Source organism: Rana temporaria, chromosome 1, assembly GCF_905171775.1.
Source record: "Rana temporaria chromosome 1, aRanTem1.1, whole genome shotgun sequence".
NCBI classification, from domain to species: domain Eukaryota; kingdom Metazoa; phylum Chordata; class Amphibia; order Anura; family Ranidae; genus Rana; species Rana temporaria.
The window spans coordinates 359,207,688-359,279,776 of NC_053489.1; the positions used below are offsets into that span (position 1 = coordinate 359,207,688).

The 72,089-nt window shown below is 46.1% G+C and overlaps 1 protein-coding gene and 1 pseudogene across 1 annotated transcript; one reads left to right on the top strand and one right to left on the bottom strand.

Annotated features, from left to right (window-relative positions):
- Nucleotides 1-10,423: 10,423 nt before the first annotated feature.
- S1PR4 (sphingosine-1-phosphate receptor 4) lies at nucleotides 10,424-52,782 on the bottom strand. Its single transcript, XM_040321750.1, has 3 exons — nucleotides 52,721-52,782; nucleotides 13,490-13,705; nucleotides 10,424-11,582 (listed from the first exon to the last, which is right to left on the bottom strand). Exons 2-3 carry the CDS (start codon nucleotides 13,684-13,686, stop codon nucleotides 10,661-10,663), a joined length of 1,119 nt encoding a protein of 372 aa, XP_040177684.1. The 5' UTR covers nucleotides 13,687-13,705; nucleotides 52,721-52,782; the 3' UTR covers nucleotides 10,424-10,660.
- Nucleotides 44,463-44,591, top strand: LOC120925190 (annotated as a pseudogene).
- Nucleotides 52,783-72,089: the final 19,307 nt, after the last annotated feature.

The window sequence follows — 72,089 nt, forward strand, 5'->3', positions numbered from 1 at the left end:
TGGAGAGTCGTGGTAGGAGTGCCAGTAACAGACCACATAGGGAGCTGATAGCTGACCTGCTGGAGCTGGACGAAATGGATGGATCCATGGAAGGAACTGAGCCCCTTGCACCTGTCAGCGAGGAAGATGTAATTACTGGTATTGTACAACGGAGATTATCCTTGTATATAGAAACATCCGTGGAACTAATCAACCAGCTGTTCCGGGAAGCAAGGGAGGAGATACAAACTAAGAGGGGACAAGAACTGGAACTGGTAAGAGCGAGACAGCCCATTACACATGCAGTTCCTATCCCCCCACCCGCTGCTACAGGAAAGAAAATACCGTTCACTGCATTTAAAGCTTTTGTAGAAAGTGAGGAGGAAATCGATGGATATTTGGCGGACTTTGAGAGGCAGTGCTCACTACACCAGGTACCACCAGACCAATGGGTCACTATTTTGTCTGGGAAATTGTCGGGCAAAGCCAATGAAGCCTTTCGGGCTCTTGCTCCGGAGGATATTTTACAATATCAGCAAGTTAAAAAGTTGCTGCTAACCCGATACGCCATAACTCCAGAAGCCTACCGCCGTCGCTTCCGGGAGTCCAAGAAGAAGGCTGTGGACTCCCACATGGAATGGGCCAACCGGTTACAAAGGGTGGCATCCCTTTGGGTCCAAGGGTGCAAGGCCAACACTGGGGAGGAAGTATTGCAGCTGTTCCTAATGAAACATTTCTTCCAAGACCTGGCCGCAGACATACAAGACTGGATACGAGATCGTCGTCCCGCTAACTTAAACGAGGCGGCTCGGCTAGCAGATGAGTACGCGGAGACAAGGAATAGTAAGCCAGGGTACTACACGGCTGGCTCATAAGGTAGAACCGCGTACTCCAACCGTCACCCCACGCCCAGAGTTTCGGGCTCCAGTCCCACCAGGACCACCACGCCCTCAGGGGTCTAACAACTACCCCCGGGATTCGTCTAGGGTGACGTGCCATCACTGCAGCAACACGGGACATATTGCTCCTTATTGCCCTTTGAGAGATACAAATAACAACTGGAGACGCACAACACCCAACACAGAGGTCACTCCATCACGTTCCTCTGCGGCCCACTTCCTAGAGACCGAGGTGGGCCCTGAGGAATGTCTGGGAATTTTGTATGAGGCAGACCCAATACAAGCTGCCTCTCCAGATAACCGTCAGCATCACCGTCAAGAGGTAAGGGTGAATGGACAAGTAGCACAAGGCCTAAGAGATACCGGGACTACTATCACTTTGATTCAAAAACATCTGGTAAAGCCAGAGAACGTGTCCACTCGCACAGTTGCCGTCCGGGTCGCAGGGGGTGCTGTATTTCGCGTACCCACCGCCCGGGTGCACTTAGACTGGGGAGCCGGGTCAGGAAAGACCACAGTTGGTATCATGGACAACCTACCTGCCACGACACTATGTCATGTATTATGAGATGTACCGTGACTTGAACATTGAAATGCACAAACAGGAGGAAATTGTCAAAAGATTAAATGGGATTTGCATCCAGGTGGTGCCTTATCTGTCCCAAGAGCATCAGCAACAGGTTTTGGGAGCCATTGAGAGAGCAAAGCAAGTGACTGTTCCAGAACTGAATTGCATTATTCACCTTCACCATCAGCTACCGACCTGGTAAGCCAATGGCAATGCCGACGGACTGTCCAGGCAAACGGAACTTTTACCCTAACAGCAGACCGGACATCCCCAAGTTGACCCGAAAAGGATCAATCCGGGTCTGCCGGAGTGTTCCACAAAAGGGGAGCAGTGTAACAGAACTATGTATTCTGCCTGGACATCTATAATCATCATGCAGTGAGGCATACAAAGGGTTAATTGTAGAGTGACTCTTTTCTAATGTCCCTTTCTTCAGCTAATTGACTCTCTTTTGTGTATTGTACTACAAGTAGCAGTCTCCTGTCAGGTGTATGCTGATGGATTTATCTGTGAGTGTGTATTGTTCTAAAGGTTAATTAAATTCTATTGATAAAGGAATGCGTCTGATCAGGTCATGTTAAATGGGTCTCGGGGCCGAAACGTCTAGATATTGATTAAAGCGGAGGTTCACCCATACCTTACACATTTTCCCCTTTGCTTTATGCTCGTTTTGTCTAGGGGAATCGGCTATTTGTTTTAAAATATGATCCGTACTTACCCGTTTACGAGATGCATCTTCTCCGCCACTTCCGGGTATGGGCTGCGGGAATGGGCGTTCCTTCTTGATTGACAGTCTTCCGAGAGGCTTCCGACGGTTGCATCCATCGTGTCACGATTTTCCAAAAGAAGCCGAACGTCGGTGCGCAGGCGCAGTATAGAGCGTTCGGCTTCTTTCGGCTACGAGTGACGCGATGGATGCGACCGTCGGAAGCCTCTCGGAAGACTGTCAATCAAGAAGGAACGCCCGCTCCCGAAGACCCATACCCGGAAGCGACGGAAGAAGATGCATCTCGAAAACGGGTAAGTACGGATCATATTTTAAAACAAATAGCCAATTCCCCTAGACAAAACGAGCAGGAAGCTAAGGGAAAAAAAAAAAAAAAAAAAGGAATTGGTTGAACTCCCGCTTTAAGTGATTAACTCAAGGAGATGTCATCATTTTAAAGTATCTGTATTGAAGCCCCCCCCCCCCCACTGTGTGAGGAGGGGGGACAGAGCGTTTCATTGTTCCTGTAACAGCTTGTAACCAGATATAAACCAGAAAAATGTACCATTAAACTCTCAGTCCTACTTGACCCTTCAAAACGTAGCCTCGTCTCGTTCTTGAAAGGGCATTCTATTGGATTATTATTCTGCTCATTTTACAGCTGAACCTGCCTCTCTCTGGATCTCGTGGATGGGGATATACCGGCGGTACTTGCATATCGCAACTTGCCAGGGAAAAGGACGTCTCCAACGGCTGATACCCTCTCACTACGTGGGTAGCCGTTACATTTGCCTTTGCTTGGTCTGAAGCTAATAAAGGGTTGTAATGCAAGTAACCGGCACATATAGTCTACAGTTGGGTCATAAACACATTTGGGTATGAAGACATCAGTACAAAGAGCTAATACAGTGTGAAGATAGTGATACAGTCTCTACCAAAGGTAACAAAGGTTTGGCAAGCAGCTTGTCGTAGTGTGTAAATGTGGCAGGTGAGAAAGCCTCTTGCAAAGAGGGAGATGTTGTCGGCACTCCGTCTGCAGTGATTGGTCCCCCATAGCAATGGGAGCAGATCTGCACCGCCAGAGCCCTCAGCCTGTGCATAAGTATGGAAGAGAACAAGTGCATGCATGAAATCCACTTTATTTGTTCAAGTGTATATGGTCCTCGGCACACATAAAGGTACCCCCTGTGCTCGGCAAGTGACCCTATTCTAGGTGACTGGATTAACCCACTCCTATATGCTTGTTTTGTGTAGGGGGAACATAAAAAGCTATTATACTTACCACTCACCTTCTTCCTTGTTTCCTCCAGCTGCGCTACCATTATCCCTAAGGTGTTTCTTTTCACCCGTTTGTTATCCACAGGCACTCTGACATCGTCACGTAAGGACACTGAGAGCTGACACAGAACCCATTTTTAATAGCAGCAAAAGAAACTGAATGAAAACTACAAAGTCTAAATAATGAATCAGGTAACACTGATGTCTTTATTACTGATGTCGTTATAGCAGCTGCCATACAATGGGATGTCATATTACGTAGAACTACCCATGAGCTTTAATATAATGCTGGTTGCTTAACCAAATGTATAACTTGCCTAAAAACACATGATTACAAACCTCTCTGCTTACAAGGTATATATTTACATATATACACAGCAAAAACATGTTATTTCATGACGCAATCCATGCTTGATCACTGATTGATGCTGAGTTATAAACATATAATTCAAGCAGAACATTTTCATCTTCATCTATAACATAAAACATTCCATCTGGAGAATCAACTTCTATAAACAGGATGGTGTCAATAGTTATCCTCCATTTTGTTTCCACTCTAGATGGACTGGGGCAGGATTACATCCAATGTCAGATTCTAAGGCCCATTTCCAATGCTGCAGCTCACCCATGTCTTGGAAAGAAACCAAACTTCACAAAACAGCAAAAGAAAATCTGTACTTGTATATTTAAAGGAACATTTCCATCTTTGGCTTTCTATGGGTCGCCTGCAGCTTTTTCCCTCCAGTTCCTAGAAGACAAACGCTTCACAAAAGCACCAAAACCACATCCAAACCAGAGCCATAAGACATGTAAAGTATGGGCAAAATGCATACAACCGGAAAGTAACATTCATGAAACTGGAATTTAAATGCATTTATTATTTAAGTGGAGGCGGGCCCTTATTGTGTCCTTTTACTTCAGCAAGGATCAGGTTGGAGAGATTTGTTTTTGTTGACTATTATTGTCATCTACTTTATAATGGGGATATATATACATATGTATATATGTGTGTATAAATATATAATATATACACAGACAGGTCAGGACTGCACACACCTGGCATATAAGGCGATCCTTTATACACTGTGTGTAATTATATATATATATATATATATATATATATATATATATATATATATATGTATTCCCTATGTTCCTCAGTGCCATCTAGTGGTTATAATGTACACAGAATGAAATTGCATTTGACAGGCGACGAGGATGTTTTGTATTGCCTCCTCACCTCCAGCTTTTTCCCCTTAAAGTTCCACACTTGCAGACCAGCCCATTCACTCGAACGGGCCACATTCAGCAGGTGATATGTCCATTGAAAGTAACAGAAGGTACAATTCTTGCTGTGGCTGCAAAGCACAGCATCACAGCCACGGCATGTGTACACCCTCGGGCGCTGCCTCTTGAGGGGCTCTAAAACTGAGGCTTAACCATGGGAGTTTACTGACCCCCTCCCCCCAACCTAATGTGTAGACAAGCACTTGCAGGATATGAACTAGGTTTGCAAAGGTATTTGGCACACACAAAATGGATTTATATTCTTTGTGGGTATTATAGAGAAACCCGAGACCTATGTCTGTTCCCTCATTGTGCCTTGTATACTAGCACATTATGGCCCAGATTCAGATAGGAGTTACGACAGCGTATCTCTGGATACGCCGTCGTAACTCTAAATGGCAGGGTCGTATCTATGCGCCTGATTCATAGAATCAGTTACGCATAGATTTCCCTAAGATCCGACCGGTGTAAGTCTCTTACACCGTCGTATCTCAGGCTGCATATTTACACTGGCCGCTAGGTGGTGCTTCCGTAGATTTACGCAAGGAATATGTAAATTAGTTTGATATACGCCGATTCAGAAACGTACGTCCGCCCGGCGCATTTTTTTACGTCGTTTACGTTAGGCATTTCCGGCGTAAAGTTACCCCTCATAAAGCAGGGGTAAGTCATGTTAGGTATGGACGTAAGAAACACACGAACAGCGTCGTATTTTACGTCGTTTACGTAAGTCGTTCGCGAATAGGGCTGTACGTAAGTTACGTTCACGTCGAAAGCATTGGCTTTTTGCAGGTTAATTTGGAGCATGCGCACTGGGATACGTTCACGGACGGCGCATGTGCCGTTAGCCAAAAACATCATTTACGTGCCTTCATTACCATACAACACGCCCACTGCATGGAGAATTTGAATTCCGCGGGCTTACGCCAGACCACATACGCTACGCCGCCTTAACTTAGGGCGCAAGTTCTTTCTGAATACGGAACTTGCGCCCTAAGTTACGACGGCGTAACGTATCTGAGATACACTACGCCTGCCGATAGATACACAATTGTATCTGAATCCGGGCCTATGACTTTAACCACTTCCCGCCCGGCCTATGGCCGATTTACGTCCGGGAAGTGGTTATGAAATCCTGACAGGACGTTCCAGAACGTCCTGCAGGATTTCATGCCGCGCGCGCCCGTGGGGGCGCGCATCGCGGCGATCGGTGATGCGGGGTGTCAGTCTGACACCCTGCATCTCCGATCTCGGTAAAGAGCCTCCGGCGGAGACTCTTTACCACGTGATCAGCCGTGTCCAACCACGGCTGATCACGATGTAAACAGGAAGAGCCGTCGATGGCTCTTCCTCACTCGCGTCTGACAGACGCGAGTAGAGGATAGCCGATCGGCGGCTCTCCTGACAGGGGGGGGTTAGCGCTGATTGTTTATCAGCGCAGCCCCCCCTCGGATCGCCACACTGGACCACCAGGGATGCCCACCCTGGAGCACCAGGGTGGGCAAAAAAATAAAAAATGACAGAAAAAAAAAAAAAAGTCTAAAAAATAAATAAAAAAAAAAGCATAAAGAAAAAAGATGCCAGTCAGTGCCCACAAATGGGCACTGACTGGCAACCTGGCCAAAATCAGTGCTGCCACCCCAGTGTCCATCAGCGCCACCCCAGTGTCCATCAGCGCCACCCCAGTGTCCATCAGTGCCACCCCAGTGTCCATCAGTGCCACCCCACAGTGCCCATCCATGCCCAGTGCCCACCTATCAGTGCCCATCTGTGCCACCCATAAGTATCCATCAGTGCCGCCCATGAGTGCCCATCTGTGCCGCCTATGAGTGCCCAGTGCCGCCCATGAGTGCCCATCAGTGCCGCCTATGTGTGCCCATCAGTGCCGCCTATGTGTGCCCATCAGTGCCGCCTATGTGTGCCCATCAGTGCCGCCTATGTGTGCCCATCAGTGCCGCCTATGTGTGCCCATCAGTGTCGCATACCAGCGCCGCCAATCAGTGCCACCTCATCTGTGCCCGTCAGTACTACCTCATCGATGTCCATCAGTGCCATCTCATCGGTGCCCATTAGTGCCGCCATATCAGTGCCCGTAATTGAAAGAGAAAACTTATTTACAAAAAAATTAACAGAAAAAAATAAAAACGTAATTTTTTTCCCAAATTTTCAGCCTTTTTTTAGTTGTTGCGCAAAAAAAAAAAATCGCAGAGGTGATCGAATACCACCAAAAGAAAGCTCTATTTGTGGGGAAAAAAGGACGCCAATTTTGTTTGGGTACAGTGTAGCATGACCGCGCAATTGCCATTCAAAGTGCGACAGTGCTGAAAGCTGAAAATTGGCTTGGGCGGGAAGCTGCGTAAGTACCTGGTATGGAAGTGGTTAACCGCCCGGGCCTAAGTTTTTTTATTTTTGTTAGTTTACTACCGCTTTAAGGAAATGCTCTTTGCCTCTCAAAATATGTAAAAATATAATATAAAATGATCTTTTCCTGCAAATGTATTTTCAGACATTATCTTGGGCATGTGTGTGGCTTTACATAAATAACTATTTAATATGTTTTTTTTGGGGGTTTAATCACTGTTGTGATTGGAAACATGAGGGAAAGTGAGGGGAAGTCTCCCAAACAGGAACACAGATATGCAATAAAAACCTTACAGTAGCTCTAAACCTTTCTCGTACTTTTCAAATCTGAATACGTTTTGGCTGAAGTTCGGCTTTCAGTATGTTTTGTTAAATATGTCCTATTAACCACTTCCATACAGGGCATTTTCACCCCCTTCCTGCCCAGACCAATTTTCAGCTTTCAGCGCTGTTACATTTTGAATGACAATTCATGCAGCACTGTACCCATTTGAAATATATAAAAAAAAAATTTTTCCACAGTTTAGGCCGATATGTATTCTTCTACATATTTTTGGTAAAAAAAATCATAATAAGCGTATATCGATTGGTTTGCGCAGAAGTTATATTATCTACAAAATAGGGGATAGATTTATGGATTTTTTTTTAGTTTTTTACTAGTAATGGCAGCGATCTGCGATTTTTATCATGACTGCAACATTGCGGCTGACACATCGGACACTTTTGACACTATTGACCAAAAGAATTTGACTATTCACATTTATACAGCGATCCGTGCTATAAAAATGCATTTATTACTGTATAAATGTGACTAGCAGGGAAGGGGTTAACACTAGGGGGCGATCAAGGGGTTAATATGTTCCCTATTGAGTGATTCTAACTGTAGGGGGAGGGGACTCACAAGAGGAGGAGACCGATCTGTGCTCCTCTGTACTGGGAACACACATCGGTCTCCTCTCCTCTGACAGGACATGGATCTGTGTGTTTACACACACAGACCCACGGTCCTGCCGTGTTCACGGGCAATCGCGGATGCCAGGCGGACATCGTGGCCGCCAGGCACGCGCAACGGGTACAGAGAAACCGAAAAAAACACGTCAAATGACAGCGGACCAGAGCAACAAAGGGTTCCTGCCGCCGTCATATTACAATAGTGCGGTAGGGAAGCAAATTGACTTCCAACTTAGAGCGCAGTGACTAGAAAATTTGAAGGATGAAAAGGTTTTCTTGAACAAACAAAGCTCTAATGCCCCGTACACACGATCATTTTTTGGGTTGTAAAAAACAACATTTTTAAAAAATGTCATTTAAAACGATCGTGTGTGGGCTTCGGGTTCTGAAAAACGACAACATTTTTTTTTGCACATGCTCTATTTTTTAACGATGTTTTAAACAATGTCGTTTTTCGGGTTGTAAAAAATGATCGTGTATGGGCTTTAACGACGTGAAAAACCCGCGCATGCTCAGAAGCAAGTTATGAGACGGGAGCGCTCGTTCTACCGTTCATAATGGAGTAAGCACATTCATCACGCTGTAACAGACAGAAAAGTGCGAATCGTCTTTTACTAACACGAAATCAGCTAAAGCAGCCCCAAGGTCATAGCTCAGCTATGACTAAGCATTAGTTGTTAATGCGAAACGCGTTATCTGTCTATCCCACTGTATGCTGTTGTGTGCTGTGCATTTTTTCCTTTTTACAATAAAGAGCACGTCTTTTTTCAACAAGACTTTTTGGAGTGCGGCTGTCCATCCATTCTCCCACCTGCTTAACAGTATTAAGTAGTTTTCATTCTAAAAATTCAAGGAAGTACTTTCAAACAACATTTATCAAATCTATTTTGGCATTATTGAATGTACTCATGAGATTTTCCGTATGAACATTTGTAAAAAGTCTATCGTTTTATGGCCAGTTTTAGTCCCCCAGCAAAGTTTCTCAATTACATGTTGACCCTTCCAGTAAAGTACACCTAATGCGTCTTCCTGTGATGGTGTGGTAATGATGCTGCACTGCTTCTAAATTCAGAGCATTGCCACTCTCATGGAGGCTGTGTCTTCTTGTAGCTTATCAATCAGCAGGTGGCAACACCTAGTCTTGCCCACAGCTTTTTGGATTGACAGCACTAACTCTTTTGCTAAAACTCTCCCACTGTGAGCTGCAGTGCCTGGGAGGGGGGGCATGTAAGACACAAAGGAAGGAGAATTTGGTTCAATCAAGGATGGTAAATGCAATTTCTTTTCTATATATAAGGCACTTGTATTACATAGTAACTAGACTTGGGTCTTGTTTAGACTGTTAATACAGGAGCCTTTAGTTGTACCCAGGGGCGGACTGACAACTCATGGGGCCCCCCGGGCAATAGGAGATTATGGGGCCCCCAGGCAATAGATTATGGGGCCACACAGGCCCGGATTTCCCACAAGGCCACCGAGGCCAGGCCTCGGGGCGGCAGGACACAGAGGGGCGGCAGGACACCGAGGGGTCGGCAGTGGCATGGAGTCCCCCGACGGCTGGAACACACAGTTAAGGGCGGTAAGTTGCTTTCTAGCAGGACTAGAAACAAGTGATTGTGGTGATGTCGCCGAAATCACTTGTAACATGTGTGCTGCCGTCCGTCCGCCCCTCTCCCCCCCACATACCTCTTTCTGCTGGCTCTGTCTTCAGGACTCCGTCCTCCCCCGGGCCGCCGAGTCTGTCTCCTGTCCCTGCTGCTGATGTACACAGTGAGAGGGGTGAGCTGTGCTCTTCCCATCTCAGTTGTGACAGGAGTTCTAGCACAGTGCTAGGACTCCTGTTTTGGAGGTGACCGGGTCAATAAAGAGAATCTGTCACCTCCAATTGCTATCACACAGGGAATTGTTTTCTCCTGTGTGATAGCAATACAGTTAAGTGAAAAAAATATTTATTAAAAAAATAAGAAATTATAATTAAATTAATCAAATAAAAAAAGTTATTAAAAAGTAAAGAATAAGAAAAATAAGAAAATTATACAAAAAGAAAAAAAGTAAATAAATAAAACAATATTTGAACTAACCGTGCCGCCCCTGCCACCCAGTTGTCATTCTCTGTTGATTTGGGGGGGGTTGGTTCGGTTGGTGGGGAAGGGGTACATTGCGGAACCTGGCCTTGGGGCGGCAGGGAGAACAAATCCGGCCCTGGCACAGTGTATACACACACACACAGTATACACAGACACACACACACACACACAGAATACACAGACACACACTGAAAAGGTACTGGAGAGGCGGGGCAGCTATAATCTTGGGATTTGTTTTTTAAAACACAGATTTTTACATACTGTCCCTGTTTTTACTGAGGCTGGCAACCCTGATGGGCCCCCCTAGTGGCATGGGGCCCTCGGGCAGTGCCCGAATGGTCAGTCCGCCCCTGGATGTACTGTCACATTTCTTACAATTGTGCTAGCTAAAACACATTAAACATTTTGTGAATGACTGATCAGATACATTGTCCATTGTCACATTTTAGACTGCCGAGGTCATACTTTACTATTAAGGCCTCTCAGGCATATGTTAATAGTAAAAAAAAAGGATTCTGATTGATTTAAATAAAAAAAAACCTGCTCACTGACTGGGCACACTTGAAACACTGGTGACAGGACTCCTAAAGCTAAAGTTTCGTGAAAGGCGTGCGCTGCTTCTTCGCTTAATTGAACTCTCATTTGAAGAACCTGAAGTGATTTCTGTGACTTGCTGGCAGCATGCAGGTGGTTTCATTCCTGCCCAACTGCAGGCACACCATAGGAGTGCAAATATTGCCCTGCGGACCTCTGAGCTCCTCAGTGAATAAATAAGTGGGTTAAAAGCTGAATTCAAAACTGCTAAAGCCAGAACCCACTCAAGTCCCAGGGGAGATTTGCAAGAAGGAGGAGTACATGCAGAATCCACCAAAAGGAAGAGAAAAAGTGGGCTCCAGCAAATGACAAAACAGCCCAAAATGATGAGAACGGTTTGAAGCAAGTGGAAGGCACGTCGACTCTGGTGGGTGGCTGTTACACGTTTTGCACTTGTACACACAAAGTAATATATAGTGCAGTAAAAGCCAATTATACCAAGCAGAGTAATACCTAAGAGTCCAAGACTAAATACAATATAGTTCCTAGAATAAAGAGGAAGAAGGCTGGAGCAATCTTCGATGTGGCATAGGCAGTTCCATCCAAGCAAAGGTAAGAACCCAACTGCAGCAGCTAATACCCAGCTTAAGATGATCAGTCCTTGGACTCGAATTAGCTTGTCAGGTTGCCGCTCTGCCATTGAAATCACCATGGTACTGTACCGCTCCACAGCAGTTATCAATAAGCTAAAGGTGGAGGCGGCTAGAGTGGTAAAAAGGAGACCCTCCCTTAGAAACCAAAGTTGCGGAGTCAGCCGGAACGTAGTGGGTCCTGAGAGGCAGATGTTAATTAGGTATGAAATGCCAGCCAGAAGATCGCTGAATGCAATGTTGGCTAGACAGCAATGAACCCACCGTTTTAAGCGCAGAAATCTGAAAGACAAAAGAATAAGTAATTACCATCCCTTAATGACTTCCATCATAACATGTCTATTTATTGAAATTTGTACAAAAGAAAGGCAACTCCTAGAATTTGACAAGCTCAGCGAAGCTGGCCCCCCTACAATCAGCACAAATAAAAACTCAAGTGTGTTTCTTTAGTGCTACGTTTGTGCTGTTTTGTGCCGCAAAAATTTACGTTTGTGCTGCTTTTATTTTGAAGATATTAGCAATTGTTTTTTCCAGACTATGACATCACACAGCCCCCCTACAACAGGCAAATGGCACAAAACTGGTCTCGTTGGTTAGTGCTACGTTTGTGCTGTTTTGTGCTGCTAATATTTCCGTTCTATCTTTTATCGTTTTTGCGTTAGTAATGATTTATTAAAGGTCACCAAAAGTCACACAGCCCCCTACAACCCCAAAATGACACAAAACTGGTCTCGTTGGTTAGTGCTACGTTTGTGCTGTTTTGTGCCGCTATTATTTCTGTTCTATCTTTTATCGTTTTTGCGTTAGTAATGATTTATTAAAGGTCACCAAAGGTCACACAGCCCCCCTACAACGCCCAAATGACACAAAACTGGTCTCGTTTGTTACTGCTACGTTTGTGCTGTTTTGTGCTGCAAAAAAATGTATTTGTGCTGTTATGGTTTTAAAGTTATAACAGTTTATTTATTTATTTTCAAACCCCACTCACTTTGCCCACCTTACAATTGGCACAAATAAAAACTCAAGTGTGTTTCTTTAGTGCTATGTTTGTGCTGTTTTGTGCTGTTTAAATTTTCTTTCTATCTTTTATCGGTTTTGCGTTATAAATGATTTATTAAAGGTCACCAAAGGTCACACAGCCCCCCTACAACCCCAAAATGACACGAAACTGGTCTCGTTGGTTAGTGCTACGTTTGTGCTGTTTTGTGCTGCTAAAATTCCCATTCTATCTTTTATCGTTTTTGCGTTATTAATGTTTTATTAAAGGTCACCAAAGGTCACACAGCCCCCCTACAACCCCAAAATGACACGAAACTGGTCTCGTTGGTTAGTGCTACGTTTGTGCTGTTTTGTGCTGCTAAAATTCCCATTCTATCTTTTATCGTTTTTGCGTTATTAATGATTTATTAAAGGTCACCAAAGGTCACACAGCCCCCCTACAATGCCCAAATGACACGAAAATGGTCTTGTTTGTTAGTGCTACGTTTGTGCTGTTTTGTGCTGCTAATATTTCCGTTCTATCGTTTATCGTTTTTGTGTTATTAATGATTTATTAACCACTAGCCGACCGCGCACCGCCGTTATACGTCGGCAGGTCGGCTCGGCTGGGCGAGAGCACGTTGTATAACGTCCTCTTCCTGCGGGTCGGTGACTCACCGTGCGCTCAGCCTATCAGCGGCCGCAGCAATGTCCCGCCGTGGCCGCTGATAGGCTGAGCGCACGGTGAGTCACCGACCCGCAGGAAGAGGAAGCTGACAGGAACCGGAGCACGGGCAGCGATAACGGAACAACGGGGGATCGTAGGCAGGTAAGTGAAAGTTTATTTTGTATAGTTTTACAGCCCGGGCACAGCGGGGGTTAAAAGTTTTAGCTTAGAGAACTCCTTTAAGGTTAGCTGAATTTGGCCACTTGTATAGCCGGACCGCAATGATATCACTCCCATGCATGTGCACAGGAGTCACATCACCACAGCACAGAACAGGTGTCGTAATGTACTCTGAGCTGAGCATGCGCGGCTCTATATGTACGTTACCACTGACAGGCAGGAGGAAGCATTTATGGCAGAAGAAACTATCAGGGTCTCTTCTGCCGTTAAAAACCATACCTGTCAGCATTTTTATTTACATTTTTTTACATTTAATACCATGTTAAGATTACCTTTAACAGAATAATTCTGTGCAGTTTCATACCTGAGCAAGGCCAGCAGCACCATGAGATTTTCAAAAATGATGAGAATGCTGATGAAAATGAAGAGTATGGTCAGGAAACTGACACCCGTCCTTGGTCGGCCATTTAGTCGTCCAGTTTGATTGTAATGCAGTAGAATAATGTTAACATTGCCCTTGGCCACTGACTCCAGACACTGGTTGCGTGTCAGGTTCATCATGGTGACCTGGGACCAGAGTCTGAAAAAAACAAGCATTGGCAACATTTATGTAGAGGTTTTATTTTCAATATGCTTTGTTATAGCAAATAGTATCATTGGGCCTGATCCACAAAAACCCGGCGTAACTTAATTTTTCCCGTTTAAGTTACACCGCCGCAAAATCTCTACCTAAGTGCCCGATCCACAAAGCACTTACCTAGAAATTTTGAGCGGTGTAACTTAAATCCGTCCGGCGCAAGGCGTTCCTAATCTAATGGGGCGAGTCCCATTTAAATTAGGCGCGCTCCCGCGCCGGACGTACTGCGCATGCTCCCGACGTGCATTGCGCAAAATTACCTTACGCCGAGTTTTGTGAATCGCGCCGGGTAAAAAAAGTTGCGTCAGGAAAAAAAAAAGATGCGGCGGGAAAAAAAAAAATTTTAATTTTTTTTTACAGCGTCGCGGGAAAGAAGGGTCTACTTTTACATGGTGTACTAACTTTACACTTTGTAAAAGCAGCCCTAATTTTGCGACGGCAAACTAATACTTACGGAGAAAAAACGAAGCGTAAAAGCTTTGTGGATCTCCGTAAGTGCTAATTTGCATACCCGACGCTGGATTTCGACGAGAAATGCCCCCAGCGGCGGCTGCGGTACTGCATCCTAAGATCCGACAGTGTAAGTCCCTTACACATGTCGGATCTTCTGCCTATCTATGAGAAACTGATTCTGTGGATCAGTTCCATAGATAGAAACAGGGATACAACGGCGTATCAGTAGATACGCTGGCGTATCCCTTTTGTGGATCAGGCCCATTGCTTTTAAATATTACTCTTTCTGTGCCAAAATAACAGAAAGATTGGATCTATAGAATTACCTGTAATAAATAAATACATTCATTAAATGACACTTAGGCCTAGATTCAGGTACGGCCGATCTACGTTGCGCGAGCGTAGCGTACCGTATTTACGATACGCCGCCGCAACTTAGAGAGGCAAGTGCTGTATTCACAAAGCACTTGCCTCCTAAGTTACGGCGGCGTAGCGTAAATGGGCCGGCGTAAGCGCGCGTAATTTAAAGTAGGCTGTAGGGGGCGTGTTGTATTTAAATTAGGCCTGACCCCATGTAGATGCATGGCCGAACGAACGGCGCATGCGCGCATGCTCAGTATCACGTCGTATTTACGCCCAAAGATACGTCGGCTCAATGCCTGTAACGTGAACGTAATTTACGCATAGCCCTATTCGCGTACGACTTACGCAAGCGACGTAAAAAGATAGGCCTGTTCCGACGTCCATACCTTGCATGGGATGCGCCACCTAGGGAGCAACTTTATCTTTACGTCGGCGCACGTACGTTTGTGAATCGGCGTATATAGTCATTTGCATATTCTACGCCAAACTCAAGGGAAGCGCCACCTAGCGGCCAGCGTAAATATTGCACCCTAAGATACGACGGCGTAGGAGACTTACGCCGCTCGTATCTTAGCCTAATTTAAGCGTATCTGGTTTCCAGAATACGCTTAAATTTAGGACGGCGTAGATTCAGAGTTACGTCGGCGTATCTACTGATACGCCGGCGTAAAGCTACCTGAATCTGGCTATTGGTATTCCCTAACCCACATGCATTTTCTTACCACCCACATCTTTGTACCCATACTACAGCATTCCTGCAGGTGGGATCCCAAATCACATGTTGTACATCTCCTTTCTAACTCAAATACATTTTCACCTTGCACGTCTTCTGTATGATAGCTACTCCTGGATCAATAGGCATGAGTGTGTGTGGGAGATTCAAGGATGTTGGAAATGGTGAAACCCTAATGATGTATGGAAATCCCCTCTTGGGTAGTTCTTAACTGACCAAAAGTCCACATTTTCTGATGACAACTCAATTTTCCTGTCACTTTCAGTGACAGTAATCACCATGGCAAATAGAAAGGACAAATATCCAAAGTGGGGATATGGATAGCCAGTGGCGGCTGGTGGTCAAAATGTTGGAGGGGGGGCCACCACACTCACACTAGTACCCACCCACACCCGCAGCTCTCGATTGACTTACTCACACTACATACTCCCAGCAACCCCCCGGAACCCAATAGGCCCTGATGATCCTCTGGCACTAACACCACTACCCAACCCCCCCCCCCCCCCCCATGCGCAATCCATGGCCACTGTAGATAGCGCTTAAATTTTACTTTAAATACACACCCTAAGAAAGGGTCATGTAAATAGTTTTTTTGATACAGCCTCTAAAATACAGAAAAAATTCAGTCACCAGGTTGTGTTGCTTAAAGTGTCACTTAACCCAAATCATAAAAAACTATCAATAAATGCTGTATTATGTGCTATTCATACTCACTTATTCACTATAATATTAATTTTCTGTATTCTGCTAATAAAACACCTGGTTGATCCTGCTGTTCCCAAGACTAGAAGCTCCTCCTGCTTATGTCTCCCTACAGACAGGCTGGGAAAGAGCTGGGTCATGTGACAAATGTATATCGATTCGAAAAAAGGTACTTGGATGTTTATTTATTCAGATAATTACAGTGCATTCATTCATATACAGAAATAGAAGAGACAATGTAAATAAAAAACAGTGTGGTCTGGATTCAGAAAGGAGATATGACGGCGTATCTCCGGATACGCTGTCGTATCTCTGAGTGTGCGTGGTCGTAACTATGCGACTGATTCAGAGAATCAGTTACGCATAGATTTCCCTAAGTTCCGACCGGCGTAAGTGTCTTACACCATCGTATCTTAGACTGCATATTTACGCTGGCCGCTAGGTGGCGCTTCTGCATTGTTATGCAATGAATATGCTAATTAGGTAGATATGCCGATTCAGAAACGTACGTCCGGCCGGCGCATTTTTTTACGTCGTTTACGTTAGGCTTTTTTCGGCGTAAAGTTACCCCTGCTATATGAGGCGTAGCTAATGTTAAGTATGGACGTCGTTCCCGCGTCGAGTTTTGAAAATTTTGCGAATAGGGCTGTACGTAAGTTACGTTCGCGTCTAAAGCAATGACGACTTGCGGCGTAATTTCGAGCATGCACACTGGGATTTTTTCACGAAGGGCGCATGCGCCGTTCGTAAAATACGTCAAATACGCTGGGTCACAGTGAATTTACATAAAACACGCCCACATCATCCCCATTTGAATTAGGCAGGCTTACGCCGACACACATACGTTACACCGCCGTAACTAAGGGCGCAAGTTGTTTCTGCATACGGAACTTGCGCCCTAAGTTACGGCGGCGTACCGTATATGTGATACGTTATGCCGCGCCGACAGATACTGCAATGTATCTGAATCCGGCCCTGTGTGTTTAATATCACTTTAAAGCGGTATTAAACCAAAAAACTAAAATGGTATATATTGCAGCTTACAAATCCTTAAATATGATTTTGTTCCTGCCCCTTGTGTTTCCCAGATACGGAGATTGGACGGCTCCTTTACGCACAACCCTAAGTTGGTCCTACAGGAATCCTCCACTTTCTTCCAGGACCTGTACACGGACACAAACGCGTCTAGCTCACAGGATTTGACCAATTCACAGCCCACCTCCCTATTCCTATGCTTTGCTAGACATATAATCGCACACATAGGTTGGACTTGATGGACTTGTGTCTTTTTTCAACCTCACCTACTATGTAACTATGTAACATAGGGAACTCATGGAAAAGGATGTCATGGTAGACAAAGTCCTGTCAGCTATTAAGCAGGCCCCAGGCCCTGATGGCTTTAGCACACTGTACTACAAAAAATTTGCCTCTTTGCTGGCTGTCCCTCTGATGCACTAGTTTAATGCTATCCAAACGGGGGCCCCATTGACCTTGATTCTAATAGAGCAGGGGTGCCCAACCTTTTGAAGAGCGAGGGCCACTTAAGCGACTTGGTAACCGGTCGCGGGCCACAATGAGTGGAGTGGGTGGATGGCAGCCCACTCGGCTCTTTAGAGCTTACTTTACTCTCAGCTCACCAAACTCGCAGGTAATAGAAGTCTTGGGCTCAGTGCAGGTAACCCATAGGTGCACTTCTCTGCACCTGTGGATCAGTTTGAAAGCAGTCCAGTAACCACTGCAGAACAGATATGACCATATATACACTGTAATTTTAGTAATAAAAACATACATTTAATACAGTATTCTATTCTATTTCATTCCATCCCAGAGCAGGAGGTCGTGGGCCACATCAGAGGGCTCCGCGGGCCACATGTGGCCCCTGGGCCACTGGTTGGGCACACCTGTAATAGAGCATAGGTACTGCTTATACCAAGGCCCCAAAAAGATCCAAGCGATGTGGCCAATTATAGCCAATCTCTTTAATCAACAACGACCTGAAGTTATTTACAAAAATGTACGCAAATCGTTTGCTGACTTTTCTAGATTGTTACATTCACTCTGATTTCTTCCCCATAAGCAAGCGGCGGATCAAGTGCGTCTGGCAATAGACCTTATTTCAATGCTGCATTCCTCATGGGATGGAGAGGGGGCTAGACACAGGATGTTTTTATCTCTCAACGTATGGAATGCATTAGATTCCCTCTCGTGGTCCTACCCTTTTTGAGTGCTAGAATGATGGAACTTTGATCCCAAATTTATTGCCTCGCTTCATTCTCTTTACAGCAATCCCACATCGCAAATATCTTTGCGAGGCCAAAGATAAGAACCATTTTCTATCTTCTTTTGCACTCATCAGGGGTGTCTGCTTTCTCCTCTATTATTCATAATGGCGACGGAGACCCTAGCTATAGTGATTCGTCAAGATTCTAATATATTAAGATTCACGAGTTGCGATCGAAACCATAAATGCACGCTTTTTTGCAGATGACCTGCTGTTATTTCTCACCTCCCCACACACCACTTTACTGCAGTTGTTTTACCTGGTGGATCGCTTTGGCCATATTTTGGACCTAAAGATCAACCGTGCCAAATCAGAGGCCCTGAATATTAACCTACCAGATACAGTGCAAAAAACCCTACAGGCCCAGTACTCTTTTTTTTGAGGCAAACTATGTCACTTCCCTACCTTGGGATCAGGTTGACCTCACAGATTTCTTTGCTATACAAGGCCAACTATCCAGCACTATTTACTAAGCTGTTGGAGGATGTGAGGTCTGATGCAACCCAGTCTTGGATGGGTAGGATTGCCTCTGTAAAGATGATGGTTTTGACTAAGATACTATATTATTTTAGGATCCTACCTATTTTAGCACCAACAGAGGCGATTTCAAAGAAAAATATAAAAATTTATTTAGGGTGCTGGAGGCAGGAGACTCGCCGGGTCTTCTATATATGCACCAGAGGCGATTCAGTTCGCATGTGCCGCGCTATATAAGTTTTTCATTCATTCATTCATTCATTAACCTCTTCCATACAGGGCAGTTATACACACTTCCATACCAGGCCTATTCTGGCACTTCTCTCCTACATGTACAAATCATAATTTTTTTGCTAGAAAATTACGCAGAACCCCCAAACATTATATATTTTTTTTTAGCAGACACCCTAGGGAATAAAACGACGGTCATTGAAACCTTTTATCTTGCACGGTATTTGCGCAATAATTTTTCAAACGCCTTTTTTTTGGAAAAAAATTGTTTCATGAATTAAAAAAATTAAAAAACAGTAAAGTTAGCCCAATTTTTTTGTAAAATAGGAAAGATGATGTTACACCGAGTAAATAGATACCTAACATGTCACGCTTTAAAATTGCGCACACTCATGGAATGGCGCCAAACTTCGGTACTTAAAAATCTCCATAGGCAACACTTTGAATTTTTTTACAGGTTACCAGTTTAGATTTACAGAGGAGATCTAGTGCTAGAATTGTTGCTGGCACTCTAACGCACGCGGCGATATCTCACATATGTGGTTTAAACCGCGTTTACATATGTCGGCGGGACTTGCGTGTGCGTTCGCTTCTGCGCGCAAGCTACCGGGGACAGGGGCGTTAAAAAAATAAATTTTATTTCTTTTTTTATTTTTATATATTTATTTCTTTTTTTACACTTTTTTTTTAAAATTTTTTTTTTTTTTGATCACTTTTATTCCTATTACAAGGAATGTAAACATCCCTTGTAATAGGAATGTGTGTGACAGGTACTCTTTATGGAGAGATGCGGGGTCAATAAGACCCCACATCTCTCCTCCAGGCTGGAAAGCATGAAATCGGTGAAAAAAAATTCACCGATCTCATGCTTGCTGTTGCTTAGCAGCCGCAATCGCGGCTTTGTTTACTTACGGGACCCGGGCGTGACGTCATCACATCGCGCCCGGGTCCTCCGACGGTCATAGAGATGACTGGTGACCATCTGGTCACCAGTCATCTCTATGCTGCCTGCGAGCGCCGGACGATTCGTTCTCCGGGCCCCCGATGGCACGGGAGAGCCCAGAGAAGCACCGGATGGCGGCGGGAGGGGGGGGATGTCCCCTCCCGCCGCCTGTAAGAACGATCTAGCGGCGGAACCGCCGCTATGATCGTTCTTACGTTGTGCAGAATCGCCGGCACAAGAGAAGGATATCTGAATGATGCCTCTAGCTGCAGGCATCATTCAGATATCCCCCCCACAAAGCCCAGGACGTCATATGACGTCCACTCTGAACGGCAAAGGTTCTTTGTGGACGTCATTTCACTATGGGCTGGTAGGGAAGTGGTTAAAGATTTGGGCGGCTTGGGAGTTCCAGACTCCCACACCCCTGTAGTGCTCTTATTCAAAAACGTACAATTACCTGCAGGTATGTCACCTGCTCAATTTAGCTGGTGGACCAATAAGGAACTTAATCACATAGGGAACTTCCTGGACCATAGAGGGGTGCACCCCTCTTCGTATTTTGTGCAGGACTTGGAGATGCCTCTAACTGAGAGCTTCCACTTCCAACAAATACATAATTTTCTTCACTCTTTGCATAAGAAAAGTTCTGATTTGGTAGTTTGTACGCAATTTGAAAATAGATGTACAAGAGATTCTTAAGTGGGGCTGCTTTTCTATGTTGTACAAATCTTTTGTCTCCCCCTCATCGAAACTCACATATCAAATTGTGAGGGACCTGGGTATAGCACCTGAGGTGGAGAATTGGCGATCCTAGACTGAACACCTACACAAGGGCATTATGAATGTTGCCCTGATCTAGGCAGGGTACAAGGTTTTGGCAAGATGGTACTTGGTGTTTCAGGGGCTGTGGCCAGGTGGGTTCTGTCCTCCATGTGTGGTGGACCTGCCCTAAGTTTCGGCATTTCTGGATATGAGTCCACTTCTTAATTTACTCAGTCACTATGGTTAACATTACAAAAGATCCTCGGATCGTGCTACTCAATGAACCTGTTGATAATATCCCAAGATCCGTTCAGACTCTAATATACTACATGTTTTTGGCAGCAAAATTAGCCATTGAAACCTCTTGGAAAAAACCTGATTTAGCCCTCATGAAGGGAAAGCTGACAAACTACCTCAGTTTTTTTCTTTGATGTCTGGATAGAGACACAACTTTACTGAAGGGTACTATAGAGGTTACATTTGGTCGATTACATTACTGTAGTTTGTCATACTTACTTGTGAACTGTTTAGTGAAACCCTTAGAGCCGGTTCACACAGGGGCAACACGACTTTTAGTGCGACTTTGCGAGGCGACTCAGACACGACTCGAGCATGAATCACAGCGCGACATGGGGTGACTTACAACGCGGCTTGAAGTCGCCTCCAGGAGGGGGAACTCCACGCCAAACTTTAAATAAAAAACGGCATGGGTTCCCCCTCCAAGGCATACCAGGCCCTTAGGTCTGGTATGGATTTCAAGGGGAACCCCCCTACGCCGAAAAAACGGTCCCCCCAAAATCCATACCAGACCTTTATCCGAGGACGGCCGGCCAGGAAAGGTAGTGGGGACGAGCGAGCACCCCCCTCCTGAACCGTACCAGGCCGCATGCCCTCAACATGGGGCGGTAGGTGTTTTGGGGCAGGGGACGACCCGCGGCCCCCCCACCCTAAAGCACCTTGTCCCCATGTTGATGGGGACAAGGGCCTATTCCCAACAACCCTGGCCATTGGTTGTTGGGGTCTGCGAGCGTGGGGCTTATCAGAATCCAGGAGCCCCCTTTAATAAGGGGGCCGGGATCCCTTCCCTCCACCCTATGTGAATGAGTATGGGGTACATCGTACCCCTACCCATTCACCTGGGGGGGAAGTGTCAAGAAAAAAAAACACACTAGACAGGTTTTTAAAGTAATTTATTAGTCAGCTCCGGGGGTCTTTTTCCAACTTCGGGGGTCTTCTTCCGACTTCTCTGCTCTCTTTTCCCGCTCTCAGGTTCTCTCTGCCTTTCTGCTATCTTCTTCCAGCTTTTTTACTAGCGGCGGGCCGGTCTTCTGCGTCGTCTTCTTCCCTGTTTTCTTCTTCAATGTTAACTCAACGCTTCCTCCCGCTGTAATGCCGGGTGCGCGGTGCGCACCAATTTAAATAGGCATGGGGGCGTGGTCACTGGGTGATATCACCGGGTGACCCCGCCCCTTATGTCGTCACCACCCGGAGCATGATGGGACTGTGATGTCATAAGAGGCCTATATAAATCGCTGCACACCGCGCACCCAGCATTACAGCGGGAGGAACAGAGGGAGTCAACATCGAAGAAGAGGGAAGAAGACGACGCAGAAGATTGGCCGCCACAAGTAAAAGAGCTGGAAGAAGATAGCGGTGCCCAGCAGATGGCAGAAAGAATCGGAGAGGGGGAGAAGAGAGTGGAGAAGTTGGAATAAGACCCCCGAAGTCAGAAGAAGGGAGAAGACCGGGCCACCACTAGTAAAAGAGCTGGAAGAAGATAGCGGTGCCCGGCAGATGGCAGAAAGAACCGGAGAGCGGGAGAAGAGAGCGGAGAAGTCGGAAAAAGACCCCTGGAGCTGACTAATAAATTACTTTAAAAACCTGTCTAGTGTGTTTTTTTTTCTTGACACTTTTTCCCCCCTAGGTGAATGGGTAGGGGTACGGTGTACCCAATACTCATACACATAGGGTAGGGGGCCGGGATCTGGGTTGCCCCTTATTAAAGGGGGCTCCCGGATTCCGATAAGCCCCCTGATCGCAGACCCCGACAACCAACGGCCAGGGTTGACGGGAAGAGGCCCTTTTCCCCATCAACATGGGGACAAGGTGCTTTGGGGTGGGGGGCCGTGGGGCACCCTCCCGCCCCAAAACACCTGCCCCCCTATGTTGAGGGCATGCGGCCTGGTACGGTTCAGGAGGGGGGCTGCTCGCTTGTCCCCACCCCCTTTCCTGAACGGCCAGGCTGCCTGCTCGGATAAGGGTCTGGTATGGATTTTGGGGGGACCCCCACAATGTTTTTCTGGCGTAGGGGGGTTCCCCTTAAAAATCCATACCAGACCTAAGGGCCTGGTATGCTCTTGGAGGGGGAACCCATGCCGTTTTTTATTTAAAATTTGGCGTGGACTTCCCCCTCATGTGCCGGTTTACACTGGGGCAACTTTCTGTAAAGTTGCCTCACTATGAACGGGTGATCCGACTTGGAGGCGACTTCCATTGAAATCAATGGGTACAAGTCACCTAGAAGTCGGATTGAAGTAGTACAGGAACCTTTTTTGAAGTCGGAGCGACTGAAGTAGTGTGCATTAAGACCGCTCCATTCACTTACATTGATTTATTCATGTAGCGTGACTTGAGGCGACTAGGGGCGACTTGAAGTCGGATCCAAAGTCGGACCTGTGTGAATGAGCTCTTACTATCTTTTATCTACAACTGTCGTCAATTTTATTTTATTTTATTATGTACTATTTATGTTGACAGTTTTATTTTGTACCACTGTCTGCTACCCAACAATGTCCTATCTAAACTTTAATAAAAAGATTGATACAGAGATTTTTACAGATACCCAGGATAAAATCATCATTAAAAAAAACAGTTCCCTGGCACGTTAACAATAGTTTGGATGCCAAAATCTCCTTTTTATCATGCAAGAGGGCCTTATGTACCGGTATATCTAGTATACTTTGTAAAGGTATACATTAAATACTTTGTTGGTACATAGATCAGCACATGGCTCTGAGGTTTCCTGTTTTTGCGATTTAGGCGTTGTTCACAGACATTAAAGTGAACAGACACAGGAAGGGTGGAGTGTGTAAAGTCTCACAGGGCATGGCAAAACTGCATTTTCTCAGATATAATGATTGTCAATAATTCATTAGATTACTGTATTTATATTATTTTAGTGCATTTAATAAAATAATGGTTTACCGTATATATTTTCATTGTTTGAAAAAATGCAAGAGGACCCTTGCACATTTTTTTTCAGATACTATTATAACTTTAGTTATCATTTTGTGCTTCCCATAATAATAATGATTATTGTCCAACTGTCAGTTTTCCAATGTACAGTAGGTTAAAAAAAGAAACAAATATTTTTTGTGGTTACATTGGACCATGCCACTGTTTTTTGCATGGTTTATTTTTATCAATGACATCAAACACAAATCACATGCATGAAAGAGTTTATAGTCATCTACTCCTGCAGTCTAATATACACTATGTACAGTAGAGCTCAGAGAGGGTGAGGTAGTACAAGGAGCTACTAAAGTCCCACCCAAGGGTCATTAAAGAGCTGAGCTTTATTATATCTAAGGCCCCATACACACGATAGTATCCATCCGCTGAAAAATCCCAGCAAATGGGTTTCAGCGGATAGATCCTATGGTGTGTACACTCCAGCGGATCTGTTTCCGCGGATATTTATCCCCTGGGATGGATTCCAGCAGATCGAATATTTGCTGACATGCTAAACAAATCTATCTGCTGGAATCCATCCCAACGGATGGATCCGCTGGTCTGTATAGACTCACCGGATCCATCCGTCCGAAGGGATCCCCCGCATGCGTCGTAATGATTCGACGCATGCGTGGAATTCCTTATATGACAGCGTCGCGCACGTCGCCGCGTCATAATCGCGGCGCGACACGTCATCGCCAGAGGATTTCGGCGCGGATTTCAATGCGATGGTGAGTACACTCCATCGCAGAGAAATTCGCTGAAATCCTCGAGAGGATTTATCCGCGGAAACGGTCCGCTGGACCGTATTAGTGGATAAATCCTCTCGTGTGTATGGGGCCTAAGGCTTTGGGGGTTATTTACGAAAGGCAAATCCACTTTGCACTACAAATGCAATGCAAGTGCACTTGAAAATGCACTTTCAAGTGCAGTCCCTGTAGATCTGAGAAGGACATGCAACGAAAATCAAAAAAACATTTTTGCGTGCACATGATTGGATGATAAAATCAGCAGAGCTTCCCCTCAGATCTACAGCAATCTACAGCGACTTCACTTTGAAGTGCACTTGCCGTGCAGAGTGGATTTCCCGTTGGTAAATCAACCCCAGTGTTTGTACTTTTGGCGACTCTTTAATGACTGGCATAATGCTACTGGATTAGCGTAAAACCAATGTGGTGCCTATATTTAGAAAGGGAACAAAGGGCCTGATTCCCAAAAAAGCTGCCTAACTTAACTTTCAGCAGTTAAGTTACACTGACTTAAAATCTCTACCTAAGTGCCTGATCCACAAAGCACTTACCTAGAAATTTCAGGCCGTGTAACTTAAGTGCCGCCCTCGCAAGGCGGTCCTCCTCTCCGGGGGGCGTTTAAAATTTAAATGAGGCGCGCTCCCGCGCCAGCCGTACTGCGCATGCGTGTGACGTAATTTTCCCGACGTGCAGCGCGCGAACGTAATTGACGCCGGGCGGCTTTGTGGATTGCGACGGGACACTAAAGTTGCGACGGGTGAAAAAAAATATACGCGCCGGGAAAACAAATAATTATAAAAAAAAATGACAGCGTCGCTCAGCATGCATTCCTGAGAGGGAGAACTCCATGCCAATTTTCAAAGAAAAAAACGGCATGGGTTCCCCCCCCCAGGAGCATACCAGGCCCTTAGGTCTGGTATGGGTTGTAAGGAGACCCCCCCCACGCCGAAAATTCGACGTAGGGGGTCCCCCTACAATCCATACCAGACCCGTATCCAAAGCACGCTACTCGGCCGGTCAGGAAGGGAGTAGGGACGAGCGAGCGCCCCCCCCCTCCTGAGCCGTGCCAGGCCGCATGCCCTCAACATGGGGGGGTTGGGTGCTCTGGGGCAGGGGGGCGCACTGCGGGCCCCCCCACCCCAGAGCACCCTGTCCCCATGTTGATGAGGACAGGACCTCTTCCCGACAACCCTTGCCGTTGGTTGTCGGGGTCTGCGGGCGGGGGCTTATCGGAATCTGGGAGTCCCCTCAAATAAGGGGGCCCCCAGATACCGGCCCCCCACCCTAAGTGAATGGATATGGGGTACATCGTACCCCTACCCATTCACCTGGAGGCAAAAAGTAAAAGTTATTAAACACACAACACAAGGGTTTTTAAAATAATTTATTATTCTGCTCCGGAGGCCCCCCCTGTCTTCTTTATTAGCTCTATTACCAGGGGGGGCTTCTTCTTCCACTCTCCGGGGGTCTTCTTCCACTCTCCGGGGGGGGGTTTCTTCTTCCGCTCTCCGGGGGGGGGCTTCTCCGCTCTCCGGGGGTCTTCTTCTCTCTTCGCCGCTCTGCGCTGTTGACTCGGCGAACCCCGGTTCTTCTCCAGCTGTCCGGTGCCTTCTTCTTCAGCGCTGGCTGCCTGCTATCTTTGTGTGTTAGCTCAATTAGTAACAGGCAGCCAGCGCGGTCTTCTGTGACATCATGTTCTTCTTCTCCCCTCTTCCGATGTTGACTCGTCGCCTCTTGTCGCTGTAATGATGGAAGCGCGCCTTGCATCCCATTTATATAGGCATCACCGTCCCATCATGCTCCGGTAGGTACCCACGTGGTGGGTGCACGTGGGTACCTGCCGGAGCATGATGGGACGGTGATGCCTATATAAATGGGATGCAAGGCGCGCTTCCATCATTACAGCGACAAGAGGCGACGAGTCAACATCGAAAGAGGGGAGAAGAAGAACATGACGTCACAGAAGACCGCGCTGGCTGCCTGTTACTAATTGAGCTAACACACAAAGATAGCAGGCAGCCAGCGCTGAAGAAGAAGGCACCGGACATCTGCAGAAGAACCGGGGTTCGCCGAGTCAACAGCGGAGAGCGGCGAAGATAGAAGAAGACCCCCGGAGAGCGGAGAAGCCCCCCCCCGGAGAGTGGAAGAAGACCCCCGGAGAGTGGAAGAAGAAGCCCCCCCTGGTAATAGAGCTAATAAAGAAGACAGGGGGGGCCTCCGGAGCAGAATAATAAATTATTTTAAAAACCCTTGTGTTGTGTGTTTAATAACTTTTACTTTTTGCCTCCAGGTGAATGGGTAGGGGTACGATGTACCCCATATCCATTCACTTAGGGTGGGGGGCCGGTATCTGGGGGCCCCCTTATTTGAGGGGACTCCCAGATTCCGATAAGCCCCCACCCGCAGACCCCGACAACCAACGGCAAGGGTTGTCGGGAAGAGGTCCTGTCCTCATCAACATGGGGACAGGGTGCTCTGGGGTGGGGGGGCCCGCAGTGCGCCCCCCTGCCCCAGAGCACCCAACCCCCCCATGTTGAGGGCATGCGGCCTGGCACGGCTCAGGAGGGGGGGGGCGCTCGCTTGTCCCCACTCCCTTCCTGACCGGCCGGGTAGCGTGCTTTGGATACGGGTCTGGTATGGATTGTAGGGGGACCCCTACGTCGAATTTTCGGCGTAGGGGGGGGTCTCCTTACAACCCATACAAGACCTAAGGGCCTGGTATGCTCCTGGGGGGGGGGAACCCATGCCGGTTTTGAATTTAAAAATTGCCGTGGAGTTCTCCCTCGGGAATGTATACCAAATGCCGTCGCTTGAATGGGCCTTTACAAGGTGTGACTAACTTTCCACATTGTAAAACCAGCCCTAGTTTTGCGCAGGCAAAATCGGAACTTACGCAGAAATCACAGTGCTGGAAAGCGTTGTGGATCTGCTTAAGTCCTCATTTGCATACTCAAAGCTGCATTTCCATGAGAAATGCCCCCAGTGGCGGATGCGGTACTGCATCCTAAGATCTGACCGAGTAAGTGTCTTACACATGTCAGATTTTCTGCCTAACTTTGGAAAAAAGCCTTTTGAGGATCGTTTCCAAAGTTAGGCACAGACTGAACAGCAGTTAAGTCTGCGTATCTATTTTGGGAATCAGGCCCAAAGTCTTTACCAAGTAAATAGAGGCCGGTTATTTTAACTTCTATAGGTGGGAATATACTTGAACATTTAATAAAAGACCACATAGATGAGTTGTTGCTAAAAAAATATATTTTAATAGTTACCATGGATTCACAAAAGACCAAAGCTGTCAAACAAATCTGATTTATTTTATGAGGAGGCAAGCAAAAACTTCAAAGTTCAAAGGAGTAGCTGTGGACATGGTAATCTGTATACTTGGATTTTTCCAAAGTGTTTGACACAGATACCCTCACATGGCTAATGTAGAAATTAATATTTACAGACTTAGAAAATTCAGCTATAAATGTTCTAATTTTATGCAAGTTATTGTCATAAGTATTTGGGGACCTGGGTCCTGCCCCAGGAGACATGTATCAATGCAAAATTTAAAAAAAATGCATTTTTTTCGGAAGCAGTGATTTTAATAATGCTTGAAGTGAAACAATAAAAGGGAAATATTCCTTTAAATTTCGAGTGTATAGTATGCCTGTGAAGTAGTGCATGTTTCCCGTGCTTAAAACTGTCCCTGCATAAAGTTTAATTTCTGAAGGAAAAAAAGCCATTTAAAATTACTCGCGGCTATAATGAATTGTCGGTTTCCGGCAATACAGAGAAAAGTCATTCATTAAAAAAAAAAAAAATGCGGGGGGGGGGGGGGTCCCCCCAAATTCAATTACTAGGCCCTTCAGGTCTGGTATGGATATTAAGGGGAACCCTGCGTCAAATAAAAAAAAAATGACGTGGGGTTCCCCCCAAATATCCATTCCAGACCCTTCAGGTCTGGTGTGGATTTTAAGGGGAACTCCACCCCAAATAAAAAAAAATGGCATGGAGTTCCCCCCAAAAATCCACACCAGGTCTCCTGAACCGTACCAGGCCACATGCCCTCAACATTGGGAGGATGCTTTGGGGGTCTGTGAGGGCCTCATCCCCACAACCCTTGCCCAGTGGTTGTGGGGGTCTGCGGGCGGGGGGCTTATCGGAATCTGGAAGACCCCTTTAACAAAGGGGACCCCCAGATCCCGCCCCCCATGTGAATTGGTAATGGGGTACATTTCACAAAGAAAGTGTAACAATTGTAAAAAAAAAACCTCAGACATCGTTGGGAAAGACCTTTATTAAAAATAAAAAAATAAAAAAAAATCCACCGGTGGTAATCCACTCCCGGTCTCCGCTCCAACGCTGTCGGTATCCTGTGATGGGTGATCTCCTCTCCGGGGTCCAGCGATGAGAAGATCTCGTCTTCATCCAGGTCCAGGATCCAGCAATGAGATGTCCATCCAGCGCAGCGCATCACCTGTCTCCACCGGAGACAGCCTGGGAATGACGCGGCTTCAGCAGTGACAGCTCTTATGTAGGTGAGGGCAGGGCCACCCGTCATGTGACCCCGTCCCCCAGGCTTTCCCAGTGACGTGCTTACATCAGAGGGGGGGCGGATATTTGGGGGGAACCCCACGTAATTTTTTTTTTAATTTGATGCAGGTTTCCCCTTAATATCCATACCAGACCTGAAGGGCCTGTTAATCGAATTTGGGGGGACCCCCACGCATTTGTTTATTTTTATGAATGACTTTTCTCTGTATTGCCGGGAGCCAACAATTTATTATAGCCACGAGTGATTTTAAATTACTTTTTTTCTTCAGAAATTACATTTTGTGCAGGGACAGTTCTAAGCACGGGAAACAAGCGCTACTTCACAGGCATACTATACACCCCCCTGGGTACACAATTTAAAGGAATATTTCACTTTTATTGTTTCACTTTAAGCATTATTAAAATCACTTCCCCCCTAAAAAACGGGCCATTTTTAAAACTTTTTTTGCATTGATACATGTCTGTCCCCTGGGGCAGGACCCGGGTCCCCAAACACTTTTTATGACAATAACTTGCATATAACCCTTTAAAATTAGCACTTTAGATTTCAAACGTTCGAGTCCCATAGACTTTAACGGGTTCTAAAGTTCACGCAAACTTTTGGTCTGTTCGCAGGTTCTGGTGCGAACCGAACGGGGGGGGGGGGGTGTTCGGCTCATCCCTAGTCTAAGGTTATCAGTGGTGTACCCCAAAGTTCAGTGTTGGGACCCTTTTTAATATACACTATGGGCCAGATCCACAAAAGGAATACGTCGGCGTATCTACTGATACGCCGTCGTATCCCTGTTTCTATCTATGCGACTGATTCACAGAATCAGTTACGCATAGATATTCCTAAGATCCGGCAGGTGTAATAGTTTTACACTGTCGGATCTTAGGATGCAGTACCGCGGCCGCCGCTGGGGGCATTTCTCGTCGAAATTCCGCTTCGGGTATGCAAATTAGCACTTACGGAGATCCACGAAGCGGTTTCCCTTCGTGAAGTCTCCGTAAATTGTTAGTTTGCAAACGCAAAGATAGGGTACCTTTTACAAAGTGTAAAGTTAGTACACCTTGTAAAAGTATACCCTTCTTTCCCGCGACGCTGTCAAATTTTTTTGAAAAATTTATTTCTCCTCGGGAAAACTGATCGTGTGTACGAGGCTTCATTCATTCATCGGGTTGAGTTCAGGACTCGGTGCAGGCCAGCCAAATTCCACCAAACTCGCTTATCCATGTCTTTATGGACTTTGCTTTGTGCAGTCATGTTGGAACAGGAAGGGGCCACAAAGTTGGGAGCATGAAACAGTCCAAAATGGAACAAAGGGGCCAAGCTCAACCCGTGAAAAACAAGCCCACACCATAATCCCCCCTCCAACAAATGATTTGGACCAGTGCACAAAGCAAGATCCATAAACTGTAATTCTTAAAGGGGCACTCCTTCATACTTGTCAATGAAGGTTTATGGTTACTGGACTTCAATTCCCACAAGCCATTAAATCAATAGAGCTTGACTGGGCAAAAGAGAAACACTGGGGATCTTTTGCAAGGAGACACTGTGTCAAGAGAACCTACTGTGGGAGGTGCTATAGCCACTTCTGAGAGAGATAGAGAGTTTCAAGGAAACTGGCTACTAGAACCTGATTGCCTACTTTAGACAGAGGACAAACCTGCCACTGAGGCTGCCAGAGACTGCACATGTGTGATCCAGCATTGAGAGACCGAGCCTCTGACATCTACCTGACATCTGGACTGCGTGTGTGAAGCCGGATCTGATGCCTGCCAGGAGTGGTGAGAGGAGATACAACTTTTAACACCTTTCTATACTCTGTTGCACATAGACTGCCTGTTACGTAGCAGTCCTGCAGCTATACACCACCTACTCCTAAAGAGACAAACTCTTATGCACCACCGACAGAGGGCCTTGCCACAAGCCAATCAACACTAATATTAAGGCGCCAAACTTGAAACACCGCCATCTAGGGGTACCCCACTTAGGAACACTACAGATACCCGCATCTTGGGAATCAGTTTAGAGCACTCAAGAACATTACCTTTGAGTTATTTGGGTCTGAATCTGCTCAATAATAGTTGTCTGTATTTCCTCCTGGTATAGGCCAAAGTTTACTTTATATAATTTTGCAACCTTAAAGGGGTTGTTAAATGTTTGTGTTTTTTCACCTTAATTCATCCTATGCATTAAGGTGAAAAAACACCTTGCACTCTCCGGCCCCCCCGAGCCCCCATTTTACTTACTTGAGCCCCGAATCTCTGTGGTTGTGATCCCGCGTTGTTCTCTCCATGGCTGATCGTCTCCTTACTGGATAGATTGATAGCAGCCATTGGCTCCCGCTGCTGTCAATCAAAATATTATATTGTGGTGACTCACTAACATTTAGTTATTGAGTCACCAGTTATTTAGGTGTAAATGGCCCTCTACCTCTAACCAGGTGTGTCAGTGGGGACTGAGTGGTTTTACAAGTCGTGGCAGTACAGAGGACCCATCATTACCAACCGCTTCGGCAGGGGTAAGCGCTACACTAGCAAAGTGAGGTATAGACTCCAGCCAAAGAGAGACATCATTTTTCCCCTCATCATTGGTAAGCCTTCATCTGGAATATGTAGTTCAGTTTTTGGCACCAGTTCTCAAAAAGGATATCAGGCAACTGGAGAAAGTGCAGAGAAGGGCAACCAAACTGATAAGAGGCATAGAGGAGCTCAGCTATGAGGAAATATTAGCTGAACTGAAAGTGATATTAAGGGTAAAAAACAAAAACAAAAAAGAAACATGTTATACTATGCTTGCTCTGTGTAATGGTTTTGATCCTCCTCTTCTTGGGTCCCCCACCAGCACTCCTGGCTCCTCCTTTTCTTTTAGTGCCCCCATAGCAAGTCGCTTGCTATGGAGAAACTTGTACGTGGTTGCTCCCAAGCCCTGCTCTGTGTAGTCATGAGACATACAGAACAGGGCTCAGCCCCTTCCCCACTTCCTCCTCACTGGCTGTGATTGACAGCAACAGGAGCCATAAGACAGTCAACAAGCCCATGTTCAGAAGTTTGGTAATAGAAGCAGAGATAAAAAGCAGGTGATTGACGGCCATCTGTGCTATACAGCTGCTGGTGACTCATACAAGCAAAGTCTACATGTTTATTGTTTGAGAGGGACCTCAAACAAAGCTTGCCAAAGCTTTTGTACAGAACACCAAACCTGTATTTGTGGTTTTCTACGTAAAGAAGGGACACTCTTTACGTCCAGAGCAAAAAAGATTTAGGGGCAAATCCACAAAAGAGATACTCCGGCGTAAGCCGTCGTATCTCTGGTTCTAACTTTGGAACTGATCCTCAGAAGCAGTTTTCCTAAGTTAGGCAGAAGATCCGACATCTGTAAGGGACTTACACTGCCGGATCTTAGGATGCAGTACCGCATCCGCCACTGGGGGCATTTCGAGTCGAAATGCCTCTGTTAGTATGCAAATTAGCACTTAGGGCGATCCTCAAAGCTTTTGTGCTTAGTTTTTTCGCCGTAAGTGTTAGTTTGCCTGGTGTAAAACTAGGGCTGCTTTTACAAAGTGTAAAGTTAGTCACACCTTGTAAAGGCCCATTCAAGCGACGGCATTTGGTATGCATTCCTGAGGGAGAACTCCACGGCAATTTGTAAATTCCAAACCGGCATGGGTTCCCCCCCAGGAGCATACCAGGCCCGTAGGTCTGTTATGGGTTGTAAGGAGACCCCCCCTCCGCCGAAAAATTGACGTAGGGGGTCCCCCTACAATCCATACCAGACCCGTATCCAAAGCACGCTACCCCGGCCAGCCAGGAAGGGAGTGGGGACGAGCGAGCGCCCCCCCCCCCTCCTGAGCCGTGCCAGGCCGCATGCCCTCAACATGGGGGGGTTGGGTGCTCTGGGGCAGGGGGGCGCACTGCGGGCCCCCCCACCCCAGAGCACCCTGTCCCCATGTTGATGAGGACAGGACCTCTTCCCGACAACCCTTGCCATTGGTTGTCGGGGTCTGCGGGCGGAGGCTTATCGGAATCTGGGAGTCCCCTTTAATAAGGGGGCCCCCAGATACCGGCCCCCCCACCCTAAGTGAATGGATATGGGGTACATCGTACCCCTATCCATTCACCTGTAGGCAAAAAGTAAAAGTTAATAAACACACAACACAAGGCTTTTTAAAATAGTTTATTATTCTGCTCCGGAGGCCCCCCCTGTCTTCGTTATTAGCTCAATTACCAGGGGGGGCTTCTTCTTCCACTCTCCGGGGGTCTTCTCCGCTCTCCGGGGGTCTTCTCCGCTCTCCGGGGGTCTTCTCCGGACTCCGGGGGGCTTCTTCCATCTTCTCCCCTCTTCCGCTGTTGACTCGGCGAACCCCGGTTCTTCTGCAGCTCTCCGGTGCCTTCTTCTTCAGCGCTGGCTGCCTGCTATGTTTGTGTGTTAGCTCGATTTCAAACAGGCAGCCGGCGCGGTCTTCTGTGGCGTCATCTTCTCTTCTGGTCTTCTGTTCTTCCGATGTTGCCTCGTCGCCTGTTGTCGCTGTAATGATGGAAGCGCGCCTTGCATCCCATTTATATAGGCATCACCGTCCCATCATGCTCCGGTAGGTACCCACGTGGTGGGTGCCTACCCACGTGCACCCACCACGTGGGTACCTACCGGAGCATGATGGGACGGTGATGCCTATATAAATGGGATGCAAGGCGCGCTTCCATCATTACAGCGACAACAGGCGACGAGGCAACATCGGAAGAACAGAAGACCAGAAGAGAAGATGACGCCACAGAAGACCGCGCCTGTTTGAAATCGAGCTAACACACAAACATAGCAGGCAGCCAGCGCTGAAGAAGAAGGCACCGGAGAGCTGCAGAAGAACCGGGGTTCGCCGAGTCAAGAGCGGAAGAGGGGAGAAGATGAAAAAAGCCCCCCGGAGTCCGGAGAAGACCCCCGGAGAGCGGAGAAGACCCCCGGAGAGCGGAGAAGACCCCCGGAGAGTGGAAGAAGAAGCCCCCCCTGGTAATTGAGCTAATAACGAAGACAGGGGGGGCCTCCGGAGCAGAATAATAAACTATTTTAAAAAGCCTTGTGTTGTGTGTTTATTAACTTTTACTTTTTGCCTACAGGTGAATGGATAGGGGTACGATGTACCCCATATCCATTCACTTAGGGTGGGGGGCCGGTATCTGGGGGCCCCCTTATTAAAGGGGACTCCCAGATTCCGATAAGCCTCCGCCCGCAGACCCCGACAACCAATGGCAAGGGTTGTCAGGAAGAGGTCCTGTCCTCATCAACATGGGGACAGGGTGCTCTGGGGTGGGGGGGCCCGCAGTGCGCCCCCCTGCCCCAGAGCACCCAACCCCCCCATGTTGAGGGCATGCGGCCTGGCACGGCTCAGGAGGGGGGGGGCGCTCGCTCGTCCCCACTCCCTTCCTGGCTGGCCGGGTAGCGTGCTTTGGATACGGGTCTGGTATGGATTGTAGGGGGACCCCCTACGTCAATTTTTCGGCGGAGGGGGGGTCTCCTTACAACCCATAACAGACCTAAGGGCCTGGTATGCTCCTGGGGGGGGAACCCATGCCGTTTTTGAACATTGGCATGGAGTTCTCCCTCAGGAATGCATGCCGAGCGACGCTGTCATTTTTTTTTATAATTATTTGTTTTCCCGGCGCGTCTTTTTTTCACCCGTCGCAACTTTAGTGTCCTGTCGCAATCCACAAAGCCGCCCGGCGTCAATTACGTTCGCGCGATGCACGTCGGGAAAATGACGTCACACGCATGCGCAGTACGGCCGGCGCGGGAGCGCGCCTCATTTAAATTGTAAACGCCCCCCGGAGAGGAGGAACGCCTTACGACGGCGGCACTTAACTTACACTGCTTGAAATTTTTACGTAAGTGCTTTGAGGATCAGGCACTTAGGTAAAAACTTTAAGTCAGTGTAACTTAACTGCTGAAAGTTAAGTTACGCCGCCTGGCTGAGGATTTGGCCCTTAATCTCCAAATACGGAAAGGTTTCTTCACAGTAAGAGCTGTGAAAATGTGGAACAGACTCCCTCCAGAGGTGGTTCTGGCCAGCTCAGTAGATTGTTTTAAGAAAGGCCTGGATACTTTCCTAAATGTACAGAATATAACTGAGTACTAACATTTATAGGTAAAGTTGATCCAGGGAAAATCTGATTGCCTCTCAGGGGATCAGGAAGGAATTTTTTCCCCTGCTGTAGCAAATTGGATCATGCTTTGCTGTTTTTTTTGCCTTCCTCTGGATCAACTGTGGATATAGAATTGGGTATATGGGATATTTTTTTTATTTTTTTTTAGGGTTGAACTGGATGGACTTGTGTCTTTTTTCAACCTCACTAACTATGTAACTATGTACTCTTATGACATAACCTGTATTCGTAGTTAACTACTCTTTTAACCAAACCTGTATTAGCAGTTTTTAAAGGAGAATTCGGTTTTATGTGTATCCTCACAGGGTGACACTGTGGATACAGCAGTAACTGTGTGCCAATGTCCCGATAATATATGTGAATAGAACTAAGAACTAAGAAAATTGGACTTTTAGAGGCACACGGGTAAGTATTGTAAAACACTGAGGCCCGGATTCACATACATCGGCGCATAGATATGCCGCCGTAGCGTATCTCTTTTACGCTACGCCGACGTAACGCTGAGAGGCAAGCATGGAATTCACAAAGCAAATGCTTCCAACATTGCGCCGGCGTAACGTAAATTCGTAGGCGTAAGCCGGCCTAATTCAAAGTAGGTGGAAGTGGGCGTGCTTCATTTAAATGAAGCGTGACCCCATGCAAATGATGGGCCGAACGAACGGCGCATGCGCCGTCCCGTGGACGCATCCCAGTGCGCATGCTCAGAATCACGTCGGATCGAACGCCTAAGATACGTCGAATCACTGCCTACAACGTGAACGTAACCTACGCCCAGCCTTATTCACGTACTACTATGTAAACGACGTAAAATACGACGGCTGTTCCCTGGTCCATACCTTTGCATGAGTTGCACCTCATAGATGGGGAATAACTTTACGTCGGGCGTACGACCTACGTAAACCGCGTATATTAATGTGTCGGGCGCAAGTACGTTCGTGAATCAGCGTATCTCACTCATTTGCTTATTCAAATCGTAAATCAATGGGAGCGCCCCTTGCGGCCAGCGTAAATATGCACCCACGATACGACGGCGTAGGCAAGTTACGTCGGTCGTATGAAGCCAATTTTTCGTATCTCAAATTGTGGGCACGGCGCACAGATACGACGGCGCACAGCTACACTTATGCGGCGTATCTCGAGATACGTCGGCGTAAGTGCTACGTGAATCCGGGCCTAAAAGGTCTACAATAAAAACCTTAAGGGCCAGATTCACAAAGAGTTACGCCGCCGTATCAGTAGATACACCGACGTAACTCGCAATCTAAGCCCGTCGCATGTTTAAGTGTATGCTCAAACTGAGATTGCGCCGTCGTATCTTAGGGTGCAATATTTCCGCTGGCCGCTAGGTGGCGCTTCCATATGTACAATATGCAAATTAGTAGATACGCCGATTCACGAACGTACGCTTGCCCGTCGCAGTAAAGTTACGCTGTTTCCGTAAGAGCTATGCCGGCATAAAGATAAAGCTGTACGCTAGGTGGCGTATCCTATGTTAAGTATGGCCGTTGTTCCCGCGTCAAAATTTAGAAATTTTACGTTGTTTGCGTAAGTCGTCCGTGAATGGGGCTGGACGCCATTTACGTCCACGTCAAAACCAATGACGTCCTTGCGACGTCATTTAGAGCAATGCACGCCGGGATTTTTTAGGGACGGCGCATGCGCTGTTCGTTCGGCGCGGGGACGCGCTTGATTTAAATGAAACAAGCCCCCTACCTGCCGAATTTGAATTCCCCCGGGTGTTTTACGCTACGCCGCTGCAACTTTACAGGCAAGTGCTTTGTGAATAAAGCACTTGCCTGAAAAACTTGCGGCGTTGTAGCGTAAATCAAATATGTTACGCCCGCCCAAAAGTACAGCGACAATTCTGCAACTGAGCAAATTTCAGTGATTTTGAGTTGATTACATTATTGAATAATTTTTATTATAATTATATTATTATTTGTTATAATTATTTATCATTATTTATTATATTATAATTTATAATTTTGTTTTTAAAAAAATGTCATACCCGGTATGCCTACTAGTCTCTTGTTTGGTCAGATTTAAGTGAGTTATTCCTAAAAACTACAGGCCTACAGTATAAAACGCCAAATTTCCTTGCAAATAATGGTACCGCTTTCAGCATCTTTTTTCTGAAAGAATCATACCGCCAGGGAGGTTAAAAAAGCCTCAAGCTTGCAATCATTTTGAAATTACAGAAAAATGTGGCGCACACTGAAGTCCTCTTTTCAGTGCTACTCAGTAAGCCCCAACTGCCTGGGATATAATACCGTGAATATGTATATATGAGTTTACACAGTTATCCTCACAACAAGCTATATAAGAAAATGATAATGCAGTCTGTTTCAGTTGGTATCCTTCAGGGTCTACAATGAGTACTACAGTACAGTATGGTACAGAATGACCTCAACAACAAGTATTGCCACATTTGATTAGAGGACCCAAATGTAAAGCAATATTTGTTTTCTATACCTAAAAATGATTGTAGGGTTTAAAATGGTGAATAGTTCCTTGAGTAGCTTGTAATTTTATTAAATAGTTTTGTCCTCTGGGCCCCCCTCTGTGTCATTCTCCTGGTCCCTGTGGTCCTCCCTAGCTCTCCATGTGCTCCTCTGCTCCCCCTCTGTCCTTCTCTGGTTCCCCAATGTCACGGATCTGTCATGATGGAGAGCGGAGGAAGGAGCCGGTAAATCTGTCATTTACCGGCTCCTTCCTTTTCTGAATGGATAGAGTCACTGACTGACCGAGGCTGCAGAGAAAGGGACTGGGGAATCTGTGTGTTCAGTCCCTTTCTCTGTCTGAAATGGGAGATGCCAGAGGTCTGTTTAGACCCCCAGGGTCTGTTTAGCCACCCAGGGGCTGTAAATTATAATAATAATAATAATTATAATAATAATAATAGTTAGTAAGGTGCTAGAGTGAGGTATTTCTCTGGCAGTGTAGGTAAATTTAAGTAGGCCTAGCTGGCTGCTAGGCCTGTTTGTTTTGATTCTGGGCTGGGAGTGGCTCAGGGCAGCAGTTGATGACGTACAGGCAGTGTCACTTCACAGTTACCTTCGCTTTCCTTCTGGCATTTTCTAGAAGGAGAGGAGGGGAAGAGAGGTGGAGCTGAGTGTGTTTTTTTTAAGGAGCCCTGACCAATACCCAACTTGGATTGGCAGGGGGCAGGCCTCCTTAAGTACCTGGGGTCAGTCCAGCTGGGGAGGAGTTGTCGGGTGGAAGAGATGAAGTGAGAGAGGCCCATGGAGAGCTCCCCAGTCTGGCGGGGTGACCCTGGGCCGGGCTCGGGGGCATCCAGGAGGAGTGTCAAGATCCTGGAAGGAGAGGCATATGAGAGAGCAAGTAGAGGACAGCGGGAGAGAACACTTCTAAGAGTCTCCACGGAGGACTACTGGTTGCAGCCAGGAGGGCTGGTGAGTAAGCACAGTCAGGAGGAATGGGGAGGCATGCCTTAGAGAACTGGGAGATTGCAGTTTGAGAAATGGGTACAGAACCACTGGAGAGAGAACTGTGGAGAAGGGCAGTGAAAAGGGGTCTTTGCAGCCAGGCTGGCTGGTAGGGCCTGAAAAGAGCTATCTGGGAGTGGTAGGCAAGTAGAAGACAACTATTCTACACCACAGGGGCCCGAGATCCCTTCCCACAAAAGGCAGTTCATTGAGGCCTGGCTGAAGTAGTGTCAGGCCTACCAATGCGGTGCTAGCTAGTCTGGAGGAGTGACAGTCTGCAGCAAGGAAAGTGCTGGTAAGGAACAGTCTGCAGCAAGTGAAGTGTGTGAGGAGGAACTGGTGAGCACCTGGGGCCAGATTCACAGTTGTAATACGCCGGCGTATCTACTGATACTCCGGCGTATTTTCAAATTTGCCGCGTCGTAGCGTTGTTTTGAATCCTCAAAACAAGTTACGACGGCTTTAGGCTTCGATCCGACAGGCGTACGGCTTCGGATCGTAGGTGTAATACTCCGGCGCCCGTTGGGTGGAGTTCGCGTCGTTTTCCGCGTCGGGTATGCAAATTAGCTGTTTACGGCGATCCACGAAGGTACGCGCGTTCGTCGCATTCTCTTATGTCGTCGCTAGTCGGCTTTTCCCATCGCATACTTACGTTTGCTATTTCATGGCTTAGATTTAGACCAGCCATGTTAAAGTATGGCCGTCGTTCCCACGTCGAATTTCAATTTTTTTTTTGCGTAAGACGTCCGGGAATACGAAAGGACGTAACGCACGTCGCCGTTCAAGAAACACGCAAAGCACGGCGGGAAATTTCCTAATGGAGCATGCGCAGAACGTTCCGGGCGGGAACGCGCCTAATTTAAATGGTACACGCCCCATTTGAATTAGGCGGGCTTGCGCCGAACGCATTTACGTTACACCGCCGCAAGTTTACAGGCAAGTGCTTTGTGAATCAAGCACTTGCGCTGAAAACTTGCGGCGGTGTAACGTAAAGAGATACGTTACGCCGCAGCGCAGGTACCTGAATATGACCCCAAGTGTTTGTACTGGAGAGAGAAGAGTGAAGTGTATATACAGGAGTGTATATAGGAGTCCTAAGCAACTTTGCACTAAATGTTTCTGGGCATCCCTATCCAAGTTTAATCTCCCTCAAATAAATAAAACAAAACACAGCAATGAACTAGTTTCTGTCTCTGAGTGACTGGGATAGATGTCTAGTTGGGCAGGGTGACAGATGAACCACTACACACAGGAAACCCTGTTAAATTGTAAAAAAATAAAAAATAAACACTGACACCATCCACCCCCCCCCCCCAAAAAAAAGAAAACATTGTAAAAAAATTATATAAAAAAAACTACTGACACATGCAACTGTCACATGACATATTAAAAAAGTATCGGTAATCGGTATTGAGTACTTGAAAAAAGTATCGGTACTTGTACTTGGTCTTGGTGCAACCCTAATGATTATATATGGCAAGGGAGCCAGTTCCTGGAGAGATGCTATGACATCACACAGCTCACACAAAAGGACTATACTTAGAAATAGTATTATCCTAATATATATTTAGCTGTTAATATCTTGTAACAATTCTAAATGTCTGTGGTCTCAGCCCCGCTATGGCTGTTTTCCTACACTTCCCACCACAAACGTTATGTCTGACCACAAACCACTACCAGCTGTTTATTCCTTTGTAACTGTTGCTGCAGACTCGCCCAGCAAACAGTTAGTTTTGCTGAGGCTTATTTGACCACTGAAATCACACAATTACCTATTTCTTAAAGTGAGGGATGTTAATAGTTACCATATAGTACTCATGTAGTTTGGCACAATGTGTGATACATAGTTACTGTGTATGCATGCTTGACATGTATAAGTTCGAATTGGGATAGTCTTTTAACTTTATGGCCCATATGCATTCAAAAGATTTGAGGTTGGCAGCATCATTTCAAACTGCCAACAAGTGACCCACTTCTGAGTGCTAGAAATAGCAGCTTGTGCAAAATTGTTCAGGCATTGTGACTCATCTTGGCTTTGGAATGACAGCAGATATACATGACAATATATTATTGAGTGCAGTGCTTTAAGTGGGCCAAAAGAGGTGCCGGTACTCTATTAGGCGCCGGTGCTCCCCCCCCCCCCCCCAATACTGAACATGAAAATACCCTTAGAAAGTACCCTGAAAAAGAGCTACTGTAGAAAGAGCTACTGAACATAAATAAAATGTGCAAAAGGGTATTGAACAAAATGTTGTACAAAGTAAAAAGATTGTATATTCATATATAGTATATAGGAGGCTTTGTTTTTTCTTTTTGCAAAATCCAAACCAATGTGTGTTCTATAGGTTAACATATATATCATTGACCCCCAATATCTGTGTATATATATATATATATATATATATATATATATATATACAGATATTGGGGGTCAATGATATATATTTTAACCTATAGAACACACATTGGTTTGGATTTTGCAAAAAGAAAAAACAAAGCCTCCTATATACTATATATGAATATACAATCTTTTTACTATGTATTCAATAATACGTCATCTTTTTATCATGTTTTCTAATATTAATTAGTTTTTTTTTCTGTTACCTCCATGAGAGTATATATATATATATATATATATATATGTATATATATATATATATATATATATATATATATATATATATATATATATAATGAGCTCTCATGGAGGTAACATGGAGGGAGGGAGCTAACAGAAATGAAAATTGTCCATCACCACCAATAAAATGGTATTTCCAATTGCCATCAAATTACGTTTTTTCCTGACCTACCTTGTGGCAGCAGAGCGAGGCAGGCACTGAAGTCGGCGGGCAAATGGGAGGTCTGGTCTAGCACGCGGCCTGGCTCCGCTGCTCTCACAGTAACTGACTGACTCGTCTCCACCCCCCGGGAGCAGGCTGAGCTTGACTCAAGCACGTAGCCGACGCCGCCCGCACGGCCGCGGAGACAACTCCCATGATAATTAGCGGCACTGTGGCAACGTCACATGACAATAACAGTCATGATTCCGTCATTCAGCGCCGCAGACGGATCGCGGACAGCCGCGGCGGCTATTGTTTTGCGGTCAGTCTGCAATACAAACAGACAACATTACTTGGGGGGGCACATGGGGGGGCACACAGTAAAATTGGGGGGGACGTGGCCCGCTCAGGCCCCACCCTGGAGACGCCCCTGACTACAATGCTGTAGCTAGCTCTCCGCTGCGTTCCGGTACCGGAAACCCACGTACTGGGCGCACGGAGAGGTGCTGGTACTCTCCAGGGCCATTTTTGGAAGTGGCGGTACTGAGTACCGCCGCGTTCCGGCCCACTTAAAGCACTGATTGAGTGTATTGCACGAGAGAACTCTTTGGTGATTGTTAAGGCTGGTACAGAAACCCGCTGGCTTTCGCTCCGTGTGTACAGCAGCCTGTCTTACAGAAGGCGGTCTAAGGATCAGCATTTATCAAAGCGCTGACTCGTCTGTTCTGGGGGGGGGGTTGCTCGGCAGTCCCCCTGTCAGAACACAATAGCTCAGAGGGGGATATCGCCACACTTACATTGATTAGTTAGTACGGCAACCTCTCAGCTTTTTTTGTTCAACCTGCTGAAGTGAACATAAAAAAAAACTGATGAATATTTGCTATTGTAACATTTGCTATTGTAACACTGATCCTCCTCCCAGACCAATCAGGAAGCAGGTCTTGAGACCTGTCACTTGATTGGCTGAAAGGACAGGCGATCCCATTGGATGCCTAGGAGGAGGGGAGGAGACACACAGCGGAATCCATCATAATGGAGGAGAGGACACAGGAGCCACTGCCCGCCACCAACCATCCGCCAACTAAGTGGCGGGACCGTCCGGCAGACAGCGAGCAGGCGAGTTGCCGCTGGCCACACGTGGGGGGGGGATGGTTGGGGGGGATAGTTGTTTGCCGCCCCCCCACAAAAAAAACAACAGCTGCCACTGGTTAGGAGGAAGTTTAGAAAGTGCAGGTTAAATGCAGTATTTCATGAATTCTGGATGATCTCAGATGCATCTCAAACTAATCTAAAATGGATACCACCATCAACACCAAGCCCAAAGCCCATTGACACAGGAGCTGAAGATAAAGGGAATGTTTTAAGCACCTACAGTACATAATGTAAAACTGTTACCAGGCTATAGCCATTCTAAGTTTTACATATTCTTAACAAACAGTAGAAAAGGCATTTACAAAAAAAAAAAAAACTCACTGACCCCTGTAGCTAGAAGCACTGTTGAGTTATTCATCCTCAAGGTTTACAGCCATCTTTAATATAAACAAAGATCAGGTTTATAAGAAGAGGAGGAGAGAAAGTTGCTGAGACCTCACTTTGAATTACTTCATTGCATCTTTGGTAAAGTTTAACTTTGAGAAAGAATCACTCCACAGTGGCTACAGCTACAAATGTCAGCGAGGGGTTGTTTTACAGCTTATTTACTAATTGTTATGTTTTTACTTTATGTTTTATAAAATTGTTATTTTGCATATACATAGTAAAAATAACAGCACACTTCCCACCCCAGTAGAAATATACTTTAAACATATTTACCTGTAACCTTTTATAACCCCCCCCCCACTAACCTATGCCCCCCCCCCCATCCCGCTATTACCCTCCCCCAAACCCCTTTCTACACATTCTTAATTTCACCATATTTCTTTGTTAGTATAAACTTTTTCCACTCATCCATAGGTGTGCACAGCCTATTGCATTAGGGTGTGCACCCCAAAGATTAAACACATATGCGTGTATGTGCATGTGTATATATACTGATGGTGTCAGTAGAGCAGTAGATGGTGTCATTAGGGCAGAGATTGGACGGTGTCAGTAGTTTTTTTTTTTTATTATTTTTTACAATTAAACGTTTTTTTTTGGTGGAATCTGCGCCACACAGTGTGATTAGGGTGTGCCCTGGCACACCTAGCACGCCCTGTGTGCACGCCTATGCATGCCTATGCACTCATCCCATCGCTTAGGCCTCGTACACACGACCAGACATGTCCGATGAAAACGGTCTGCTTTTTGCAGCATTCATCATGTGTATTATCATGGTGTTTTTATATTCCTTTATCGGGATACTAACTCCATGAAAATAGACATGTCCAGGGTTCCTCAGGTAAGTCTATCTTAGTAATCTCTTTAATATAGCTTAGGACTTCCTTCCAATAGATCACTATCTTGGGGCATCCCCACCCTATATGAGCCATAGTTCCCACCTGCCCGTACCCACGCCAACACTCCGTTGTTTGTCCTATTTGATACTTCCCTAGGATATCAGGGGTTCTATACCACCTAGTTATGCATTTATAATTCATTTCCATCATCTTATTGTTTACTGATCATCCATGTACAAGTTTCAGTAATTTTCCCACTTCTTGATTCCTTCCTCGTTCCCCCAATTCCTTCTCCCAGTTTTTTATGAATGTCGCACGTTGGTGTTAGGTCGTTTCCTTCTCTTAGCGGATGAGGAAGTGCCGCTATGAAGTGCCTAAGCTGGAAGTACCTCCACCCATTTATATCTATTAAATGCTTTCTTATTTTTAATTCTTGTATGGTACATATTTTTCCCCCTTGCATTATATCTCGTAATTGTGCATTTTCTTTTTTAATCGTTTCTCGGCCTTTTGGCTAAGATCAAGTGTAGTATCTGTTCTTATCAGTTGCCAGTAGGTGGTGCTATGCTAACCGTCCCTAGTACTCGGCGAGGGGGAAAGGGATGGCGGTTGGCAGACGCTAAGCCTGCTGGCGTGGAGGTGGAAGCCTTCTGATTTGGATAGGGAGGCATGAGGTCGAAGCTGGAGGGCTGGGCCCCTGGCCTCTGGCCTGAATTTGGTGGTGCCTGCCCCAGTCAGTTGTTTGGGAGAGAACCCTTGCTCCTCTTTTTGTCGGGAGGAGCGGTTAGTATTTCCCGAACGTGATTAGGTGGGGAGGATGGGGGTTGTGGGAGTAGCCTGCTGAGGTGGGCTCTCCCCGATCTCTCTTCCCACCTTCCAGGCTGGGAAGGGTGCTGCTGGTCCGGACCGGGGGTCAGGGTCAGTTGAAAAGCCTGTGGAGATAGTGCCCCTGGAGTGGCAGTCCAGGGGTGCCATACATTGCACTAGTGTTTTAGGGGCACTTTTACCGTATGGCACTTTGGTCACGATCTCCACAACACACTTTTTAACACCTGCCTCTAGGGCCGAGCCTTTTGGCTAGGACCAGGGGAATTTTTGTTTCCTGGCTGGAGGGCCGGCCAACGTATTGCACGTTGGTCACTTTCCACTCACCTCTCCCACCTTCCTTCTCCCCCACTTTCTTTTTAATTTTACCCCTGTTTGTCACGTTACGTCTTTTTTTGTTGGTGCATATGCACTTTATGTGTGATGAGTAGGGTGCCGGTCCTCGGTCCAGCCCTGAAAGTCTTGGGAGTGGGTGGACATGGCCTTCTGGCTTAGTTCGCCTGCTCTCATGGGGTCTCCCTTCAGGGGAGCCTCAACGAGGAGGGTTCTGTTTCGGCAGACCCTCCAAGGATGTTTGGTCCGTGTAGGCTTCGGCTGATTACTCAAGTCCCTGCCAGGAGCCTAACGTCCCGGGGGATCAGGGCTGGGTCCTCTTCGGAGAACCATTTGACGTTTGTACCCGTCACAGTTTTTTGTGTCACTCTTTAGGTGTGTGCACATTTTTCCAGCACCGGGTGAAGTTTTTGGGTTGTGTTTTGCACGCCACAGGCTTTTCAATAGAAAAAAAACTTGAAGGACTCAAGTGTTTTTACCACCCCTCAGCTGCTTCCCCTTTAGATGGGAAGTACACATGTCATGGTCATGATAATTTGCTTTGCGGCTGTGACAACAATTATAACTTTTGCCGCATTCAATCGAATGTAGCCATGCTGCAGCCACAAAGCGTATTGCACGTGGTTGCAGCACAGTAGTCCAACATTTAGAGGGTTAAAACAGGTGGTGAGGAGACGATATAGCACCTCCTCAGCACCTTTTTAAATGCTTTCTGAATAGCAACCCAATGCAGATCGTTCTTCAGAGACCATAGCAAGTGTGAATGAGGTCTAATGCCGCGTACACACAACCGGTTTTAATGTCATGGAAAAAACAACGTTTTTCTCAACGTGATTCTTGTCAAGCCTGCCTTGCCTACACACGATCATGAAAAAAAAAAATGCTTGAGCAAAGTGCCGTGACGTACAACACGTACGATGGCACTATAAAGGGGAAGTTCCAATACGGATGGTGCCACCCTTTGGGCTGCTTCTGCTGATTTTGTGTTAGTAAAAGTTTGGTGGTGAGAGACGATTTGCTCTTTTCAGTCTTCGTGCTTTTCAGTCTGTTACAGCGTGACGAATGTGCTATCTCCATTACAAATGCTAGTTTTACCAGAACGAGCGCTCCCATCTCATAACTTGCTTCTGAGCATGCACGTTTTTTTCCCGTCGTTAAAGCCTACACACGACCGTTTTTCACGACGTGAAAAACAACGACGTGAAAAACTACGCAAAAATTTTTAGCTTGTTCTACATTTTTAATACCCAATTTTCACGTTGAGAAAAATACTCTGGAGCCTACACTCGATCATTTTTAATGACCAATTAAAAAATTTGCATTTTTCTTGTCATGAAAAATGGTCGTGTGTACGCAGCATAAGATGCAGTTTCAGTATGTGAAGTGGGCATGATACTCCATGCCCACTTTGACAGACCTTCGATCCCTAGCACATCGGCCTCCAAACTGTGACCGGTAGGCCAAATGCGGCCCTTGGCTTGCGTTTATCTGGCTCTTGGGGGACTATCCTTCACACTGATATAAGGCAATATTCCTTCCACTGACACCAACAAATAGGCACCACTCTTTCCTCTGACACAAACAGTGGGGCATCATTTCTCCCACTGACCACAACAGTGGGGCACTATTCCTCCCACTGACACCAATGATGAGGGAACATTCCTTCCACTGACACCAATGATGGGGCACTATTAATTCCATTATTACCAATGATGGGGCACATTGCTTATTCCCACTGGCCACAGTTGGGCCCTCGCAAAGTCTAAAGGACAGTAACCTGGCCTTTCATTTGGAAAGTTTGGAGACCCCTGCCTTTTAAGATGTAAGGAAAGGTAAGCAGAAGCACACACGCATATTAAAAATCGCCTGCCAATTACTTCCTCTTTGGCAATGGTTTCCTGCTACGTAGACAGATGATGGTCATGCATGATTACAAAATCACTTGTTGATAAAGTGAATACGTGTGTTGGAAATGTGGTCACTACCAACATGCAGTTAAATTGCTCTTGATTTAAAGTTTTAATTGTAGTAATAGATTTAAAGAACTCCAGATGGAATGAAAGGTCTATGGGCCAGATTCACATAGGTTAGCGGATCTTTAGATCCACGTAACCTATGTGATTTAAGATCCGCCACCGCAAGTTTTTGAGGCAAGTGGGTAATTCACAAAACACTTACCTCAAAACTTGCGGCGGCGGATCGTAAATCCCCCGGCGGAATTCAAATTCCGCGGCTAGGGGGAGTGTAGTATTTAAATCAGGCGCGTCCCCGCGCCGATTTATATGCGCATGCGCCTTCTGCGAATTTTCCCGGCGTGCATTGCTCCCAATGACGTCGCTAGGACGTCATTGGTTTCGGCGTGAGCGTAACTTGCGTCCAGTGCTTTTGTGAATCGACGTACGCAAACAACGTAAAAAAAAAAATTGACGCGGGAACGACGGCCATACTTAACATGGCTGCGCCTCATAGAAGCAGGGGTAAGTATACGCCGGAAAAAGCCGAACTCAAACGACGTTCCCCCATTTTCGTAACTTAGGAGGCAAGTGCTTTGTGAATACAGCACTTGCCTCTCTGACTTAAGGCGGCGTAGCGTAAATAGGATACGCTACGCCGCCTCAAAGATGCGCCGCCGTACCTGAATCTGGCCCTATATGTTTCAGCCCTGGTTCACACTGCACACCATATTTGATTTACACCAGAATCACACCGCATTTTAGCCAATTTTGGAGCCAAACCAAAAAAAGATGTGGGAAGCTTTTTTGTTCACTTTGGAACCAGATAGTATGGGTATTTACACCCATGCAATCCGATTCAGGCAAACGCACTGCGAATTACGACCTGCTTTTGGGGTGTCGTTACAATGCGATTAAGTAAATGGGGCCCTTTTGCAAAGGCCCTGCAGCTGCATGCTTTTGCGGGGTCTTAAGAGGGTTATAGCAGGTGGTGCGAAAGCACCATAGCCCTGCCAGTTTTAACCCCTTTTTTGCTGTACTGCACAAGGTTGTAGGGCACTTTTAGAGCGGCATCATTCACTTGAATTGGTCATGCTTGTCAGGTGCTACACCCACCAATAATGACAGGGAGTATAACTTCTGCTGCGGCTGTGACATGTCAAAAACTTGTCTTAACTATAGGGTATTACCACCCTTCAAACTCCAAATGTATATGAACCCTTACTGTTCTGAGCCCCCTATAAGACTGCTTTCACACTGATGCGCTGCGGTTTACATCTGCAACTTTCCTGGGTTCGTTTTGGTGTGCTTTCAGAAAATGCACCAAACCTGCAGGATATAATAGAAATCTATGGCTAAGCACAGCAAACCCACAGGAAAGCTACAGGTACACTGCACAATTGGCGTCACCAGGGTTGGTGTCACCCGGTGCAAAACAAATTGGTGTCAGTCCCCCATTCAGTACAGACCCCCCCTCCACTAACTACAGACCTCCCTCCATTAAGTACAGACCCCCCTCCATCAGCATAGACCCCCCTCAGTGCAGACCCCATCAGCATACACCCCCCTCAGTGCAGACACCCCCCTCAGTGCAGGACCCCCCTCAGTGCAGACCCCCATCAGCATAGACCCCCGCAGTGCAGACCCTCCTCCATCAGCATAGACCCCCCTCAGTGTAGACACCCCCCAGTGCAGACCCCCATTCGCATAGACCCCCCTCAGTGCAAACCCCCCATCAGCATAGTTCCCCCTTAGTGCAGACCCCCTCCATCAGCATAGACTCCTCTCAGTGCAGACCCCTACAAATAGATACTGCCCACTGCAGACCCCCCTCCATCAGCATAGACCCCCCTTCATCATCATAGACCCCCAGACCTCCATGCATAGATACCCCCCAGTGCAGACCCCCTCCATCAGCATAGACCCCCTCAGTGCAGACCCCTACAAATAGATACCCCCCACTGCAGACCCCCCTCCATCAGCATAGACCCCCCTTAGTGCAGACCCCCTCCATCATCATAGACCCCCTTTGTGCAGACCCCCCTGCATAAACACCCCCCTCAGTGCAGACCCCCCTTCACCAGCATAGACCCCCCAGTGCAGACCCCCTCCATGAGCATAGATCAGCCTCAGTGCAGACCCCCAAACATAGATACCCCCCAATGAAGACCCCCTCCATCAGAATAGACCCCCTCCATCATCATAGACCCCCTTTGTGCAGACCCCCTGCATAGACACCCCCCTCAGTGCAGGCCCCTCTCCACCAGCATAGACCCCCCCAGTGCAGACCCCCCATCAGCATAGAAACCCCCCAGTGCAGACCCCCATCAGTGTAAACCCCCCATCATCATAGACCCCCCTCTGTGCAGACCCCCCTGCATAGACACCCCCTCAGTGCAGACCCTTCTCCACCAGCATAGACCCCCCAGTGCAGACCCCAAGTGCAGACCCCCCATCAGCATAGAAACCCCCCAGTGCAGACCCCCCATCAGTGCAAACCCCCCATCAGCATAGACCCCCTCTGTGCAAACCCCCCTGCACAGACACCCCCCTCAGTGCAGACCCCCTTCCACCAGCATGGACCCCCCAGTGCAAACCCCCATCAGCATAGACCCCCCTCTGTGCAGACCCCCCTGCATAGACACCCCCTCAGTGCAGACCCCCCTCCACCAGCATAGACCCCCCAGTGCATCCCCCAAGTGCAGACCCCCATCAGCATAGAAACCCCCCAGTGCAGACCCTTCATCAGTGCGAACCCCCCCATCAGTTTAGACCCCCCTCTGTGCAGACCCCCCCTGCATAGACACCCCCCTCTGTGCAGACCCCCCTCCATCAGCATAGACCCCCCAGTGCAGACCTCCCATCAGCATAGAAACCCCCCAGTACAGACCCCCCATCAGTGCAAACCCCCCTATCAGCATAGACCCCCTCTGTGCAGACCCCCCTGCATAGACACCCCCCTCAGTGCAGACCCCCCCTCCACCAGCATAGACCCCCCAGTGCAGACCCCCATCATCATAGAAACCCCCAGTGTAGACCCCCATCAGCATAGATCCCCCTCTGTGCAGACCCCCCTGCATAGACATCCCCCTCAGGCAGACACCCTCCACCAGCATAGACCCCCCAGTGCAGACCCCCATCAGCATAGAAACCCCCCAGTGCAGACCCCCCATCAGTGCAAACCCCCCCATCAGCATAGACCCCCTCTGTGCAGACCCCCTGAATAGACACCCCCCTCAGTGCAGACCACCCTCCACCAGCATAGACCCCCAGTGCAAACCCCCATCATCATAGAAACCCCAAGTGCAAACCCCCCATCAGCATAGACCCCCCTATGTGCAGACCCCCTGCATAGACACCCCCTCAGTGCAGACCCTCCTCCACCAGCATAGACCCCCAGTGCAGACCCCCCATCAGCATAGACCCCCCTCAGTGCAGACCCCCTGCATCATTATAGACCCCCCTCAGTGCAGACCCCCCTGCATAGACACCCCTCTATCAGCATAGACCCCCTCAGTGCAGACACCCCCTCCATCAGCATAGACCCCCTCAGTGCAGACCCCCACACATAGAGAACCCCCAATGCAGACCCCGCCATCAGCATAGACCACCCTCAGTGCAGGCCACCTCATCAACATAGACACCCCCCCAGTGCAGACCCCTCTCCATCAGCATAGACAGCCCCCTCAGTGCAGACCCCCTCCATCAGCATAGACACCCCCCAGTGCAGACCCCTCTCCCTCAGCATAGACCCCCCTCAGTGCAGACCTCCTCTCCACTTGTGCTAGTAGACCCCCCTCTCCCCTCCCATAGCGCCCCCTGCCCCCCTTAGGACACCAGTGCACTGCACTGCACCCATGGTGTGGGTAAAACGCATAGTGTGAAAACAGCCCTTTACTATTATGCCCAGTGTATTTTTTCACATTGACCTGAAGATATCTTCTTTTCTGCTGCTGGCACCACTCTGAGGACTGCTAGCCGGGATAAAAGGCGGAGTGTAGTTGGTATCACTCCGCATGGGACAGGAGCCGGCACTACAGAGGAGTTCTTGCTCCCTACTACAGCTCCAACTTTACAAGTAGTCCCTCTGCATTGCACTCAGTTTGGTGCTCTGGAATGGCTGGGTCAGCAAGCCCAGACCATGATCTACCAGTCACCTGTCCACGATCCACTGGTAGATCATGATCTATAGGTTGCGGACCCCCGAACCACACCTTTGCACACTGATACTAATATTCCAGCATTTCCCTTCTCCATCAGTTTCTCTCTCTCACTCAGGGGCAGGGGAGGGGAAAACAAGGATGGTGTGCAGATGCCCGACGTTTCCCTTATATGCGAAGGCAAATGCACGCAGGTCCCGCACACATATGATAACAGTGATTGCAGCACACATGTGAGGACACATGAAGCAAGCGCACCCGAGTGCCCCCATAGCAAGCGACTTGCTATGAGGGTACTCAGTGGTAGGGGAGGAGCCAGGAGCGCCAGCGGCTGATCCGAGAAGAAGAGGGTTAGGGCAGCCCTGTGCAAAACCTTTAGGCTGGGTCCACACTTATGGGAATTGGATGCGGTTTTCCCGCATCCAGGAAAGTGTGTTCGGCTCTCAGTGGAGCCGGTTCACACATCTCCAGGTAGCCGCCGTCTGCACTGGAAAAGGGTCCTGTGCTTCTTTGGCTCCGATTCGCACGTGAAACGGAGAACAGGGACGCACCGGACCCCTTGCTGTGAGCCACGGCCGCAGCTAGTGTGAACCTGGCCTTACACCGGGCAGGTAAATGTAACATGTTTGAAATTTTATTTTAAAAATATAATACATTTACAATCACTTTAAAAAGTTTTAGCTGGAGTTTGGCTTTAATTTGTTAGTCGAGTCCTTCTAAATCTGCTAGTGTATGTAACACTATCCTCTACCCAGATTGACAAAGCTGCTGACCAAGGGTGGTTACATTGCTCCTCCATAGATTCAGTGAAGGAGCAAGTGTAGCCTCCCTAAGACAGAAAGTCTGTTACTCGCTTGATCACCAGGAAAAAAAGAAAAAACGCAAAAAGCTTATAAAATTAATTAAAGCAGCCATCACATCTAAGGACTGGAAAACTGCAATATATTAACTTTTGCGGTTTAGACACTTTAATACATTGCCTGATCATTCCATAATTTAATACTAATTATTTTAAATTAGTCAGCTATCAACAATTGCTTTAATCACTCCCCTACAAAAGAATAACATTTTACAGGTAACTGAGCCTTGACAGTTGCCTTTTAGATATTTTGACTAATGTCAACTAAAGGTTACATTTTGGATTTTCAAGTTATTAGGTATAGATGAGAACTAAAATGTGTGTGTATGTATGTATGTATATATATATATATATATATATATATATATATATATATATATATATATATATATATATATATATATATATATATATATATATATCACACACACACACACACACACACACATTTTAGTTCTCATCTATACCTAATAACTTGAAAATCCCCCCCCAAAAAAAAAAAAATATATATAATATTAAATATATATTAAATATATATATTAAAGAAATAATTTATCTGTCTGAAAATCCCTTTAAGCTACTTTCCCTCTACAATCCAATCCATTTTGCCAGCATAGACTCACCTGTCAGGTAGGTGATGGTCACTGTGTGTAAGGGTTCAGGTGATGATAGAAGAATGACAGCTAGCATTCTGACAGAATGTTTAAAACAGGAAATATTTCTAACCTCTGTCAACCACAGGTTTCAGGATGGACCCCACCCAGGGGTACTGATAACCGGTAAAACTGTCAATACTGCTAGATTCTGCTTTGATCTTAATTTGTTTTGCATAACTGTTTTATAGTGTGATTGTATGTACATTTTTTAAAAAATAATTAAACTTATACTGTATCTAATTAAATAATTAAAGAGTCAGTTGTGCCTTTTTGTTTTCTTGTTTCATTGGTACATGGAATTATTTATGTGACATAAGATATATCTTGTCATAGATATGTCTGAAAAACAGCAGTGGAGAACGTCATATGTTTTCAATATATTTCCAAAGGATCAATCCAGCAGACATGAAAATGGAGGAATTTTGGGATTGTTAAGCAGGCCATACACGGACGAATTTCCAACACATTTTCTTTTCAAAATCAGAAAGTTTTTTTTTTTTGTGATCCGATGATGCCACCATTGATTTCCGAAATTCGGCCGACCAAGCCTTCATGTTGCTACAGAAAATAATTTTCGTGGCTGGGAATATTCTTTTCTCTCCGTGAATTTTCTTTACTTGCACATGCGCATTTTTTTTTCTATTACATTTCTCGCACGATTCTCCCATCATTGATTAGAAAATCGTTTGTTTTTCCAAAAATTTCCAACATGTCCGATTCCTCAAATTTGATTTCCGCACGAAAATCGGCTGTTGCTGCAGCCCACTAACGGTGCGAAATTCATGTTGAAATTCTTTCGAAATTAGTGTATGGCCGGCTTTAGGGAAAGTTTACACAGCCATCCAAAGAGACGGTTGGCACAGGTTTGTAATGTCTGACACCAAAAAACATTTACAACCTTGTATCCAGAGCCACATGATTCAAGCAAAGTCCAGTGCCTGTGTGGAAACTTTAAAAAAATTCCAGTGCTGCCTCGCCCTTAATAAAAAAAAAGCAAAGTTGAAGAGAAAACAGCTCTGCTCCAAGTGCCTTGGTACCTCCAATGGCGGCTGGTGCTCAACATTTTTGGGGGGCGCAAACAAACGAAAAAAACAAAACAATTGCAGCCTCGCTGTGCCCATCATACGCAGCTACTGTGCCCATCAATTGCAGCCACTGTGCCCATCAAACGCAGCCACTGTTCCCATCAAACCCAGCCACTGTGCCCATCAAGCGCAGCCACTGTGCCCATCAAATGCCATGCGATCAAACGCAGCCACTGTTCCATCATTTATCTCCACTGTGCCCATCAATTGTCACCACTGTGCCATGCCATCAAACGCACCCACTGTGCCATCAATTGTCACCACTGTGCCCATCAATTGTCACCACTGTGCCATGCCAAACGCAGCCACTGTACCATGCCATCAAACGCAGCCACTGTGCCATCAATTGTTACCACTGTGCCATCAATTGTTGTCACCAATGTGCCCATAAATTGTTACCACTGTGCCATCAATTGTTGTCACCAATGTGCCCATAAATTGTCACCACTGTGCCCATCAATTGTCGCCACTGTGCCCATCAATAATCAATTGTAGCCACTGTGCCCATCAATTGTAGCCACTGTGCCCATCAATTATAGCCACTGTGCCCCCTCCCCCCGCCACTTACCTTTTTGGGGTCAGCCACCCTGCTTCCACCGTCCCTCGATGTCTTCTCCCGTTGTCGATGATGCTTCAGCCAATCAGGTTACCGGTAACCAGAACCGGTGAACCTGATTGGCTGAGACACCTGTCAGTGTTATCCAGGGAACGCACCCGGTTTTGGAAAAAGTCAGGCGCTTTTTTCCCCACAGCAGATTGCGTTTTTGCATGTAGTAGACTTCAATAGACCAGTAGCAAAAACACATGTGTTGCATTTTTGATGCATTTGTGCATGTGTTTTTTTTTTCAATAGTAAAGGCTCCATAAAGGGTAAGTTCACCTTTACAGAAAATCTGTAAGGTGGACTTACACTGGATCCTCTCCCCATTCATGTCACAGAGTTAGAACTTTCTAGAAATCATTGTTGGAACTCTGTGATTGGTGTAACCAAAGCAAAAATATGCATGCATGTCAGGGTAGGAAAGGGGTAAGTTATTAGGTGGTGAATAGAAAAGCTGCCTGAGACATATCACAATGGAGAGGACTCAAGGTAACGCAACCCTACGGGTTTTAGTTACTAAAGCTGGAGAGTGCAAAATCAGGCTCACTTCTGCATAGAAACAAATCCGCTTCCAGGTTTTACTGCCAAAGCTTAATTGAACAAGCTCAGGTTAGAAGCTGATTGGTTTCCATGCAGAAGTGAGCCTGATTTTGCACTCTCCAGCTTTAGTATATAAACCCCTTACATGCTACCCCCCCCCCCCCAAAAAAAAACATTAAATATTTATACCTGCCACCTTTTGCCACCTACACCACCAGTTTTGCTCACTTGGAGTGAAAGGCTACCTGAAGACTCTTCAGAATACATAAAAATTTGGGATGTCAGATAATGGCATCCCCTTCTGTGCTCACCCGTTCCATTGGCTGACCCCTATAACACTGTAGCTGCTGACTTTTAATAAGGACACTTACCTGTCCTACTCGCCCGCGATGTCAGCTGCCCCGAGTCCAATCCCTTGATGCAAGCAGCTCCCGGAGCCGCCATCCTCAGTAAGGGAAACAGGTAGTGAAGCCGTGTGGCTTCACTGCCCGTTTCCTACTGTGCATGCATGAGCCGTGCGGCGCTTTTTGAATGGGCCGGCTGCTCTCTGGGACACACACAGTTCCCAGAAGGCAGTGCGCCCCATTCACAGGAAGACATCGCAGGAGGACGGAGGAAGAACACCCACCGTGGACGATGAAGAGGCAGATTACGGACTTCCGCATAGCAACTGCTATTTCTGGTAAGTATATATATATATATATATAAAAAAAAAAAAAAATGATTTTTTGTAGGATTTTTGCAAAAAAAATTTTTTTTTCAGGGTGGAACTCCACTTTAAGGGCCAGATTCAATGTATGTGAATGCAACTGAAGATAATATTAATCCTAACATAGTAATAATAACAGTACAAGTTTACCTCACTTTAAGGTGCTTCACTAATACAAAGCCAGGCCACCCTGAGGGAGCAGGCTGGTTCACTCTCTCAAGGCTCTGGCATCGCTGCAGGGTCTCCTCCCCTTCCCTGCAGTGATTAGTTTGTTCAACATATACTCACTCTCTCCATTGCTCTCATGCAGCTCCAACATGTCTCCAGGCTAGGGTTGCCATCTGTCCAGGATTCACCCGGACAGTTCGGATTTGGAATCATGCGTCCGGGTTTCAGACTGCCTGAAACCCACCCCCTTCCCCTCTGTGTCTGCCCACAGTCCAATCCTCGGCGCTGAGCCTCAGAAAAGGAGAATTTGGGCTGAAATTTGAAGTCCAGCAGCCTCAGAAACATCTGGATGAGAGGTGCTGACTGCCAAGGGGTGTGTGAGCTCACCATCTATCCCTGTCTGTGACCGAAGTTTCCCCCCACTTCTCTCTCCTGCCTCTGAGTGAGTACACCAAGGCAAATCAGAGCACCCCTTACATCAGAGTTCCCCTTTACACCAGAGACCACAGTGTTTTCCCTTACATCAGAGTCTTCTCCGTACATCAGAGTTCTCAGTGTTCCCCCTTAAATCAGGGTTCCCAGAGCATCCCTTATATTAGAGGCCCCAGAGTTCTCCCTTACATCAGAGACCGCAGAGTCCCCCCTTACAGTGAAAGGGAACTCTGCCAGTTCAGATGTAAAAAGGGAACTCTGTGGATTCTGCTGTAAAAGGGAAACTCTGTGTATTCAGATGTAAAAGGGAAACCCTGTGGATTCAGATGTAAAAGGGAAACTCTGTGTATTCCGATGTAAAAGGGAAACCCTGTGTATTCAGATGTAAAAGGGAAACTCTGTGTATTCAGATGTAAAAGGGAAACCCTGTGGATTCAGATGTAAAAGGGAAACTCTGTGGATTCTGATGTAAAAGGGAAACTCTGTGGATTCTGATGTAAAATGGAAACTCTGTGGATTCTGATGTAAAAGGGAAACTCTGTGGATTCTGATGTAAAATGGAAACTCTGTGGATTCAGATGTAAAAGGGAAACTGTAGATTCAGATGTAAAAGGGTAACTGTGGATTCAGATGTAAAAATAGAACTCTGTGGATTCAGATAAAAAAATGGAACTCTGTGGATTCAGATATAAAGGGGGACTCTTGTTATTAACCTCATATGATTAGAAATGTTATTTAATAGCAAAATATATGTAAAGTTTATATTATAAAAAAACAACAACCCGGTAAAGTGTTCGGGTTTGACTTAAAAAAAAAGGTGGCAACCCTACTCCAGACCCTTTCCTTCTGACACCCGGCCACGGATGCTGGCGTTATAAAGTGAAAACTGCCTTGCTGCACATTAGGATGGTTTTCACTTTATAGCAGTGCCCTAATCCCTATCCCGCTGTATGATAATGCTAATCAACAAAATACAAGAAACTTTGTATAACATTTACTTTTAACCACTTGCCGATCAGCCGCCACAGTTTTAGAATGGCACGGCTGGGCAAAACTACGTTACCTTACGTCGCCTTGCGATCGCTCCTGACAGAGCGAGAACCGGGATCTATGTGTGTTAGGGATGAGCTTCGTATTCGAGCTTAACTCATGTTCGACTCCAACATCGTATGTTCGATTGTTCATCGAATTATGAACGTTTTTTACCGCGTGTACGTTCGTGGATCGTCGTAAATAGCTAATTTGCATACTCAATGCGGAATACGACGAAAACGCCACCTAGCGGACGCCGAAAAATTGCATCTTAGATCCGAAGGCGTACAAAGACGTACGCCCCTCGGATCTAGCCGAGATGCCGTTGTATTTTTTTTTGAGGGTTCAAAACAAAGATACGACGCTGGAATTTTGAAATTAATAGATACGCCGGCGTAATTTCTTTGTGGATCTACCCCACAGTGTGTAGAGGATATATATGCATCCCAGGAGTTGTATATATATTTATACACTGTATAGTTTAGCTAGATCCGCTCTTCCTAATTTACTGGCAGGCAGGTGATTGTGCTAGCTGCAGTATTCTCATGTGGTGTACTGCCCGTGTCCTCTGCAGTGTGCACTTAAAGCTACGTGGTGTGTACTGCCCGTGTCCTCTGCAGTGTGCACCTAAAGCTACGTGGTGTGTGTACTGCCCGTGTCCTCTGCAGTGTGCACCTAAAGCTACATGGTGTGTACTGCCTGTGTCCTCTGCAGTGTGCACCTAAAGCTATGTGGTGGGTGTACTGTCTGTGTCTGCTATTTTTCTCAATGATTTTCATCCATATTGCAGGGACCAGACATTACATTAAAGCTGCAAGCAGTTTTAAATTACTTTTTTCTTATAGTAATTAAATTTTTTGCAGGGACAGTTCTAAACACGTGCCACTTTACAGACATACTATAGACACCCAGCAGGTACGATATTTAAAGGAATTTTTCTTTTTTTTTTTTTACTTTAAGCATCATTAAAATCACTGCTCCAGAAAAACGACCGTTTTTAAAACTTTTTTTCCATTGATACATGTTCCCTGGGGCAAGACCCGGGTCCCCAAACCCGTTTTCCGACAATAACTTGCATATTAGGCTTTAAAATGAGCACTTTTGAATTCGAACGTTCGAGTCCCATAGACGTCAATGGGGTTCTAAATGTTCGCGCAAACGGTCGGTCCGTTCAAAGGTTCTGGTGTGAACCGAACGGGGGGGTGTTCGGCACATCCCTAGTGTGTGTAAACACACAAATCTGGGTTCTCTCAGGGGAGAGAAGAGAGATTGTGTGCTCATACTAAGTATGAAAACCCATCTCTCTCTTCCCCTAGTCAGTCCCATCCCCCCTACAGTTAGAAACACACATGAGGGAACACATTTAACCCTTTGATCGCCCCCTTAGTGTTAACCCCTTCCCTGCCAGTCACAGTTATACAGTAATCAGTGCATTTTTATAGCACTGATCGCTGTATAATTGTAAATGGTCCCAAAAATATCGCAGTCCCGATAAAAATTGCAGATCGCCGCCATTACTAGTAAAAAAAATAATAATAATAAAAGTGCCATAAATCTATCCCCTATTTTGTAGACGCTATAACTTTTGCACAAACCAATCAATATATGCTTATTGCGATCTTTTTTTACCAAAAATATGCAGAATCGGCCTAAACTGAGGAAAAAAAATATTTTTTTTGAAACAATATAAAAAAATTGGGCTAGCTTTACAGTTATTTTCCAAAAAAGTGCGCTTGTAAGACCGATGCGCAAATACGGTGTGACAAAAAGTATTGCAATGACCGCCAATTTATTCTCTATGGCAGGGGTCTCCAAACTGCGGCCCAGGGGCTTTCTTTGCCTTTATACGGCCCTTGGGGCACTAATCCTCTCACTGATATGAGACACTATTCTGACATCTAACACCAACAATGGGGCACCATTTCTTATACTGACACCAATAATGGAGCACAATCACTCCCTATGATACCAAAGATGGGGCACTCTTCCTCCAAACCTGACACCAAATGTGGTGATGTTTACTCCTACTGATGGCAGAAAAATTTCCGCTCCCGCTGGCCACGATCCGGCTCTCCTAAAGTCTGAAGGACAATAAACCGGCCCTTTGTTTAGAAAGTATGGAGACCCCTGCTCTAGGGTGTTAGAAAAAATATATATATAATGTTTGGGGGTTCTAAGTAATTTTCTAGCAAGAAAAAAAGTTTTTAACTTGTAAACACCAAATCTCAGAAAGAGGCTCGGTCCTTAACCGGTTAAAGACCGGCTCAGGCACATATACGTTGGCAGAATGGCACGGCTGGGCAAAGTGACATATATATACGTCACTTTGAATTTCCCGCGGTGTGGGCGCGTGCACACTCCCCTGCCGTGAGCTTTGTGACCGTGCCTGATCGCTGTACAAATTTGAATGGTAACAAAATAGCGTCAAAAGTGTCCGATATGTCCGCCATAATGTCGCGGTTACGATAAAAATCGCTGATCGCTGCTATTACTAGTAAAAATAAATTATTAATAAAAATGCTATAAAACTGCCCCCTATTTTGTAGATGCTATAACTTTTGCGCAAACCAGTCAATAAACGCTTATTGCGATTTTTTTTTACCAAATATATGTAGAAGAATACGTATCGGCCTAAACTGAGGAAAAAAATATATTTTTGGGGGGTATTTATTATAGCAAAATGTAAAAAATATTGTTTTTTATTCAAAATTGTCGCTCTATTTTTTTTTATAGCGCAAAAAAAAAACCGCAGAGGTGATCAAATATTACCAAAAGAAAGCACTATTTGTGTGAAAAAAAGGACGAACATTTTTGTTTGGGAGCCACGTTGCACGTCGCGCAATTGTCAGTTAAAGCGACGCAGTGCGGAATCGCAAAAAGTGGCCGAGTCATTTGGCAGCCAAATGGTTCGGGGCTGAAGTGGTTAAGTGGTTAAAATGCTCCTAAACGCAAACGCGGCTAAACACGGCACGTAAACAAGGCTAAATGGATGTTTTAAATTTCAGTTCATATCTATAAAACTTGTGAAAAGGAACAAAAAAGCTCCATCTGCTGGCTGGACAGAAGATGACATAATACATAATATTCAGATTTACCTGACTACCTAAAAGTTAAAATATAAAGAAAATACACACAAAACATCTCAAAATAATACTAAAATAATACTAAAGAGATGCTATAAAAGCTAAACAAAAGTTATCATCTTACTTAGTTGTCTGGGTCCAGCAAGCCCTCTGCAAGGAGATCATTTGACATTGATGTTTGCAGAACTAAGTAGAAATCATCTGTTTCATCTGGTGCTGCCTGTTACTTCATAATATTATGCATTTTCTTCTTTCTTTTGTTTGCTGGTAATTGGGATGGAAAGGAAGACTGACAAATAACACATTATTGCCAAAGCTCTTTAAAAGAGGAACGGAGAGTAGTGTCCTCCCCAGCTGTCTGTGAGCCCAAGTTCACACTGGGCTGCAGGAATGAAGCCATGCGAGTTCAAGGGAACTCACATGATTTCACTCCCGCCTGTCAGTCACCATTTCAGAGACATCTGTGCAGGTTTAAATCACAGCTGGAAATCACAAAAAGTAGTACAGAAACGACTTTTTGAAATCGGTGCAGTGCTGCAGATGCGGTGTTGCACCGATTAGAAGGGTGCTATTACCGGCAATTGCCAGTAATTGCCGTCGATTTGACATGTCAAATCGTACCAATATGAACCAGGGCTAAGACAGAGAGGCCCAGATTCAAGAAGCACTTGCGCCCGCGCAACCATAGGCTACGCAGCGCAAGTGCTTACTTGCTCCGGTGTAACGAGTGCTCCTGATTCAGGAACCTCGTTACACCGACTGCAGGCTAAAATCTGCGCGGCATAAGGCTCTTATGCCTCGCAGATTTTAGGCTGCATTCTTGCGGGGGCCGCTAGGGGGCGCTCCCATTGTGTATCAGCGTGTAGTATGCAAATTGCATACTACCACTGATTCACAAGCTTGCGCGGGCCCCGCGCAAGCCAGGTACGGAGTTTCCGTACGGCTTTTTTTAGCGCAAGGCTGCCCCTTCTAATAGTAGGGGCAGCCAATGCTAAAGTATAGCCGGCCTTCCCGCGCCGTGAAATTTGAATTTCACGGCGTTTGCGTAAGTGAAACGTGAATGGCGCTGGACGCCATTCACGTTCACTTAGAAGCAAATGACGTCCTTGCGACGTCATTTGCCGCAATGCACGTCTGGAAAGTTTCCTGACGGAGCATGCGCTGTACGCTCGGCGCGGGAGCGCGCCTAATTTAAATGATTCCCGCCCCCGGCGGGATCATTTAACTTGCGCGCGCTTACGCCGGGCAAATTTGCCGGCGCGCCCTCGCAATTCACGGAGCTACTGCTCCGTGAATCGAGGGCAGCGCAAAATATTTGCGGGGGCGCAGGGCAAAATCGTTGCCCTGCTCCCCCGCAAATATTGCGCAATTCTACTTGAATCTGGGCCAGTGTCTGTAATAAATATGCAGTGTATAGATTTTGGGGTTTGCTTATACCATAAAGGAGTTTTCCTGCACTGAAGGAATATTTTAAGTAAGTGGTGTTTTTGGTATTCACATTGCTTCTTTTCAAAATCTTTAAATTGGTTATAAACCCCTGCAATGAAAAAAAGAAGGTGATTGACAGTTAGAGCTGTGCATGTTTCCCTATGAGCCTCTGTAGAGGGGTATGTCTTTTTCCACCACTTGGGTCTCAGATTACACTCTGCCATGAAGACCAAGGAACCCTCCAAACAAGTAAGGCCCCTTTCACACTGGGACGGGAGGTGCGCTGACGGTATAGCGCCACTATTTTTAGCGACGCTATACTGTCGGAATTGCCGCAGAATTGCGGCGGTATTCGGCCTCTAGCGGTGCAGTTTTACCCCTGCTAGCGGCCGAAAAAGGGTTAATACTGCTGGCAATGTGCCTCTGCAGAGGCGCATTGCTGGCGGTATTACCGGAAGGTGCGCTGACGGTATAGCACCACTATTTGTAAACACACCGCTCCTCTCACCGCTCCAAAGATGCTGCTGGCAGGACTTTTGGAGCGGTCCCGCCAGCGCATCGCCTCAGTGTGAAAGCACTTAGGCTTTTACATTGGGACTACAGGGCAGGGGTTTTCCAGACGGTATTTTTAGCGCTAAACCGCCTGAAAAACTCCTCAGTGTGAAAGGGGTCTAAGGGACAATGTTGTTGAGAAGTACAAGTCAGGGTTAGGTTATAAAAACATATCCAAATCTTTAATGATCCCTGGGGCACCATCAAATCTCTCTGTCAGGACCTGGGCTTGAACCTGGGACCTCTTCTGTGTCTGGCATTGACTCTTCCCACTGAGCTATCTGGGATGCTGGACAGTTCCCTGCCTGATCGATAGATAAACCTACCTGCTCCATTAGACTACTCTGCTTGGTGTCTTGATTGCTGTTGAACCTTGAACCCCTTGCTCCTCCCATGAACTTCCTATAAAAGCCTTGTCTCAGCACTTGTCTCAGCACTTCCTCTTTGCTAGGTTATTGTGCCTTCCCTGCCAGTGCCTTGTTGTTGTCGTTCCTGCTGCCATTTGTACCTATACAACCACTTGTGATTGACCCTTGGCTTGTTCCTGGACTACTCTACTGCCTGATCTCAACCTGCAACCACCTGTGTTTGACCCTCGGGTTCCTGGACTACTCTACTGCCTGATCCCAACCTGCAGCCACTCGTGATTGATCCCTTGGCTTGTTTACTGACCACGCTGCTGTTTCATCCTTGTCTGTTTATCCACTATTGGACCCCGGCTTGCTCATACCCTGGTGGGGCAAGCTTGAGGACTGCGACCTGGTACTAGCTTGCAGCTAAATCCATCTCCACCATCAGGAGCTCTGGGGAAAACCAGCTAGTACTTAGACTCTGCACCTCAGGGGAGCCTGTGTCATCTGCCAGAAGTGACTGCCTGTATGCCTGTCCTGCCACTTCTATTGCAATTGGTCTTCAAGCCCGACGCCTGATCGTGACAGTATCATAACCAAATGGAAAGAACATGGCACAACAGCAAAGCTGACAAGAGACAGCCGCACACCAAAACTCACGGACCGGGCAAAGAGGGCATTATTTAGAGAGGCAGCACAGAAACCTAAGGTAACCCTGGAAGAGCTGCAGAGTTCCAAAGCAGAGACTGGAGTATCTGTACATAGGACGACAATAAGGTGTACACTCCATAGAGTTGGGCTTTATGGCAGAGTGGCCAGAAGAAAGCCATTACTTTCATTACATTACTTTGCGAAAAGGCATGTGGAAGACTCCCAAAATGTATTGAGGAAGGTGCTCTGGTCTGATGAGAATAACATTTTACTTTTTGGCCATCAAAGAAAACGCTATGTCTGTCGCAAACCCAACACTTCAAACAAAGAACACCATCCCTGTAGTGAAATATGGTGGTGGCGGCATCATGCTGTGGGGATGTTTTTCAGCAGTTGGGACTGGGAAACTGGTCAGAGTTGAGGGAAAGATGGATGGTACTAGACAAGTGCACTGCCGAAAAATCAGTTTTTTTTTCTGAAATTCGAAAATCCAAATTTTCTAATTTTGGAATTTGGAATTTTCGAAAATCTGAAAAAATTAAAGAAAATCCAGTAAAATTCTAAATAACTAACAACTATTAAATTACAGGTATTGGAAATTCCTTTCAAATTTGGCTGTTCGTGAATGTAAAGCCTCATACACACGATCGAAACTTCAAACAAACTTTTCCGTGGAATTTTGTCCGCAGGGAGTTGGCCATGAACTTGGTATGCATACACACTGCAGGATTTTTTAGGCAACAAACACCAACATAGTGACGTTTCAACATACTGATGACCTTTAAAAAGAGGAAGTTCAATTCTCCGGCGTCACCCTTTGGGCTCCATCTGCTAATCTCGCGTTAGTAGAAGTTTGGTCAGTGTTGATTCGCACTTTTTTAGTTTTGTGCTATTTTGTTTGTTTCTGAGTGGTCGTTCGTCAGCCAGCCATGTTGCGCAATCCTACGAGAGAGCTTGCTATTTATGGGCTTGGAGTTATGGCTTTGACTCTAGCCCGGTCCAGGAGTAGGAGGCGGAGTGTTTGGACCAAAAATTGGTTGCTTAATCGTCACCAATTTTGGCATATGCCATTGCTACGGGAGCTCCAGGAGAATAATCCTAATGATTTTAGGAACTACAATATCTCCGGATGACCGACTCCTGCTTTCAGCATCTCTTGTCCTTGCTGTCCCCCTATATTAGGAAGCAGGACACCTGCATGAGGACTGCTATTCCAGCAGAGCAAAGGCTCATAGCCACCTTGCGGTACTTGGCAACAGGGAGAAGTCTCCAGGATATCAAGTTTACCACTGAGATCTCTCCCCAGGCTCTGGGAGTCATTATTCCCGAGACCTGTTGTGCCATCATTCAAGTCCTGCACAAGGACTATATTCGTGTAAGTTTTATTCTTTAATATCACATTCTATGTACTTCATGGTTTCTAATGTGTTATTTATTTTTTTATTCCATCATTCCCATTATTGTAATATGCTGTGAATGTCCTCTTTGTCCTCATGCATGCTGTAAGCATTTTCTTGGCCTACATGCATATTTGCCTTCACTAACCTCCCCAGCAAGCTACCCTGGGCCCATACACACCTAGCATATTTAACAATGTTTTTGGATGCTTAATTTTTACCCTAAACACCCCCTAAAATATGTCACAATCGTATTGTTATCCTCAAATTAATGCAGAGTGCAAGAGACCCTTTTTCGGGGTGCACAAACTCTTTTGTAACCCTCCCCAAAATGCTGAGTCAACTGATACAACTACTCTATCTGCTGACTTTGCAAAACCCATACACAGTATACCTCTTTTGTTGTGGTAAGATTTCTGCATGAATTCTCCAAAGCATATAGTACCCTATACATTTTTGTTCTCCTATTATTTTAATGGTAAGATATGTATGTCAAAATGTGCTTATATTTAGACATTGTGGGCCAGATTCACAAAGGTTAGCGGATCTTTAGATCCGTGTAACCTATGTGAATTAAGATCCGCCCTCGCAAGTTTGTGAGGAAAGTGTCAAATTCACAAAACACTTACCTCCAAACTTGCGACGGCGGATCCTAACTCCCCCAGCGGAATTCAAATTCCGCGGCTAGGGGAGTGTCATATTTAAATCAGGCGCGCTCCCGCGCCGATTTAAATACGCATGCGTCGTCCGGGGAATTTCCCGGCGTGCATTGCTCCCACTGACGTCAATAGGACGTCAGTGGTTGCGACGTGAGCGGGACTTGCGACGCGCGTGTTCCTGAATCGGTGTACGCAAACGACGTAGGGAATTTCTAAATCGACGCGGGAACGACGGCCATACTTAACAATACTTACCCCTGCTTTTAGCATGGGTAAGTATACGACGGGTACCGCGCTACGGAAACGACGTAAGAACACCGCGTCGGGTCCGCGTACGGTCGTGAATTTCGCGTATCTCGCTGATTTACCTATTATTCAGTGTAAATCAGCGGGAACGCCCCCGGCGCCATTTTTAAATCAAAAAAAAGATCCGACAGTGTAACACAGTGTGACACTGTCGGATCTTAGCCCTATCTATGCGTATCTGATTCTATGAATCAGGTGCATAGATAGGACCAGAAAAAATCCGAGATACGATGGTGTATCTGAGATACACCGTCGTATCTCTTTTGTGAATCTGGCCCTGTGTATTTTTTTTTTTGTATTATGGCACTTCTTATCTGCCCACTGGGCTGCCAATATTGAAAAGACGGAGGGGCTTGCAAAATTAACCTTCATTTTTTCTGCATTTAGCTCTCATGGAAGTGGAGAGGGTTACCTGTCCAAAACCTCTACCCATTCAACCTCACTGCCCTAACATTTTTAGAATGTGCCACCAGAGGGGGTGAGGAAGCATATAAGTAGAACTTACCCTTTTTAGTGGAAATACTCATTTAAATGTTCTAGTTTTATGTTGTCCAAGAATGTATGTGTCAAATATGGTTGCAATTTTATGTGCTCAAGTAGTAATACATGTTTCTTTGTTTGACTCCACAGTTTCCTTCCAACCCCCAGTAATGGCTGGATGTGGCGACCCAGTTTGCCAATTTGTGGAATTTCCCCAACTGTGGGGGTGCCATTAATGGGAAGCATGTGAGGATTGTCCCACCACCCGACTCAGGATCAAATTTCTGTGCGGAAGCATGAGATCGGTGCATTTTTTTTCACGATCTAATGCTTTCCAGCCTGGAGGAGAAAGCGTAAAAATAAAAGAAATTGAGTAAAATAAAAAATAAAATAATACGTTTTTTTTTTTAAACGCCCCTATCCCCGGTAGCTAGCGCTCAGAAGCGAACACACACGTAAGTCCCGCCCACATATGTAAACGCCGTTCAAACCACACATGTGAGGTATCGCCGCGTGCGTTAGAGCGCCAGCAACAATTCTAGCACTAGACCTCCTCTGTAACTCTAAATTTGTAACTTGTAAAAAAAATATAAGCGACGCCTATGGAGATTTTTAAGTACTGACGTTTGGCGCCATTCCATGAGTGTGCGCAATTTTAAAGCGTGACATGTTAGGTATCTATTTACTCGGCATAACTTCATCTTTCACATTATACAAAAAAATTGGGCTAACTTTACTGTTTTGTTATTTTTTAATTCACAAAACCGTGAATTCCCCAAAAAAGGCGTTTGAAAAATGATTGCGCAAATACTGTGCGAGATAAAAAGTTGCAATGGCCGGCATTTTATTCCCTAGGGTGTCTGCTAAAAAAAAACATATATATAGTGTTTGGGGGTTCTGAGTAATTTTCTAACAAAAAAATTATGATTTATGCATGTAGGAGAGAAGTGCCAAAATAGGCCCGGTATGGAAGTGGTTAACAAAAGCCACAAAACACACTGGGGTTATTTAATAAAGGAAAATCCACTGTGCACTTGCTGTAGATCTGAGGGGGACATGCAAGGAAAATAAAAAACAGCATTTTTGTTTGCATGATAAAATCAACAGAGTTTCCCCTCTACAGCGACTGCACTTATAAGTGCACTTGTAGTGACAAGTGGATTTGCCTTTAGTAAATCAACCCCAGTGTGTCAACATGTGCTATCTCCCATCTAGGGAGATCAATGTACGCGTTGTTCGGGTGCAACCCCTTCCTCAAAACTAAAGTAAGTGTCCTTTTGTAAATAACCCCCCACTGTGTGTTTAGTGGCTTTTGAAAACTCCATGGAGGGAAAGTCACATCATTTTGATCACGAGGGAAATTTAATGTTTGTGTCCTAATTTGTGTGCTTCTTCAAATTTTGGCTTTTTAAATTAAAAACACACATCAAGTCAAATCAAACCATTATACTTAGGGCAGTGTTTCTTAACTCTCTTTCTCCAGATGCATTGCCAGGTCCTGTTTTCTCTATTTGTAACTTTTGCCACAGGTGATGTTGTAATTTTTGAGTTAAATAATTGACACAGTCTTTTTTTATACTGCCTAAAATAAAGAAAACAGGACATGAGAGGTAAGGAAGTGCTCCTCTTCATCCCTCTGTTCTGCCTCAAGTGCCCTGGCCATTATTCCACGCAGTGTGTGCTCCAAAAGGTGGACAAGAGGGACAGTGTCACTGATGCATGCACTGTCACTGCTTACCATCCTCGTGGCCTCCTCAAATGGTGACAGGACAGTGCATGCATCCCTGATCATGACCCACTAGCGTGGCAAAAAAAAAACAAGCTCTTCTGACCCTGTCCTGGTGCCATATTGGCACAGATACTCATTGATGGCCGTCTGCTGCGTGTGCAGCCGCTGTAGCATGGCAAAGGTTGAGTTCCACCTGGTGAGCATGTTAAGCCCCATACACACTATCAGTTTTCCTGATGGTTTTCTCTTCAGGTTTACCAAAACCATCTAATATGAGGTCAAACCTTAAGCGTTTCAATTTGAATGCAATCAGGCAGGTCCCTGTACTACATGGTTTTGGTAAACCTGAAGAGAAAATCAGCAGGAAAACTGACAGTGTGTATAGCCCCATACAGATTAGGCAGTTCTTGGGCAGGTTGTATTCCTTTTGGAGGTCAGCCAGCTGAGCACTGGCATTATATGACCGGCGGAAATGCACACAGAGTTTCCTGGCCTTCCTCAGGACATCCTGTAAGCCCAGGTACCTGCCCAAGAACCGCTGCACCACCAAGTTAAGGATGTGAGCCAAACAGGGCACATTGGTCAGTTGTCCCTGTCGGAGGGCGGAGAGGAGGTTGGTGCTTCTTTTTTTTTTTTTTATTTAAGTATGATTTTCTTGGTTATACTTTTGTTAATTTTCTGAGTATCATATGCACTTTTGTTTTCAATTTTAGAATTTGGATGACAGAGAATATGTCTACAATTTTTTTTTTTTTTTTTTTATGTTGTGAATGCACAAGAAACAAAATGGCCTCAGCTGATGTCTATAGAAGTGTGGAGAGCGATGTGCGTGGTTCAGGCTGGTCTGACCAAAATCACAGCCCGTTGTAGTACCACAGCCTGGGGACATATATGTCATCTGCTGCTGCTCCTGATCTCTTGGAGTCCACAACCTTCTTGTGCTCCCTATTGTATGCACTCCTCAGGTTCCCAATTTTGCTTTTCACATTATTGATGTCTGTCCTGGGGTACAGAGGCTTCACCAGTTGATCTATTACTGCCTTCCTCTTGATATGCCATTCTTGTGCTTATTATTAAAAATAAATAAATATTAGCAAAATTATTTTCTTATGTGTTTAATATCTGACAGTTTGCATATATCAATGATTGATTGCCTTTCCATAAGAATGAATGAGAATTTTTTTTGCTTGTGGAAGGGGTTAGTGACTGTACTGCTTCACGTGGACCGTACATCTTCAATCTCACAGGAGCATTGATAGGCAAATTTAAGACACTATGATGATTCTGGAAGGGGAATAAAGGATAACATTATGAAAAATGTAAAACTCTACATAGAAACATAGATGTAAAACAGCGATCTCCAAACTGTGACCCTGAGGCCAGATGCATAGTAACATAGGTACATAGTTAGCCAAGTTGAAAAAAGACACAAATTCATCTAGTTCAACCAAAAAAATAAAAAACATACAATCCCATATACATAATTCTATGCCCACAGTTGATGTACACCTAGGAAAGAATCCAGGCCTTTTTTAACCGCTTCCCGACCGCTGCACAAACGTATACGTCGATAGAATTGCACGGCTGGGAAAATGGGCGTTCATATACGTCCCCTTTAATTTGCTTGAACGCACACTCCGGCGGTGGCGTGCTTGCGACCCTGTCGCCAGCTCCGTGACCGTGCCCGCGGGACCCGCGGACTCGATGTCCGCTGGTGCCCCGTGATTGGGTCAGAGAGCTGAAGAACGGGGAGATGTCAGTGTAAACACAACATCTCCCCGTTCTTCCTAGAGACATGTCACCGATTGTCTGTTCCCTGTCATCAGGAACAGCGATCAGTGACTTGTCACTCGTAGCCGCGCCCCCTAACAGTTAGAATCACTCCCTAGGACACACTTAACCCCTTTCTAGCCCCTACAGGTTAACCCCTTCAATGCCAGTGTAATTTTTACAGTAATCAGTGCATTTTTAGAGCACTTATCGCTGTAAAAAATGACAATGGTCCCAAAATTGTGTCAAAAGTGTCCGATGTGTCCGCCATAATGTCTCAGTCATGATAACAATCGCTAATCGCCGCCATTACTAGTAAAAAAATATATTTATAAAAATGCCATAAAACTATCCCCTATTTTGTAGACCAGGGGTCCTCAAACTTTTTAAACAGGGGGCCGGTTCACTGTCCCTCAGACCGTTAGAGGGCCGGACTATAAAAAAAAAACTATGAACAATTTCCTATGCACACTGCACATATGTTATTTTGAGCCCACCCTCACCGTCATTTCAAGCCATCATTGCAAGCCCACCCTCACTGTCATTTCAGACCATAATTGCAAGCCCCCCTCACCACCATTTTAAATTCATGCCATCATTGCAAGCCCCTCACGATCATTGCAACCCTCCCCCATCATTATGAGCCCCTCAATGCAAGCCCCACCGTCACAATCATTAATTGCAAACCGATCATGATCATTGCAAGCCCCCCCCACCTCACCATCATCATCCCCTCATTGCAAGCCCCCCCTCGCCATCATCATTGTAAGCCCCTCATTGCAAGCCCCCCTCCCCTCACAATCATTAATTGCAAGCCGATCAAGATCATTGCAAGCCCCCCCAATCATCATCATCATCCCCTCATTGCAACCCCCCCTCACCATCATCAGCCCCTCATTGCAACCCCCCCTCACCATTGCAAGCCCCTCATTGCAAGCCCCCCTCCCCTCACAATCATTAATTGCAAGCCGATCAAGATCATTGCAAGCCCCCCCAATCATCATCATCATCCCCTCATTGCAACTCCCCCTCACCATCATCAGCCCCTCATTGCACCCCCCCCCCCTCACCATTGCAAGCCCCTCATTGCAAGCCCCCCCCTTCATCATTACATCATCAGCCCCTCATTGCAAGCCCCCCCCACCATCATCATCATCAGCAACCCCACCATCATCATTTCATCATCATTACATCATCATTTCATCATCATCAGCCCCCCCCCACCATCACCATCATCATTACATCATCATTTCATCATCATCAGCCCCCCCTACCATCATCATCATTACATTATTATCAGCCCCCCACCATCATCATCATCATCATCATTTCATCATCATCAGCCCCCCTCACCATCGCAAGCCCCCCCCCTCACCATCGTAAGCCCCTCACAGCCTTTCTCCTTACTGTGCCAAACTGCTGTCACGGTCCCGCTGTGTCACGGTCCCGCTGTGTCACGAAGCTCACAGTGTTGGTAACAGTTCTGGCGCGCTGTGATAAATGTCCCACCCTCCTCCTCTTAGACCAGCTTGTGTGATAGACAGAACACTGGCTCTTTCACACAAGCTAGTCTAGGAGGAGGAGGGCGGGACATTTATCACAGCGCGCCCGAACTGTTAACACTGTGATCTCCGTGACACAGCGGGATCGCTGTGTTACAACCTGCCGTGTAACCAGCGTTGCCTGTCAGGGTCGGGTGGGCCGGTTAAAAGTCCTCCGCAGGCCGCATGTGGCCCGTGGGCCATAGTTTGAGGACCCCTGTTGTAGACACTATAACTTTTGCGCAAAAATAAGCGCGTATTGTTATTTTTTTTTTACAAAAAATGTGTAGAAGAATACGTATCGGCCTAAACTGAGGAAATTTTTTTTTTATATATTTTTTGGGGATATTTATTATAGCAAAAAGTAAAAAAAAAGCTCTATTTTTATTTACAGCGAATAAAACAAAAAAAAAAACAGAGGTGATCTAATGTCACCAAAAGAAAGCTCTATTTGTGGGAAAAAAAGGACTTCAATTTTGTTTGGGAGCTACGTCACACGACCGCACAATTGTCAGTTAAAGCAACGCAGTGCCGAATCGCAAAAAGTGGCCTGGTCTTTGGCCAGCCAAATGGTCCAGGGCTGAAGTGCTGAAGTGGTTAAAATAATCTACTGAGCTGAGCAGAACCACCTCTGGAGGGAGTCTATTCCACATTTTCACAGCTCTTACTGTTAAGAAACGTTTTAGTATTTGGAGATGAAGTCTCTTTTCCTCTAGATGTAAAGAGTGCCCCCTCATCCTCTGTGATGACTTTAACGTGAATAACGCAACACCAAGTTCACTATATGGACCCCTTAAATATTTGTACATGTTGATCATATCCT

Coding starts and splice junctions, on each gene's coding strand:
- S1PR4 (XM_040321750.1), bottom strand. CDS start 13,686: ATGATGAACCTGACACGCAACCAGTGTCTGGAGTCAGTGGCCAAGGGC. Junction 11,583..13,489: donor GTGCTGCTGGCCTTGCTCAG/GTATGAAACTGC, acceptor TTTGTCTTTCAG/ATTTCTGCGCTTAAAACGGT.